Consider the following 60,948-nt stretch of genomic DNA (forward strand, 5'->3'; position numbering starts at 1 on the left):
ACCATTGTGATGTTCTCAGTTTAGCCCAGAGAACAGAAGCAGGCAGAGATTCTCTATTCTGTATACAGTCAAGACAGTGCTGTCAAGTTCCTACCCATCCTGTGTAGATCGATGACAGGCTCTTCTATTCATTTTCACCTGGGTGGTGGAGGAGTTTTAGGGGGATGGACAAAATGAAGGAAAAAGGAAACCGCACACTGCTCTTGATAGTATCAATGATCTTTAATAAGTTTTACGTATCGGCCTCACGGCCTTCGTCAGAGCGTTTGTGAGTTTAAAAAAAATGTATCACCCTTATGTAGACCTAGCCCCACCCACATCCGTTTCACGCATCGAGAGGGGCTGAGGTGAAGGAAAAACAAATAAGTGTTACCAAATATAACAATTTGCATTTTATAAATATTCAAATAAAGTGTGTAAATAAGATGTATTAAACACGCCTGTAAAACAACAATGAGGACATCGACCTACCGAGCAAGTTTTCATTAATCATTGGGTACATCGTACGAAAAACATCCGAGTAATCTTAAATAGGGGCATAATTCATGTTCAAATTCACAACATAACATACATAGGCATTTCATCATTAAGTGGACAAACAAACTCTCGTGGTCTGATGAAAATGAGGTCAATTTAGGATCTGATTGGCTGTTTTTGGAGAGAGAATACTCTTTCTCAGTTTTCTGGGTATCGATGTGATTAATAACAGTGACATACCTTTACAGGCTATTCCAATTAATGTGTACACTGCATTTGTCTGGACAAACTTCAAGGACGCTGAATAGTTGTTGTCTGTTGACTCCTGAAACACAGACAAATACTGTAGGTGGAGTTAGTGAATAGTCACCTTGGCTGTCTGTCATGGATCAATGTATAGCTTCATTTATAGGAACTATGTAGATCAATGGCCGGCTCAAGCCACACCCATGATTGTCCAGCCTTGTAGTCCTCATATCCTCTACTTTATTTCGCCTGGGTGGTGGAAGGATTTTAGGAGGATAGAAACTGGGGTTAATTTAGGATCTTATTTGCAGTTTTCAGAAAGAGAGAAAATACAATTTCTCTGTTTTCTGGGCTTGTGTGAGTAGAGATTTGATTGACAGTGACATAGAGGTTACTAACATGTGTACACTGCATTTTTCGGGACAAACTTCAATAAGGCTGAATTGTTGTTGTCTGTTGACTCCTAAAACACATAGACACAGGCATGTTTGGAAGGAAACCAGCAATGTGTATAACGCCATCTATTTCAACTCTTCTCTCATTGATTAAGATAGGTGTACACCCCACGCCATGATGACACTCACCTGTCTCGATCGATGAGATAAGATTTGAAAATAGACTAGATGGTAGCTTTCACAATGTTGGATTACTTCAAGGAGCAAAACATTTTATTTAATAACAGAGCATTTTCTAAATTCTAACGAACCCCCCTGCAAATTAGACATGGATGTTTAGTCGGGAATTGAGGAAGTATCTTCAAGTTAAGTCCAAAATTCTCTGTGCTATGCCAAACAGTATGTAATCTGTAAGGGCTAATGAAGCATCACATTAGCCCGTTACAATCTGCTAACTTAGCTAGTTAGTGACCCATAGGCCTACTCTTGCTGCTACTTTAGCGCGCCATGCATTATAACATGTATCCAGAAACAACAACGTATCCCAGCTGTGTTGACATTTCACCGATCCACGTCATCCACTTTTGATGTCACTACAGATGTAGGATCTTAATTTGATCGCCGTGTTGCAGGAGAACTTTCCTGCAACGCATTTAAACACTTGTAGTGTATTTGAGTTTGTAATTTCCACTTTCAGACTTGATTTTCACAAACAAACAATGTATAAACCCCATCATGAATGTCCATGAATTATAATTCACATAATACTTCACATTTCCTGTTGCTGGAGGATTATTTTCCTGCTGTAGCAAACTGGCTCAAATTAAGATCTGTAGCTAGCTATCCAGCTAATGTTAGCTAGGTGACATAAGCCATGAAGCTAGCCCTTGATAAGTTGTTCGGCTAGCATGTGCCTTGCTAGGCTGCTTACTTCACACATTCAATGTGATATTGGCAGCCATGGATATATACAGTGGGGCAAAAAAGTATTTAGTCAGCCACCAATTGTGCAAGTTCTCCCACTTAAAAAGATGAGAGGCCTGTAATTTCCATCATAGGTACACTTCAACTATGACAGACAAAATGAGAAAAACAAATCCAGAAAATCACATTGTAGGATTTTTAATGAATTTATTTGCAAATTATGGTGGAAAATAAGTATAGTATAAGTATAAGCAAGTATACAAGGGAAGGCCTTCCCTTGTCCCCCCTTTAGCAAATCAGATCATGACTCTATACTCCTGCTTCCTGTTTACAAACAGAAGCTCAAACAGGAAGTAGACATGACACTCTCTGTAGAAAATGGTCTACCTTAGCAGAGGTTATGCTGCAGGACTACTTTGCTCGCGCCGACTGGAATATGTTCCGCGCTAACCACCTCCGTCACCAGCTTCATCAGGAAATGCATCGCAGACATCATCCCTACAGTGAAGGTTCGCTGCTTCCCCAATCAAAAGCCCTGGATTAACACTGAGAAGCGTAACTAAAGGACCGAGCTACGGCTCACAGGGCTATCGCAGCCAACCCAGAGGCAACGACTGAGGATACAAGTAGTCCCGCTGTGACTTCCACAGAGCCATCAAGCACGCAAAATGACCACATCTGAACAAAGGTGGAATCACAATATGCGGACGCTTGATGCATGTGGCAGGGGCTTCAGTCCTTACGGACTACAAAAGAAACCCTAGCTGTGAACTGCCCAACGATGCCTCTCTACCAGACGAACTCAATGCATTTTATGTATGTTTCGACAAAAACAACAGAGCCATGCACGAGGGCGCTCGCTGTCCCTGAGGACTGGGTGATCTCGCTCTCTGAGGCCGACCAAAGTAATTTTATTCATATGGTCAACACTTTAATCTGGCCAACACGGTATGCCAGGGCGCGTTCTCAGAGCATGTGCAGACCAGCAGGCAGGCTTCATCATGGTAATTTTCAACCTCTTCTTGTCCAAGTCTGTGATCCTCACATGTCTCAAGCTGACTACCATCATTCCTGTTCCCAAGAACCAAGGCTACCTACCACAATGACTACCACCCTGTAGCACTCATCTGTAATTATGAAGTGCTTTGAAAGGCTGGTCTTGGCACACATCCCCTCCATCATCCCAGACACCCTACACCCACCCCAATTCTCAAACCGCCACAACAGATCTACAGACCAAAGTGCCCTCCAAGCTCATCACCAAATTCGGGTCCCTGGGACTGAACACCTTCCTCTGCAACTGGATCCTGGACCTTCTGATGGGCCGACCCCAGGTGGTGAGAGTAGGCAACAACTCTTCCGCCACGCTGACCCTCAACACGGGGCACCCCCAGGGGTGTGTGCTTAGCCCCCTCCTGTACTCCGTTTACCCACTACTGTGTGGCCACCAATGTTCCCTCTAAGCTGCAAGTAGCCCTGAGACTTCCACTCAGCTCTCCCAGGACTGCCACACAGAATAAATACTGTATTAGCCCAGGGAGAAAAGCACAAGATGGGAGTTTTTCCTGTTAGGTAACACTATCAACATTTCCCTTTACTGTGGCAACTGTGATCGAATCAAAGCAAGCCACTTCAAATGCAACATACCAAAACAAACTATACAAGAGATTTTGTTGTAACCCCTACTCTAAACAGACCGGTGCAGCATAACCAATCAGGGCTGCAGTAGGCCTATATTTAATTAGTATATATATATTTATTTTTTTAACCAGGCAAGTCAGTTGTGAACAAATTCTTATTTACAATGACGGCCTACAAAAAAGGCAAAAGGCCTCCTTATCAGGAATCTAGGTAAGATGCAGACATTTCAAATAGACAATAGTTTAATATTCCAACAGGGGCAGGCAATAGACAGGTCAAGGCAGGCAGGGGTCAGTAAACCAGAGGTGGGGCAATGGTACCGGAGGGCAGGCAGGCTCAGAGTAGGCAGAGGTCAATAATCCATAGGTGTGGCAAAGGTACAGGTCAGCAGGCAGGCTCAGGGTTAGGGGCAGGCAGAGTGGTCAGGCAAGCGGGCTCAGAGTCAGGACAGGCACGGGTCAAAACCAGGAGGGCGAGAAAAAGAGCGACTGGGAAAAGCAGGAGTTGAGAACAAAAATGCTGGTTGACTTGACAATCTGGCAACGGACAAACAGAGAACACAGGTATAAATACACAGAGGATAATGGGGGAATATGGGCGACACCTGGAGGGGGGTGGGGACAGTCACAAGGACAGGTGACACTCCTGAGGGGATAGGGGGCTGGGATTAAAAATAAATGTAATAAAAATATAGGACAAAACACACATCACTGTATGCAAAAAGACCATTGCCATACATGGATCTGTGTCAGACAGCCCGTACTCCTAACAGACTGGTGCAGCATAACCAATCAGAGCTGCAGTAGGCCTATATATAAACCATTGCCATATATGGATCATTTACTTTGAATGCTGATGCGCAATTCTGACTGAGTGACAACAAACTTGGTGGCACAGACAGCCCTCTGCACGCTGCTCCCAATCTGCAGTTTTATTTTCAGTTAGAACATGCAGGGAGATATTTTGCCAACATCTACTTAGGCATATTTTTAAAAAAAAATCTGATCACGAGTATCATGTCAATTTACGGATACTATTACGAATATGAGTATGGAAAAGTTGGCACAACCCTATTAGAGGGTAATGCTCTCCCCCACAGTGCATTCTTATTTTTTAAATCCTCAATCTTTAGATGTCCTCCACCAAAGCTGCGGGAAGTAGGGGTACTAGGGGTGCTGCAGCACCCCCTGCTGGTGAGATGGTAAAACTGCAATTATTTGTGTTGCAATAAAAACTGTTCTCTTTTGTAAAAATCGTTGCGTTAGGTGCCTTGCTCAAGGGCACATTGACGTATTTTTCACCTAGTCGGCTATCCGATGATTGACACCCTTGATAAAGATGAGCAATAATAAGCTGTATTGTATGCTTAAATTATTTTATACTAATACAATTGCTCAGAGAAAGAGATTTTGTTTAACAAGTCATATTTTTTTTTCTTCTCAAATAAGGTCAAAATTATTGACACCTTTAAAGATTCTTATAAATAAAGAAGTCAAAAATTGCAGATGTATTGACAATTAAATACAGAAATGTCTATATTACATAAGTATTCACACCCCTAAGTCAATACATGTTAGAATCAGAAGGTGTCTTCCTTAATTGACTCCCTATAAACGTAACATACATATACCAGGAGCTGTGCCAGGCCCACCACATTTGTTGACTCATCCGGCTGTAACACATATAATTCACTGGCTTGTATTCAAAGCAGTAATTGTTTCAAAACATCTCCTGCCATGTCACTGATGCATCGCGAAACAGTGTTATTTGATGGAGGCATTGTCTGTATAGTTTTTTTTTAAGCTCCAATATCGACGCCGTTAGAGTATGCTTTTGCGGCACAGTCGATAGTGCGCTGGACTTCAGGCTAAAAAGTCGAGGGTTCGAGACCTGCACCCTGCATGTTTCATTACAGTATTTTTACACATATGACACACTGTGGCTGACGAAAGGCATTACTCCCAATATAAGTGAATCCCAAATCAATGTAGTTCTCATCATATTTGCGCCTCTTCGATGGTCCAACGTCTGTCTGTTGTTTGGCACACCCCCGACGGCATTACGCGTTCCCAAATGTGGGAATTCCTGCTCTGTCATTCAATGCAGTATCCTCCAAATCTGCATGCCTGGGTATTATTGCCATCTCTTTTTCCAACTCATCCATAGTCATGTCGCCGAAAATATCAAAATAAATGTTCCCCTCGTCCATCTTAGTTTTCGCAACAAAGTATTGATTTATCCAATAAACTGAAAAAGGTGTATGTTGCTATAATAACCCGTTTGATTTTTCTGTCAGTGTCGTTCGGATACATTCACTCTATATAAGACGCCGGAGATCGTCCTATTGAAAAGGTCGGAGAGACAGACAGCAAGGTTCATACAAATCTCCTCTGTTGAAAACCAAACGTTAGTCTAAAAGAAATGGGAGATAATGTCTAGAAGCTTTATATAGTGGAGATCAAGTTTACATTTCCTGGCGGGGTTGATGAGACAGTGGATTGCGCAGTGAGATGGAACAGAGTAAATAGGCATTTCAACGTCATATTTAGCTGGTGGTGATTCGTGAAGTAGACCCGGCTGGAATGCGGTTTTAACCAAACAGCATTCAGGATTAGACCCACCTGTTGTATAAAGTAATACTATATTCACTCAATATTCACTCATTTTACATCAACATGATGTGGAAACACTGGACAGTTACTTTACAATTTAATGTCTGTATGAAATATAATCTTATATTCTTAAAATAAGTATTTTCGATGAATTACCAGCCTTGAGAATTTCAATCGTGCTGATAGGTCGATATTTTGAGGGGCGGGAGTTGATCATTTATATGCAGCTGTCTGATATCAAACTCGTTTGACACGGTAACAACATGAGATCTAAGATACAGCTGCGAGTTCAATTCTGGCCATTGTTTGCAAGTGGCCCCCCAAAAATTCTCATGATATTTCTAATTTATCGGTCATATATTACAGGTCATGAGAGCATACAGGTAGCAATAGATCCCTTCTGCCGTGTGCAAACATTGGCACGATAAGTGGATGCCCGCACCTGCAGGTGGCAGTAGATACATTCAGTGAGCAGAGAACAAACCCCTCTTCACATTATTTAAGATTTAGAATTGAAATTATCAGTAAAAGCAACACAAATTGAAAATGAATGTACTCTTGTTTGTATATTTCTGTTTTTATTATTATTTATTTATTTGTTGTGTTCATAATAAAACATTTAAAAAATCTAGCTACATTCAGTGAAGAAGTTGTCTCTTAGCAACCGCTTGGGAGTTGACGAAAAACAGCTGATGTTATGTTATGAAGAATACGTTCGATTTCGATGTACACATTTGCAGCTAAAAGCTGATTAACTTTTTACATTGCCTACGATGAATAAAAACATGGCATAACTGAAATCCCTTGCGCCAAAAGGAACTGTACTCACTAGGACAGTGATATTGTTGACACGGCATCAGTGGAGTCCAACACCAAACACAGAGGACCTGTCAGAGCCACTCACGGCTCTCGATGTCGCCAAATCTAAGGGACCTCTCACCACATGAAGTACAGGAGCAGAGTGAAGAGGCTTTTCCAGAGGATTGAAACAGAAACTGACGTGTGAAACCATTGAGTTTACCTCCAAGTCCAAATGCCAGGCCTGGCACACACACAGAATCGGACGAATAACAAGCATCGCCTTCCTTCCCTTGCTTGCGTGTACGAGGCAGGCGAAAACACAGATAAAATCAACTCGGTAAAAAAGGACAACGCGTTACCATGACAGTGAGTTGCATCATGTCCCAGCTGCACTTTGTGGAAAAGACATGGAGGACACAGCCAGAAAAAATATATATAAAGACATGGAGGCCACAGCCAGAAAAATATATAAAGACATGGAGGACACAGCCAGAAAATATATATAAAGACATGAAGGACACAGCCAGAAAATATATATAAAGACATGGAGGACACAGCCAGAAATATATATATAAAGACATGGAGGACACAGCCAGAAAAAATATATATAAAGACATGGAGGACACAGCCAGAAAAAATATATAAAGACATGGAGGACACAGCCAGAAAAAATATATAAAGACATGGAGGACACAGCCAGAAAAATATATAAAGACATGGAGGACACAGCCAGAAAAAATATATATAAAGACATGGAGGACACAGCCAGAAAAATATATATAAAGACATGGAGGACACAGCCAGAAAAATATATATAAAGACATGGAGGACACAGCCAGAAAAATATATATAAAGACATGGAGGACACAGCCAGAAAAATATATATAAAGACATGGAGGACACAGCCAGAAAAAATATATAAAGACATGGAGGACACAGCCAGAAAAATATATATAAAGACATGGAGGACACAGCCAGGAAAAAATTAGAAAAAGACATTACAATTTCAGTGTGAAGCTCTCTGGTCAATCTGATTCCCCAGATGGAATGGGAAACTGTTCCTATTGTGAATAGAGGAACCCATGAAGTTAAGTACCCATACAAACACTGTGCTGGCCTGACAGGGTGCAGTGATGTCACACAGTTCTGTTTGGATGAATCACTGCACCTAAAGAAGAATCGTCGATATTACCAAGTTCAACTTCACATGTTCGTATGCAATGTCTCACGCTGTGACTTTGTGGTTTCGGACGAGTGCAGAGGTCATTGTGCGTCGCATAATCAGAGATTAAGAAATGCTGCAAAAAAGCCCTATCTAAGTCTGAAAGGTTCTTTCTTGTAAGTGTTTTTGCCGGAACTGTTGAATTAAAGCCACGAGCCTCTCCTAAAAACACTTTAAAAAAAAATCTCACTGTGATATGCCAGAATCTGTACAATCTCAAGCAAATAAAAACACAACATGTAGTGAAATTAATTACAATTTTTACATTAGTAAAGATGTTGCAATATCACATCACACACATAGCACACAAACATCTTATATGATCACATTGTAACCGTTTTCTGTTCTTATCTTCTAGCAATTTACATTTACATTACATTTACACTCTTGGTTAGATTTTACATGACACACTATCACCACCATATAATCTAATAGGACTGTAAAATCCTAAAATAATTCTGTCTACAGATGACTCTTCAACATGTATTCTGACATGAGACAGTTGCGTTGATGTATCCACCTTTTGGTGACTAATGGATTCAAAACTGTCTATGTTAAATTCCTCTTTAAAAAAAAAGATTACATTTTTAAAAATAAATTAATAATAAAATGTGCTAAATTCTGGTATAGCGTTCAGAGCTCCCAACCCCGGATCACATAACCCCTTGCGACGGAGTTCGAGCCCCGTCTCAACTTCTCTGAGCCTCTCCCTGTCTGTCTCCTTATCTGCCAGATCACTGTCCTTTCAATAAACATGGACAACGTTACAAAAGGACATGAGGAACACTTTAAAATCAGCAAATAACTCATCCCTCTAACCAGTGCTCAAAATCCCCATTTGATCCAGACGATATGACTTGATCTATTCTGTCACCGCACGGCACAACAGCACAATTCTATTAAACTTTTGGAGTTTTACACCTGTCTTGTTTTACACCTGTTTTGATCACTGAGATCAAACGCACTTCACCTGATTTCAAAATGGGCCAGTCTCTTCTTTTGCGCACATTAGCTTGTCTGATATGCGTGACATGGCAGAAAAACCATCCAATCCACTGACTCATACTGGAGAGAATTCAGGAAGGGTGAGTGGTGACTCAATTGTCTCTTGTATTTGACCTGTGCTCTATGGTCTATGTTGTATGGCATTATCACATGGCCTTTGCCCCCACAAAGCTAATAGAGCCTTCTACAGAATACCACATGCCGTCTTGACAGTACTCGCTGGAACGTCTAGTATGTTTCTGTGGCTAAGAAGAAGACCACACTGAGAGACAGAAGTCGTGCTCTCCGGGGTGGTCAATTCAGGACGTGTTGAAATGTAAACACTTTTTAACACATTTTTTAACATTTGAGAAAATGATCCTTAAATACCAGTACATTATTTTTCAATTCATAAATCAGATTTTAGTTCATTCCTTCACTGACTATTTGAATCAAACATATCTCAATTATGGCCTTTAAAACAGGCTATTCTGAACATTCCTTTGGCCCTTCTCCAGTCTGTCATATTAAACGGATCCTTCAGAACACACACACATACACCTCTCTCATACACACACCTCTCTCATGCACACACACACACACACTCACACACACACACACACACACAAAGAGGAGGTAGAAACATCTCCAGTCAGATTTTGTCCAGTCAGAAGTATCGGTGGCAGTGTGTGCTTGGGGATGGGGTGAGCAATCCAGCACTCAATGGAGTTTTCCTGAGAGGGCTCCAATGCTGGGTCAGCCAAAAAAGAACAACCAGCAGCCACACACAAAGAGCCCCAATCCACCAACCTGAGCCAGTCCCAGTCACAATCACAGCACAAACACCACAGGAGAACAATAAGCCCCTCTGCTTTCCAGAAGCTCAGGCCACAATAAAGAGCCATGCGCCCAGGGACTACGGCTGTTTGACACGATCAGGCCACCGAACAGATTCTAAGCCTCTCAACGATGTCCATGCAGGGTGACTAGCCTTCTGACACCCACACACCTTGTTCTCTCCCATCTCATACCCGCATTGTCCTAGAACAAGAGGCAATGCCTCTGCCGAGACGTCGATCCTCCTTCCTGAACCAACCTGCCGCCAAGGAGCGCCCAGGTAGTGCCAACACCAGGGTTGGCACCGCAGGCATCACCAATGCCCCCCGGGGAGTCTTTGTGGGGACGGCCCCCGCGGGCATCGCCTCCAGCATGGGCACGCGCGTGTCACGACGAGCCCTGGGCATCAGCAGTGTGTTCCTGCAGGGGCTGAGGTGCACGGCCGTGCCTGTGATGCCCCACGGGGTCGGGACCAGTGGCAGGCAGTACCCTGGGGGCGCCGAGAGCCTCAACAGCTGCCTGATGGAGTACAGGGACAAGGTGCACGCCCTGGAGCAGCTCAACCAGCAGCTGGAGGAGCAGATCAAGCACTGCCTGGATCGTAAGGTGTCCAGCGCTGGAGCCTGGGGTCCCCTCAGACAAGACTGGGAGGATGTTTACAGACATGTAAGTAAGGAAGTAAGAGAGAAAGAAAGAAAGAGAGGGAGAGCGAGGAGGGATTTTAAAATGAAGAGAGGGTACAGACTGATAAGTGGGGAGTGAGAGAGAAGTGGAAGAGAGAGAGGGAGGAGAGGAGTAGAGAAGGAAGGACCTCTGAAGACAGGTAAGAAAGGAAGGATGAGAATGAGAGGATGATGGGAAGAGAGGGTACAGTCAGGTAGGAGAGCAAGGGAGGAGAGTGTACAGAAGGTAGGAGGGGACAGACAGGTTTGAGGGGAGAGAGGAGGGGAAGAGAGGGTACAGACAGGTTTGAGGGGAGAGAGGAGGGGAAGAGAGGGTACAGACAGGTAGGAGGGGAGAGAGGAAGCGAAGAGAGGGTACAGACAGGTAGGAGGGGAGAGAGGAGGGGAAGAGAGGGTACAGACAGGTAGGAGGGGAGAGAGGAGGGGAAGAGAGGGTACAGACAGGTTTGAGGGGAGAGAGGAGGGGAAGAGAGGGTACAGACAGGTAGGAGGGGAGAGAGGAGGGGAAGAGAGGGTACAGACAGGTAGGAGGGGAGAGAGGAGGGGAAGAGAGGGTACAGACAGGTAGGAGAGCAGGGGATGAGAGGGTACAGAAGGTAGGAGGGGAAGAGAAGGAACAGACAGGTAGGAGGGGAGAGAGGAGGGGAAGAGAGGGAACAGACAGGTAGGAGGGGAGAGAGGAGGGGAAGAGAGGTTACAGACAGGTAGGAGGGGAAGAGAGGGTACAGACAGGTAGCAAGGGAAGAGAGGGAACAGACAGGTAGGAGGGGAAGAGAGGAGGGGAAGAGAGGGTACAGACAGGTAGCAGGGGAAGAGAGGGTACAGACAGGTAGGAGGGGAAGAGAGGAGGGGAAGAGAGGGTACAGACAGGTAGGAGGGGAAGAGAGGGAACAGACAGGTAGGAGGGGAAGAGAGGGAACAGACAGGTAGCAGGGGAAGAGAGGGAAGACAGGTTGGAGGGGAGAGAGGAGGGGAAGAGAGGGAACAGACAGGTAGGAGGGGAAGAGAGGGAACAGACAGGTAGGAGGGGAGAGAGGAGGGGAAGAGAGGGTACAGACAGGTAGGAGGGGAAGAGAGGGAACAGACAGGTAGGAGGGGAAGAGAGGGAACAGACAGGTAGCAGGGGAAGAGAGGGAACAGACAGGTAGGAGGGGAAGAGAGGGAACAGACAGGTAGGAGGGGAAGAGAGGGAACAGACAGGTAGGAGGGGAAGAGAGGGAACAGACAGGTAGGAGGGGAAGAGAGGGAACAGAGAGGTAGGAGGGGAGAGAGGAGGGGAAGAGAGGGTACAAACAGGTACGAGGGGAAGATAGGTGTAAAGAAGGACATGAAGACATCTACAGTCAGGTAAAGAAGAGAGGGAGTTGTTGGAATGGTTCACAAGGTTGATAAATTAAATCTGTTTATTTGTAACACATGCAGAAAACAACAGTTGTAGACTGTTGAAAAACACATGAGAAATAAAACACACAAGAATTTGAGCTATATACAAGTCCAGTATCTGTACCATATCCTAGAATTAAGTTAAGATGCTCCTGCTGAGTCTTCAGTGATGCAACATTCTACTGTTCTATACCTTCTACCTGATGACAGCGATGCAACATTCTACTATTCTATACCTTCTACCTGATGACAGAGATGCAACATTCTACTGTTCTATACCTTCTACCTGATGACAGCGATGCAACATTCTACTGTTCTATACCTGCCACCTAATGACAGCGATGCAACATTCTACTGTACTATACCTTCTACCTGATGACAGCGATGCAACATTCTACTGTTCTATACCTGCCACCTAATGACAGCGATGCAACATTCTACTGTACTATACCTTCTACCTGATGACAGCGATGCAACATTCTACTATTCTATACCTTCTACCTGATGACAGAGATGCAACATTCTACTGTTCTATACCTTCTACCTGATGACAGCGATGCAACATTCTACTGTTCTATACCTGCCACCTAATGACAGCGATGCAACGTTCTACTGTACTATACCTTCTACCTGATGACAGCGATGCAACATTCTACTGTTCTATACCGGCCACCTGATGACAGCGATGCAACATTCTACTGTTCTATACCTTCTACTTGATGACAGCGATGCAACATTCTACTGTACTATACCTTCTACCTGATGACAGGGATGCAACATTCTACTGTTCTATACCGGCCACCTGATGACAGCGATGCAACATTCTACTGTTCTATACCTTCTACTTGATGACAGCGATGCAACATTCTACTGTACTATACCTTCTACCTGATGACAGGGATGCAACATTCTACTGTTCTATACCTGCCACCTAATGACAGCGATGCAACATTCTACTGTTCTATACCTGCCACCTAATGACAGCGATGCAACATTCTACTGTTCTATACCTTCTACCTGATGACAGCGATGCAACATTCTACTGTTCTTTACCTGCCACCTGATGACAGCGATGCAACATTCTACTGTTCTATACCTGCCACCTGATGACAGCGATGCAACATTCTACTGTTCTATACCTGCCACCTAATGACAGCGATGCAACATTTTACTGTACTATACCTTCTACCTGATGACAGCGATGCAACATTCTACTGTTCTATACCTTCTACCTGATGACAGAGATGCAACATTCTACTGTTCTATACCGGCCACCTGATGACAGCGATGCAACATCCTACTGTTCTATACCTGCCACCTGATGACAGCGATGCAACATTCTAGTGTTCTATACCTGCCACCTGATGACAGCGATGCAACATTCTACTATTCTATACCTTCTACCTGATGACAGAGATGCAACATTCTACTGTTCTATACCTGCCACCTAATGACAGCGATGCAACATCCTACTGTTCTATACCTGCCACCTGATGACAGCGATGCAACATTCTACTGTACTATACCTTCTACCTGATGACAGCGATGCAACATTCTACTGTACTATACCTGCCACCTAATGACAGAGATGCAACATTCTACTGTTCTATACCTGCCACCTGATGACAGCGATGCAACATTCTACTGTTCTATACCTGCCACCTAATGACAGAGATGCAACATTCTACTGTTCTATACCTGCCACCTGATGACAGCGATGCAACATTCTACTGTTCTATACCTGCCACCTAATGACAGCGATGCAACATTCTACTGTACTATACCTTCTACCTGATGACAGCGATGCAACATTCTACTGTTCTATACCTGCCACCTAATGACAGCGATGCAACATTCTACTGTTCTATACCTGCCACCTGATGACAGAGATGCAACATTCTACTGTTCTATACCTGCCACCTAATGACAGCGATGCAACATTCTACTGTTCTATACCTTCTACCTGATGACAGCGATGCAACATTCTACTGTTCTTTACCTTCTACCTGATGACAGCGATGCAACATTCTACTGTTCTTTACCTTCTACCTGATGACAGCGATGCAACATTCTACTGTACTATACCTGCCACCTGATGACAGCGATGCAACATTCTACTGTTCTATACCTTCTACCTGATGACAGCGATGCAACATTCTACTGTACTATACCTGCCACCTAATGACAGCGATGCAACATTCTACTGTTCTATACCTGCCACCTGATGACAGCGATGCAACATTCTACTGTACTATACCTTCTACCTGATGACAGCGATGCAACATTCTACTGTACTATACCTGCCACCTAATGACAGAGATGCAACATTCTACTGTTCTATACCTTCTACCTGATGACAGCGATGCAACATTCTACTGTACTATACCTGCCACCTAATGACAGAGATGCAACATTCTACTGTTCTATACCTGCCACCTAATGACAGCGATGCAACATTCTACTGTACTATACCTGCCACCTAATGACAGAGATGCAACATTCTACTGTTCTATACCTGCCACCTGATGACAGCGATGCAACATTCTACTGTACTATACCTGCCACCTAATGACAGAGATGCAACATTCTACTGTTCTATACCTGCCACCTAATGACAGCGATGCAACATTCTACTGTTCTATACCTTCTACCTGATGACAGCGATGCAACATTCTACTGTTCTTTACCTGCCACCTGATGACAGCGATGCAACATTCTACTGTTCTATACCTGCCACCTGATGACAGCGATGCAACATTCTACTGTTCTATACCTGCCACCTAATGACAGCGATGCAACATTTTACTGTACTATACCTTCTACCTGATGACAGCGATGCAACATTCTACTGTTCTATACCTTCTACCTGATGACAGAGATGCAACATTCTACTGTTCTATACCGGCCACCTGATGACAGCGATGCAACATCCTACTGTTCTATACCTGCCACCTGATGACAGCGATGCAACATTCTAGTGTTCTATACCTGCCACCTGATGACAGCGATGCAACATTCTACTATTCTATACCTTCTACCTGATGACAGAGATGCAACATTCTACTGTTCTATACCTGCCACCTAATGACAGCGATGCAACATCCTACTGTTCTATACCTGCCACCTGATGACAGCGATGCAACATTCTACTGTACTATACCTTCTACCTGATGACAGCGATGCAACATTCTACTGTACTATACCTGCCACCTAATGACAGAGATGCAACATTCTACTGTTCTATACCTGCCACCTGATGACAGCGATGCAACATTCTACTGTTCTATACCTGCCACCTAATGACAGAGATGCAACATTCTACTGTTCTATACCTGCCACCTGATGACAGCGATGCAACATTCTACTGTTCTATACCTGCCACCTAATGACAGCGATGCAACATTCTACTGTACTATACCTTCTACCTGATGACAGCGATGCAACATTCTACTGTTCTATACCTGCCATCTAATGACAGCGATGCAACATTCTACTGTTCTATACCTGCCACCTGATGACAGAGATGCGACATTCTACTGTTCTATACCTGCCACCTAATGACAGCGATGCAACATTCTACTGTTCTATACCTTCTACCTGATGACAGCGATGCAACATTCTACTGTTCTTTACCTTCTACCTGATGACAGCGATGCAACATTCTACTGTTCTTTACCTTCTACCTGATGACAGCGATGCAACATTCTACTGTACTATACCTTCTACCTGATGACAGCGATGCAACATTCTACTGTTCTATACCTTCTACCTGATGACAGCGATGCAACATTCTACTGTACTATACCTGCCACCTAATGACAGCGATGCAACATTCTACTGTTCTATACCTGCCACCTGATGACAGCGATGCAACATTCTACTGTACTATACCTTCTACCTGATGACAGCGATGCAACATTCTACTGTACTATACCTGCCACCTAATGACAGAGATGCAACATTCTACTGTTCTATACCTTCTACCTGATGACAGCGATGCAACATTCTACTGTACTATACCTGCCACCTAATGACAGAGATGCAACATTCTACTGTTCTATACCTGCCACCTAATGACAGCGATGCAACATTCTACTGTACTATACCTGCCACCTAATGACAGAGATGCAACATTCTACTGTTCTATACCTGCCACCTGATGACAGCGATGCAACATTCTACTGTACTATACCTGCCACCTAATGACAGAGATGCAACATTCTACTGTTCTATACCTTCTACCTGATGACAGCGATGCAACATTCTACTGTTCTATACCGGCCACCTGATGACAGCGATGCAACATTCTACTGTTCTATACCTTCTACCTGATGACAGCGATGCAACATTCTACTGTTCTATACCTGCCACCTAATGACAGCGATGCAACATTCTACTGTTCTATACCTTCTACCTGATGACAGCGATGCAACATTCTACTGTTCTATACCTGCCACCTGATGACAGCGATGCAACATTCTACTGTTCTATACCTGCCACCTGATGACAGCGATGCAACATTCTACTGTTCTATACCTGCCACCTGATGACAGCGATGCAACATTCTACTGTTCTATACCTTCTACCTGATGACAGCGATGCAACATTCTACTGTACTATACCTGCCACCTGATGACAGCGATGCAACATTCTACTGTTCTATACCTGCCACCTGATGACAGCGATGCAACATTCTACTGTACTATACCTGCCACCTAATGACAGCGATGCAACATTCTACTGTACTATACCTGCCACCTAATGACAGAGATGCAACATTCTACTGTTCTATACCTTCTACCTGATGACAGCGATGCAACATTCTACTGTTCTATACCGGCCACCTAATGACAGAGATGCAACATTCTACTGTACTATACCTTCTACCTGATGACAGCGATGCAACATTCTACTGTTCTATACCTTCTACCTGATGACAGCGATGCAACATTCTACTGTACTATACCTGCCACCTAATGACAGCGATGCAACATTCTACTGTTCTATACCTGCCACCTGATGACAGCGATGCAACATTCTACTGTACTATACCTTCTACCTGATGACATCGATGCAACATTCTACTGTACTATACCTGCCACCTAATGACAGCGATGCAACATTCTACTGTTCTATACCTTCTACCTGATGACAGCGATGCAACATTCTACTGTACTATACCTGCCACCTAATGACAGAGATGCAACATTCTACTGTTCTATACCTGCCACCTAATGACAGCGATGCAACATTCTACTGTACTATACCTGCCACCTAATGACAGAGATGCAACATTCTACTGTTCTATACCTGCCACCTGATGACAGCGATGCAACATTCTACTGTACTATACCTGCCACCTAATGACAGAGATGCAACATTCTACTGTTCTATACCTTCTACCTGATGACAGTGATGCAACATTCTACTGTTCTATACCGGCCACCTGATGACAGCGATGCAACATTCTACTGTTCTATACCTTCTACCTGATGACAGCGATGCAACATTCTACTGTTCTATACCTGCCACCTAATGACAGCGATGCAACATTCTACTGTTCTATACCTTCTACCTGATGACAGCGATGCAACATTCTACTGTTCTATACCTGCCACCTGATGACAGCGATGCAACATTCTACTGTTCTATACCTGCCACCTGATGACAGCGATGCAACATTCTACTGTTCTATACCTGCCACCTGATGGCACTAGGTCAAATCAAATCAAAAAGGCTGAAGCACTGATTGAGTGGGTGGTCGGAGCTGGAGATTGTGGCGGGCTTTGCATTGGATAGCTCTTTCATTTAGAAGTGACAGTTTTGGAATGGGAGTCTAACCTCGATGCAGTGTTTCTGGCCCTGGGTTGCATAAAAAGTGTTTCCCTTAAGGGTTAATTGTCCCTTACCTTAAGGAATTGTTTAAGGGTGTTGCATAAGGCCCCGCAGACATTTCCTTCGGTGAGGACATCATTTAAGGGTTTTACGTTAGTTTGAAGGCACGTAAGGCAGAAAGAGTCTCTGGTTACCATGGAGACGACCTGATTCACTGACTGAAAGTCTCATCAAAAGAGATCACATTTATTTTGGGGAGAAAAATAGGTGTGTTAATGCTGTTCGAGGGAGGAATAAAGTATATTTGGTTTTCAGCAATTGGTGGGTAAAATCCTCACGCGAAATAAACGAGGTGATATTCGACGTTCACCTGCTTTAACCCTCCAATACACCACCGGTCTTACTGTCCTCTCATAATGGTCCTACCTAAATAAGGCATTTTGAGTCCCTTGACTTCAGATTTCACAAGGGTTATATTAAGACATTATAAAAGGTGTTTAACAAATAATAGTGCATTATACATGCATGCAGAATACCCATTGATGTTGAACTTCAGAGCATCTGTTGCGCTGTAGTGGATAGACTGACAATTTGCAAAAACTCCCCCACAGGTTAGTGAGTCCATCCTTGCCAATGCCAGGCTAATGCTGCAGACAGAGAATGTGCAGGCCAACGCTGAGGACTTCAAGGACCGGTGAACATACACTCTCCTACCATCCTCTCTCCTAGAATCCTCGCCTTCTCGCATCCTCACCTCCTCTCATCCTCACCTCCTCTCATTACCTTCTCTCTCCTCGCATGCTCTCTCCTCACCTCCTAGCATCCTCTCTCCTCACCTCCTAGCATCCTCTCTCCTCACTCCTCTCTCCTCACCTCCTACCATCCTCTCTCCTAGAATCCTCGCCTCCACACATCCTCACCTCCTCGCATCCTCACCTCCTCTCACATTACCTTCTCTCTCCTCACCTCCTAGCATCCTCTCTCCTCACCTCCTAGCATCCTCTCTCCTCACCCCCTCTCTCCTCACCTCCTAGCATCCTCTCTCCTCACCTCCTAGCATCCTCTCTCCTCACCTCCTCTCGCCTCACCTCCTTGCATCCTCTCTCTTCACCTCCTTGCATCCTCTCTTCACCTCCTTGCATCCTCTCTCTTCACCTCCTTGCATCCTCTCTCTTCACCTCCTTGCATCCTCTCTCCTCACCTCCTTGTTGCATCCTCTCTCCTCACCTCCTTGCATCCTCTCTCTTCACCTCCTTGCATCCTCTCTCCTCATCCCCTCACACCCTCTCTCCTCACCTCCTTCCCAAAATGTCAGTACCTAGGTAATCGAGAAGATCTCCTTGACTTTCGAGTTTCACTCTGTCTCCGTTTCCTTCTGTCGTCCTGTAGGTATGAGAATGAACAGCCGTTCAGGAAGGCAATGGAGGAAGAGATCAGCTCTCTGTACAAGGTGATTGACGACGCCAACCTGACCAAGTCGGACCTGGAGAGCCAGATGGACAGCATGAGGGCTGAGCTTCGGGACTTGGCCTGTAACCACGAGGAGGTGGGTCCAGCATGAAGGAATAAAGCTCATAAACCAGTCAGAATACCAAGCTAACAGGATTTTTCTCACTTAGAATACACAAGACAATTTTGGGATATTCATTTAGTTTACTTACCCAGCATAGGAATATATACGCCACATATGAAACCCTAACTGCTAACATTTTCATAGGATTCCTTTCTTGTGGGGTTTCAAGTGTTATGACAAATGTTCCACTGACAATCATTTGCCTCCACAGAGTGAGAGACTACACCTCATCGAGCTAATTCTTGTCTAAAATCAAGATCATTAGTTGATGATGTGAATCCGGTGTGTTAGTGTTGTGTTCTGCTGCCCCCTACAGGACGTGAGGGTGCTCTACAAGCAGATGGCAGGTGGCGAGATGGACGAGCTGGACGCTCCCATTGAGACCAATCTGGACCAGATACTGGCCTACATTCGCTCCCACTGGGAAAGAGTCATCGAGAAGAACCGTGCCGAGACCGACGCCTATCTGGAATGCAAGGTAAATTCATAATGTTGTGCCCCATCTGTACAAGCTATAACACCTGAATAAACAAGGGGGAAAACAACCATTTACTTTTAAACAGATGTGTACTTGACATTTATTTACATTTGTCTGTCAGTTGTTTATCTATTCTGAAGTCAGCTTGAGCTTTGTTGTGTTTACTAATAGGGCCAGTCAAAGCACAGGAAACACACCTGCTCTTTGATGTAGCTTGACGGCTGTACATTTGTATGCGCATGTGTGTGTGTGTGTGTGTGTGTGTGTGTGTATATGTGTGCGTGTATATGTGTGTGAGTTCAGCAGGCGGAGAGTGTGGGCAGTAAACTGAGCCGTGAGGAGGAGGAGCTGGAGAGTCTGAAGACAGAGTGTAACGATGCTGGCTGTAAGATCCAGAGTCTGCAGGCCCAAACTGAGTCTATCAGAGCACTGGTACGTACGTATAGTGATGCTGGCTGTAAGATCCAGGAGGGGGTGGGGGTTGTTGGAGGTGTCAACTGCTTCAAAGCCGGCACACCTTCCAACACACCCGTTCTCAAAGACTGATATGTTGTGGACATTTTCATCTCAATAAATATTTTTTGCTGTTGTTGTGCGATATGAAGCATGTTTTTTCGTGGGTATTTACAGTTGAATTCTGGCCTGATCCTTCGTGTTGTTCTTATTGCTTCAACAGAAGCGAGGTCTGGAGAACTCCCTGAACGACGCCAGGCATTGGCACGACATCGAGCTGCAGAACCTGGGATCCGTCATCGGCAAGCTGGAGTCGGAGCTGGGTGACGTCCACGGCGACGTCGAACAACAGCGTCACGACTATGAGACGTTGCTGGGAAACAAAATGCGTCTGGAGCTGGAAATCGGCACCTACCACGGCATCTTGGACGGGGAGGAGAGCCGCTACCACCCCTCCATGTGAGTAGGGTTAGGGTAGCTAACTTCAAAGAAGAAGATTAATAGCCCAGCAGGCAAAATTTGACACATGACGTCGTAATGACATCATTTTAGGCCGTCATTGTAAAATAAGAATTTGTTCTTAACTGACTTTCCTAGTTAAATAAAAGGTTACTTAAAAATTAAAATTCATTTTCTGGTCGTAAACTGGTTTTGTGTTTGTGCTATGATGGCAAGATGAACTGCACGTAATGTATTCCAATGGGTGAAATAGCAAGACCTCTTTTGACACAGTGTTCCTCTCAACAGGTGCGCAGGTGCATCAGAGCCGAGGGGAAACAAACTCCCCTTCCTCCCCATTCAGAGCCCTATGGCAGCCCAGCCCTCCAAGGTAAAGTATACAGCCCGGTTCAAAACACAAGGAGGAGCAAGACACCTCTTTATGATCTCAAAATGGCTCTATTGTGATGGCAAGTTCAATTGAACAATATCTTTAAAAACTCAAGAATTGTTTCGGAATGTAAAGCATTCATCGGGGGGGGGGGGCAGCTTGCTGAGAATATTGACAGAGGCATTTCATCTCTTGCTTAAGCATAAATCCACACACAGATCACAATGATCTTGAATTTCGCTAATATTTCACACACCTGTGAAATCTGACTGGCTTGTGAGAGGTGTGTGAAGTTGTTCTGTGCTTCTGGAAACGTCTTCCTTGTGCTACACTTTTAGAAACAAAAAGGGTTCCAAAAGGTTCCTTCGGCTGTCCCCATAGGAGAACCCTTTATGGTTCCAAGTAGAAGCCTTTATGGTTCCAAGTAGAAGCCTTTTTGGTTCCAAGTAGAAGCCTTTTGGTTCCAAGTAGAAGCCTTTTTGGTTCCAAGTAGAAGCCTTTTTGGTTCCAAGTAGAAGCCTTTTTGGTTCCAAGTAGAACTCTTTTGGGTTCCATGTAGAACCCTCTGGGCTCTATTTTAACTAACCTAACACAATGGTAAATCTAAGTGCAGGCGGTAGTGCTATTGGTTCAGGGGTGTGTCAGAAATATTTTTTTGCTATTTTCAATGTCACAATTATCAGAGAGCTTGCTGGCGTTGACGTGAAAGGGCTGGGCTTTGATGAATAAATAAGTTGTAGGTGTGTTGAGGCTTGCCCCCTCACTGGCCAATCAGAACGTGCTCCATATACGGTTGCTTCAAGTTGTGTAGTTATGATCAATACGATGTATTGCCTTGGAATCAACTCCAATTCCAATGTTAGTTCGTTATAGTTTGTTAAATGGCTTACAGAAATGAAATAACAAAATGTAGACCTATGCCATCTTTGCTAAATAGGTTAACTTAAACCCATTTGCAGTCCACATTGTTCTAAGTAATTGTGTGGCTTTAATAGCATTCACACTGATATAGGGGCTAGACCTACTGTAAATTGCATTATGGCTGAGCATGGACATGACAAATATTGTCAATAAGCACAATTAAATTCATTATTGATAAGGCCTAACAAGAGAACTACCAACAACTTGTTTTAAATAGGTCATGTCACATTCACAGGCACCGTCACTTCTCATATTAAAACGACGCAGACCAGGGAGATTTACGCACATCCAAAATGTGTCCTGCAAGGCTAAAATAATGTGGGCCTACCTACAATACATACAGTGCCTTCAGGAAAATATTCAGACCCCTTGACTTTTTCCACATTTTGTTCCCTTACGGCTTTATTCTAAAATGGATTAAATAAAATAAAAATCCTCAGCTATCTACACACAATACCCCATAATGACAAAGTGAAACAGTTTTTTTTGTGTGTGACATTTATGCAAATTAATAAATTAATAAAAAACAGATACCTTATTTACATAAATATTCAGACCCTTTGCTATGAGACTCGAAATTAAGCTCAGGTGCATCCTGTTTCCATTGATCATCCTTGAGTCCACCTGTGGTAAATTAAAATGATTGGACATGATTTGGAAAGGCACACACCTGTCTATATAAGGACCCACAGTTGACAGTGCATGTTGAAGGTCTCCGAGAACACTGTGGCCATCATTATTAAATGGAAGAAGTTTAGAACCACCAAGACTCTTCCTAGAGCTGGCCGCCTGGCCAAACTAAGCAATCGGGAGAGAAGGGCCTTGGTCAGGGAAGTGACCAAGAACCTGATGGTCACTCTGACAGAACCTCCCAGAAGGACAACCATCTCTGCAGCACTCCACCAATCAGGCTTTTATGGTAGAGTGGCCAGACGGAAGCCACTCCTCAGTAAAAGTCACATGACAGCCCGCATGGAGAAACAAGATTCTCTGGTCTGATGAAACCAAGATTGAACTCTTTGGCCTGAATGCCAAGTGTCATGTCTGGAGGAAACTTGGCACCATCCCTATGGTGAAGTATGGTGGAGGCAGCATCATACTGTGGGGATGTTTTTCAGTGGCAGGGACTGGGAGACTAGTCAGGATCAAGGGCAAAGGTGAACAGAGCAAAGTACAGAGAGATCCTTGATGAGAACTTACTCCAGAGCGCACAGGACCTCAGACAGGGGCACAAGTTCACCTTCCAACAGGAGAACGACCCTAAGCACACAGCCAAGACAACGCAGGAGCGGCTTCGGGACAAGTCTCTGAATGTTCTTGAGTGGCCCAGCCAAAGCCTGGATTTGAACCCAATCTAACATCTCTGGAGAGACCTGAAAACAGCTGTGCAGCGACGCTCCCCATCCAACCTGACAGGGCTTGAGAGGATCTGCAGAGAAGAATGGGAGAAACTCCCCAAATACAGGTGTGCCAAGATTGTAGCGTCATACCCAGGAAGGCTCAAGGCTGTAATCTCTGCCAAAGGTGCTTCAACAAAGTACTGAGTAAAAGGTCTTAAACTGAAATATCACATTTGCATAAGTATTTTCTAAAAACCTGTTTTTTTGCTGCATCGAGACACATTGAGACACATTGCCAATACAATACGATTGAATTACCTGGTAATTTGAATGTGAAATAATTAGCTGACAAGTGGAAGCTATGTGCTGGCAATTTATTAGCTAAACTATCTTGCAAAGTTGTTAGCTTTGTAGTTAGCTAAGACATTGTTGTTAGGTTGTTTGTAATTATGGAGAACCAGGAATGATTAAAAATAAAATAAATGAAAATGTATACATATCAATGTATATAATTCCTCTTCATAATTTTTGGAATTTGTTATCATCTTTATAATGATCACAAATGCATATCAATGCATTCATTGTCAATTACATTTCTCATTTAATCATGGGTTTATGTGTATGCATTTATTTAGTATTTTCCAAATTTTGTATTTATTTAGATATTTTAATAAGTTTCCAGATGTATTTTGTTTCCACTCCTGATTTTCCAGACCAGTAGTTTGCTGGTTCATATATATATATATATATTATGCATTTTTCAAGTCCTTCATACTATTTTGGTAAAATTAACTACATATTAATATTGTTTGTCTTTTCAGGCTCCAACACATCTAGTCCCTAGTGGAAGGACATTTGGGGAATAAATCTCTCACACCGTTGTTCTCCAAGATATCTGTGCAAAGTTTCCTTTTGAAACCATGTTTTTACTACAGAGTTGAATAAAATCGAAACCTCTGCAAGAATGCATTTGGACCTCTTTTTTTCCCCAACTATTCAAATAGATTGGGGTTAGAATGGGAAAGTATTCACACAGAAAGTATTCAAACCCTTTGACTTTTTCCACATTTTGTTGTGTTGCACAGCCTGAATTTACAATTAATTAAATGTAGATTTTTTTGGGGGGTCCTGGCCTACACACAATACCCAATAATGTCAAAGTGGAATTGTGTTTTTCGAAATGTTTACAAGTTAATTAAAAATGAAAAGCTGAAATGTTTAGAGTCAATAAGCATTCAACCCCCTTGTTATAGCAAGCCTAAATAAGTTCAGGAGTAAAAATTTGGTTAACAAGTCACATAATAAGTTGCGTGGACTCACTCTGTGTGCAATAAGTGTTTAACATGATTTTTTGAATGAATACCTCATCTCTGTAACCCACACATACAATTATCTGTAAGATCCCTCAGTCGAGCAGTGAATTTCAAACACAGATTCAATCACAAAGACCAGGGAGGTTTTCCAATGCCTTGCAAAGAAGGGCACCTATTGATAGACAGTCAACATTGAATTTTCCTTTGAGCATGGTGAAGTTATTAATTACACTTTGGTCACTACAAAGATACAGGCGTCCTTTCGAACTCAACTTCCGGATAGGAAGGAAATCGCTCAGGGATTTCACCATGAGGCCAATGGTGACTTTAAAACAGTTACATAGTTTATTAATGACTGTGATAGGGGGAAACTGAGGATGGATCAACAACATTATAGTAACTACACAATACAAACTCAACTGACAGTGAAAAGGAGGAAGTCCGTGCAGAATAAAAATATTCCAAAACATGTATCCTGTTTGCAACAAGGCACTAAAGTAATAAAAAAATATTAAAAAAAATGGGGCCAAATCCAATACAACACCTTACTGACTACCAGTCTCCATATTTTGAAACCAACGCTGAAAAACATCCCTACCGCATGATGCTGCCACCATGCTTCACCGTAGGGATGGTATTGGCCAGGTTTCCTCCAGATGTGTCGCTTGGCATTCAGCCCAAAGAGGTTTCATCAGACCAGAGAATCTTGTTTCTTTCGGTGCCTTTTGGCAAACTCCAAGCGTGCTGTCATGTGCCTTTTACTGAGGAGTGGCTTCTGTCTGGCCACTCTACCATAAAGGCCTGATTGGTGGAGTGCTGCAGAGATGGTTGTCCTTCTGGAAGGTTCTCCCATCTCCACAGAGGAACTCTGGAGCTCTGTCAGAGTAACCATCGAGTTCTTGGTCACCTCCCTGACCAAGGCCCTTCTCCCCCGATTGCATGATTTAGCCGGGGGACAGCTCTAGGAAGAGTCTTGGTGGTTCCACATTTTTTCCATTTAAGAATGACAGAGGCAAACTGTGTTCTTGGGGACCTTCAATGCTGCAGAAATGTTTTGGTACCCTTCCCCAGATCTGTGCCTAGACACAATCCTGTCTCAGCGCGTTACAGACAATTCCTTCAACCTCATGGTTTTTGCTCTGACATGCACTGTAAACTGTGGGACCTTATATAGACAGGTGTGTGCCTTTTCAAATCATGTCCAATCAATTGAATTTACCACAGGTGGACTCCAATCAAGTTGTAGAAACATCTCAAGGATGATCAATGGAAACAGGATGCACCTGAGCTCAATTTAGAGTCTCATAGCAAAGAGTCTGAATACTTATGTAAATAAGGTATCCATTTTAAATTTTTAATACATTTTCTAAAAACCTGTTTTTGCTTTGTCATTACGGGGTATTGTGTATAGATTGAGGAAATGTTTTTATTTACTCCATTTCAGAATAAGGCTGTAACGTAATAAAATGTGAAAAACATGAAGGGATCTGAATACTTTCCGAATGCAAGGTACACTACACGGTACATTACCAAAAGTATGTGCTCATCAAACATCTCATTCCAAAATCATGGGCATTAATATGGATTTGGCTGGCAGGGATGTTCCTGTCCCATCGCGCACTTGTGACTCCTGTGGCGTGCCTGGCGCAATGCACGCTGACACGGTCACCAGTGTTGCTGGCTTCCGGGTTTAGCGGTCATTGTGTCAAGAAGCAGTGCAGCTTGGCTGGGATGTGTTTTGGAGTATGCACGGCTCTCGACCTTCGCCTCTCCCGAGTCCATACGGGAGTAACTACCAATTGGATACCACAAAATTGTTTAAAAATATAATATAATAAACAAATAAGATGTCCCGTCACTGGAACTAAAGGGCCCGAACCATGAAAAACAGCCCCAGACCATTATTCCTCCTCCACCAAACTTTACAGTTGGCACTATACATTGGGGCAGGTAGCGTTCTTCTGGCATCTGCCAAACACAGATTTGTCCGTTAGACTGCCAGATGGTGATGCATGATTCATCACTCCAGAGAACGCGTTTCCACTGCTTCAGAGTCCAATGGTGGCGAGCTTTACACCACTCCAACTGACGCTTGGCATTGCACATGGTGATCTTAGGCTTGTGTGTGTGGCTGCTCAGCTCCTGCTCGGAAACCCATTTCATGAAGCTCCCGACGAACAGTTATTGTGCTGATGTTGCTTCCAGAGGCAGTTTGGAACTCAGTAGTGAGTGTTGCGACCGAGGACAGACAATTTTTACACGCTCCCCCCTCAGCACTCTGCGTTCCTGTTCTGTGAGCTTGTGTGACCTACCACTTCACAGCTGAGCCGTTTTTGTTGCTTTTAGATGTTTCCACTTCACAACAACAGCACTTACAGTTGACCAGAACAGCTCTAGCAGGGCAGAAATTGGACAAACTGACTTGTTGGAAAGGTGGCATCATATGACGGTGCCATATTGAAAGTCTCTGAGCCCTTCGGTAAGTCCATTCTACTGTCAATGTTTGTCTATGGAGATTGCAAGGCTCTGTGCTCAATTTCATGCACCTGTCAGCAACAGTTGTGACTGAAATAGCTGAATACACTAATTTGAAGGGATGTCCACATACCTTTGTATAAATAGTGTATTAGTGTTTCCTTTTCCTTTTTTAATTATTTTTTATATATATTTTTTTCAAATGTTAGACTTTTTCTTCCCCTCTAACATTAAAGAGTATTTTGCTGGCTGTTTGTGTACATCATTGACTACAATTTTGAGTAAGGTGTGGTTCGGTCCTATGAATTTCTCCACTCAGATGGTTTTGGAGTTGTAATGAATGCTGTGCCATGGTTTCAAATAATAATAATTGTGTCTCACGCAGGCTATATGACTCAGTTAGCCTGGGTAAACCACTGAACGCTGGTGTAAAACAATGGTGAGCACTGCATTCAGTCTGGTTTAACCAGGCTATGACTTAGCAGGTGCAGAGATCTAAATTGAAGTCATTGATAATGACCGGCCCAAATTTTCGGTCTTGCCCTTGTGAGTCAAAAAGAGGACGGAGGGGAAAGGACATTTCAATTGCACGCTCCCACAAATCAAATCAAATGTATTTATATAGCCCTTCTTACATCAGCTGATATCTCAAAGTGCTGTACAGAAACCCAGCCTAACACCCCAAACAAGGGTTAAGACCACATTCATCCATATACATGACACTGCACAATTCATATGAAACAGAGACTTTCATTCATCTTAGAAAACACATAGAGATGTTCAACAACACAGTGTGTCCTCAATATAAATTCTGTAATTGTGAAAACAAAGTGGGTGTCAGTGATGACATTCATATTGATGATAGCTCCTTGGAGGAAAGTTGCTCGAGTTTAGTATTTTGTTCTTTCTTCATTTACTGGGGATTCTGGGTTGTTTATTTCTCCTCTGTAAGGAGGAAACCAGATCCTGCAGGGTGTGTCTATGACAATTGAGTACTTTTTCCACCACTGTGCGACCTTATGGTTCACCTCGCTGGCGTGGTGATCGTGTTGTAGTGGGGTCACATATGACAGAGTAGCAGCCAGAAGAGCAATGTGATGAGGGTTTCTGGGAGGAGTCATCGGTCCCCCTTCTCCTGCACAACTGGCTCCTGCTGATGTTCCGCATTTATCTCACTCTGCGGAGGACAATGGATCAACTGTTACTTAACAAAGTGTAAATCAGAAGGTCACCCAAATCTTCCATTGCCATTAATGCATAATTAATGTGAATGTAAAGACTAACACGCACACAGATCTGAAGATAAGCTTGGGTCTATAAGGACAATGAGAAAATCACCAAATGTAATTATGACCTGGGATGTTTCCTTTGTTATGAAAGAAAGTTGGAGGGGACATGCATTCAGAGGAACTTTGTGCTTGTAACCCTTCAATGATTGACTGTGGGGGAATCTCTATAGCTAGAGTGCCGACACTTCAATCAAAGGTCTAACATCACAGGGTAATACGGTACATCCCTATTCCAAAGCAACATTTTAGGAAATGCTGCAACGAATGTCCCACATTCTACAAAAGTTCCCTGTGATCCAAGAGTCAAAGGACTGCTCACCAATGATTGTCTACTCCTCAAAAGCAATCACAAAAACAATAACACGCCACAAAAAAAAAACTATCAAGATAGTGAATAAGTACTCATATAACAAGTTTACCAGAAAAGATCGAATCGGATTATTTCACTGCTTGTTTCTATGGGCGCCGATTGTGTCGTAATCATTGCAACGATGAAAATGACCATAGCGGCTGCATTTTCTCTCTTCTAACAAAGTGGCGGCGGAGTCTGCAGTATTCAAGACAGACGTGAAACTATACCGAACAAAAATATAAACGCAACCTGCAACTATTTCAAAGATTTCACTGTGTTACAGTTAAGGAAATCAGTCAATTGAAATAAATAAATTAGGCCCTAATTTATTGATTTCACAAGACTGGGAATACTGATATGCATCGGTTGGTCAAAGTAACGTTAATAAAAAATAAAAAAAAGTAAGGGCGTGCATCAGAAAATCAATCAGTATCTGGTGTGACAAACCATTTGCCTCACGTCTCCTTCGCATAGAGTTGATCAGGCTGTTGATTGTGGCCTGGGGAATGTTGTCCCACTCCTCTTCAAGCTATGCAAAGTTTCTGGATATTGGCCGGAACTGGAACACGCTGTCGTACACATCGATCCAGAGCATCTCAAATATGCTCAAAGAGTGACATGTCTGGTGAGTATGCAGGTCATGGAAGAACGGGGACATTTTCAGCTTCCAGGAATTGTGTACAGATCCTTGCATTATGCTGAAACATGAGGTTATGGTGGCGGATGAATGGCGCGACAATGGGCCTCAGGCTCTTGTTACGGTATTTCTGTGCATTCAAACTGGCGTCGGTAAAATGCAATTGGAGGCGGATTATTGGAGAGAAATTAACAATCAATTTTATGGCAACAGCTCTGGTAGACATTTCTGCAGTCAGCATGCCAATTGCATGTTATCTCAATTTGAGAAGTGAAAACCTCAGTTTATATTTAACATATCTTATATTATAATAAATAATCAGAATATGCAAAGTCTAACCATGTTTCAGGCTTATTTACAATGACTGCCTACCCCGGACGAAGCTGGGCCAATTGTGCGCTGCCCTATAGCCTCTTACTTTTTAAAAATTTAAATATTTTCCTAATTCTATTTCTGTAACTGCATTGTTTAAAGGCTTGCAAGTAAGAATTTCACGGTAAAATTGAGGTACCTGTTGATTTTACCCATGTGACAAATACCATTTTATTTGATTTAGATGAGTAAACAAGCTTGTCTACTGTTTAATAGTTACAAATCACAGGAGTTCTGGCCACACTATCAATGATGTTGCAATAAATGAATCATTTCTCGTCTTGACGCTTTTTTTGTGTTGTTGTCGGTGATGACGTACAGAATACACCATTTCCCAGCAACCATTCCTTTACTCGCCCTAAATTAAAATGAGAAGGTGGAGCTACAAAGACAACTCGGCGTTTCATTGGTCGGGTGAGCCGGCGTAGGGAACACGCGACAACGAGATCATTCTTTCTTGTGCGTTTCCAACGTCGTCGCCGCCGCCGGTGAACAGGTACAAGACCGGTGAGAGAATATATATTTAATTATATTTAAAAACGTATAAGAACCACACCTGACATAGTCACGAACAATAATATACAAAAAAATGTCGTATGTGGGCTTTTAGTAAGAAGATACATGATTGATTCGATCAGTAACGTTAGCTAACTAAAGTCGAGCTAGCATACCCGCCGGTAAACTAGCTAGTTACACAATGCAGTGAAGAGGACCACGAGTTGCTTCGGCATTAGCCACCAGTTAGCTGAATCATTACTTGGAGTCTGACTCAGTCGTTTTTTGGGGGGTGGGGGTGATTTATAGCCAGCGGAATTTATTGGCATCTGTCAAATCAAAGGATATGAAGGCCCACACGATTCCTGGATTTGTGATAAGATTTTATAACTATATTCGGACGTAATTTTAGTTGGGCAATTTTACCTTTGGTTGAATATAACCGTTGTGTGTGTGTATATTTTTCGACCTAGCCGTTTAGCTAGCGAACATTAGCTTGGTAATTTAGGGGCCTCTATTTATCAACCTCCATATAAAATGGCCCAGGGCGCCAGTTTCGCATCTAGTTAACTACCGCAGTTGGGCTAGTTGATTAAATTATGTAGCTACTAGTTACGCACAGTTCTTACAGGATATTGGTTAAAATAGCTAACTAGGTAAATGGCAGGAAATGCGTGTGAGGACGACACGTGAGATGACATTACCCACCTGTCTTAACTACCCCGGTTCTTCAGCGCTTACCGCTATGCTGTAAGAACGAACTGGCTTGCTACAAGGGAAATGATGCTGGCATTTATTGGTGTTGTGTAACGATGCTAGGCCCGGAATGTACTGATGTTGCAATCACCACGGCACCAATATAATTAGCTAGTTACATACCGTTAGCGATCTTGGCGTAAAATCCATCAGCTGTGTAACCAGATATGAACTAGCAATTTTGTCTTTGATTGCGATTCATATGAATGGAAGCCAATGATGTCTATGAACACCAGCTTGTGTTAATACGATGTAGCTAATGAGGCTTTGAAGCCACCGGCCTCCATATTGGTGCTCCTCAGTAGGCCCAGTCCTCCATAGAAATTTATGGAACTCTGCAGTATTTCAATAACATTTAAACACCAAATTACATGTGTATTTGTAGTGGGAGCAGTTAAATTGGTACAAAAATGTTGTTCTTTTTACCCCTTTTTCTCCCCAATTTCATGATTTCCGATTGGTAGTTAGTCTTGTCCCATCGCTGCAACTCCCGTACGGACTGGGGCGAGGTGAAGGTCGAGAGCCATGTGTCCTCAAACTCGACCCTGCCGCACTGCTTCTTGACACACTGCTCGCTTAACCCGGAAGCCAGCCGCACCTATGTGTCGGAGGAAACACAGTCCGGCTGGCGACCAAAGTCAGCGTGCATGCACCCGGCCCACCACAAGGAGTCTCTAGAGCGCGATGGGACAAGGTCATCCCGGCTGGCTAAACCCTCCCCTAACCCGGACGACACTGGGCCAATTGTGTGCCGCCTCATGGGACTCCCAGTCGTGGCCAGCTGCGACACATCCTGGGATCAAACCCGGGTCTGTAGTGATGAATCTAGCATGGTGATGCAGTGCCTTAGATCACTGTGTCACTCGGGAGGCCGTGTTTATATATATTTTTTAATGTTTAGGTTACATAATATAATACTAAAATATGCATTGAGGAGTCTAATAGAATATACAGACACGCTTTCAAATATTTTTTTAAACTTTGGAATACCAAAATGGCTGTGCGGTGGCTTCAAAACAGTGCCCCTTGTATGTCATCTAGGGTTAATACATATCATTAATGGCAACTAAGGCTGGAAGGGAGGACTTGCAAGACTTCCACTAAAGCCCGATCAAGTGGGTCTTTATCAGGGTTAATTGCATTGAATTTCCCATCTAGCTGGTCAGCAACAAGTCACCTTGAATCTAACACAGGCAACCCCTTAAGTCAACCATTTATATAACGTTACTTTAATTTGTTTACTCGTGGCTGCATCAAACAATATAAAATTACTTTCACCTTAAGACTGCTTAGCTACCGTATTAGCCTCTGATAATCCAGATGCAGGGAACACAATGTTACTGACCCAGTTTCCCCTGCTTTGTCCCCCTTCTCGCTGTGTCTTCAGGTTGAATTTTTTCCCTCGAGGTCCTCAGCAACCATGCCCTCCGACCTGGCCAAGAAGAAGGCGCAGAAGAAGAAGGAAGCCGCCAAATCCCGGCAGAAGGCCAAAAAACCAGGAGAGGACGGAGAGGGAGAGATACCAGAGCAAGGCCAGCAGAATGGAGCAGAAAGCAACGGTAATAGTTGTCTATCATAAAGGAACTAAAGGGCTCAAGTCTAAATCCTCTTCACAGCTACAATAGGTGCTCAGAGATGTGTTTTGTTTTCTTCTTGCACTAAATTGTAAATAGCTCTTGAGCGTCTGCTAAATTGCTGTAGTGTCATGTAAGTGGGTGGGTGGTTGGTATCTCATGTTAAATAGGGGTTGACTGGTACACACATGTCTGTCAGTGGAGATGGATAACCCCTTTTATTCATGTATAAAATGACAAACTTAACATCTCACTGTGTCACAGGAGTGGATATGCTGACCAAGGAGATGGACGAGTTTGAGCTGAAGAAAACAGAGGCGCGGGCTGTGACCGGTGTCCTGGCGTCGCACCCCAACAGCACGGACGTCCACGTCGCCAGCTTGTCGCTCACCTTCCACGGGCAAGAGCTGCTGCAGGACACCAGCCTGGAGCTCAACTCGGGCCGGCGCTATGGCCTCATTGGCCTCAACGGCACTGGTAAGTAGTTACCGCCACCTGAGTTGTGTTCAATGAGCATAAAACGGAAGAAACCCCTCAAATTACATTTTGGGTAGAAACACAAATGTACCTTTTTTTTCATTGCAAAACATTTTGCTACGGTGTGCTCTAATGAACATGACCCAGTGCCTTTGGGACACCTTTTTTGCCATGTAATCTTCAGCAGTGGGTACGCCCGTCTCAGTGAGTACGCTTTTCAACCATCTCAGCCGTTTATTGGAACAATGGGGTGGCAGGGTAGCCTAATGGTTAGAGCGTTGGGCTAGTAACCGAAAGGTTGTCAGCTCGGGGATTCGAACTTGCAAGGTACAAATCTGTCGTTCTGCCCCTGAACAGGCAGTTAACCCACTGTTCCTAGGCCGTCATTGAAAATAAGAATTTGTTCTTAACTGACTTGCCCAGGTAGAATAAAAAAGTCCACCTTATTTACGAATACAACATTTGATCTCCTATGGGGACTCTACTTTTTCCAGGTAAATCCATGTTGCTGTCAGCCATTGGCCACCGCGAGATACCTATCCCAGAGCACATTGACATCTACCACCTGACCCGTGAGATGGCGCCCAGCGACAAGACGGCCCTGCAGTGTGTCATGGAGGTGGACGCGGAGAGGATCCATCTGGAGAAGGAGGCCGAGCGACTGGCCTCCGAGGACTGTGAGTGTTTTGCATTCGTCCTTCGTCTACTTTGTCCTCGTAGGAAGACCATTGCTAAAAGTGTCTCAAATGGAGCAGTTTAAGGTTGTTCCTATTTAGCTAAACGTTTTGTACCTTGCTGTGGTGATAGTGATTGCCTTTTTATAGTGGTGGATAGGTTGTAGTAATTTAAGAGTATTTCCACGTTACCATGGGAACTGTGCTCACCGTGGCAGCTTCCCTTCCTAGGCGTGGTACACTACTTCCCATGTCCCGAACAGTCCTACAGAATGAGTTCCCTTCATGATGTAGCTTCGGGCAACGGGCACAAAGGCTTATTTGGTGGCATGAGAACCGTGATTACATCCCCCCCCCCAACCAGTTAAAATGAAAACCGTTGAGTAGAAGTTCCCTCCCTTCTGTCCACCACTCCAACTCATCTCTTTTCCTCTCTCTCTCTCCTTTTTCTCTCCCCTAAAGCTGAGTGTGAGAAGCTGATGGAGCTGTACGAGCGTCTGGAGGAGCTGGACGCAGACAAGGCCGAGGTACGGGCCTCCCAGATCCTCCACGGCCTGGGCTTTACCGCCGCCATGCAGCAGAAGAAGCTTAAGGATTTCAGCGGAGGCTGGAGGATGCGTGTCGCTCTGGCCAGGTAAAAAAAAAAAGTGTCTTAGTGTAAGAGTGCTGATCTAGGATCAGGTCTTCATTATCCACAGCTCTGGGTCTGTATTGATAAAACATCTCAGTGAAGGAGTGCTGATCTAGGATCCGTTGTATAACCTTTGAATCATAACAGGTGGGGACCTGATCCTAGATCAGCAATCCTACTGTGAGACACTTTCTGAACGCAGGCCTTGAGCCGAGTCTTTTTCATAGAATCTCAAGCATCGCTACAGAAATTCCCTTTTTAACATCTGTCTAGAAGAAGTGTCAGATCTTCATGAAAGGGGTAGGAGCCAGGCCGCTAGGGTTCTGAGGGGCCTAGCGCTATGGGATATATATTTTAATGCTGCGTAGGCGTTTGCCTAAGAACTGTTTGGGAAGTGATGTAAAGAAAGGCCGAATGATAGCGCCGCCACCAAGCAGTATGTTCACAGTGCGGCGGCGCAGTGACAAAAATGGACCGAAGCGTTTATCTGATCCCTACAGTTCTGGGCACTCTACTCTTGTGTTCCGTTTCACTTTGCCCAGATGCCTTTAGTCATTAAAAACAATTTTATAGATTTAAAAGGTTTTAAGATTTAAAAAAAAAAAAAAAAATCTAAATCACACATCAATAAGAATCTAAGAGTGAATGGGTGTTTTTCATTTGCAAATGCCCTGTTTTTCAAAATGTTTTGGGTCATCCCCCCCCCCAACAAAAAAGAAAGTAATGTTTTGTTTGTGTGTTCCTCGACTCCAGAGCCTTGTTCTTGAAGCCCTTCATGTTGTTGCTGGATGAGCCCACCAACCACTTGGACTTGGATGCCTGTGTGTGGCTGGAGGAAGAGCTTAGCCAGTAAGGCCATTTACCTGTGTGTGTAAGATGCAGGCCATTACTTTTCTAGACAGATTTGGGCCATTTATTTTTATTAGCTCGAAAAGCCACCGTAGATTAAAGGCGGCTATCTGCTATGACCTACTGTGGTTTTATTGATCGACAACTCCAGAGGTAAACTAGGAAGTCGTGTAAATGTGTTTCCGCCTTTAAGATATTACTGCTGCTGCGACATGATGTAAACAAAAGGCCGAATTATAGTGTCCCTGCCTGGCAGTATGTTGTCAGTGCGGGGGCGCGTTGACAAAAACTAGACCGAAGCGTTTATCTGATCCCAGCAGTATGCCAAAGTGTAGAACGGACGCCACAGGGTTTGTTAGTTCCAACATGAGATGTTTTAGACATTACTCATGGAGTTTACTAATCTGTGCTAACCACTAGCTATATACTTACTTTGACTATAATCCTTTACATTTGGATGGAGAATCCCCATGTTTGGTGTAACTCTAGATTAGCTAGCTTTGTGTATTTTGAAGTGTCCAAACAATTCTCTCTCCAATTCAACAGATTTAAACGTATTTTGGTCCTGATTTCCCATTCGCAAGACTTCCTTAACGGCGTGTGCACCAACATCATGCACTTACACGAGCGCAAGCTGAAATACTACACGGTAAGAGCAACTGCACCCTGCCACGAGCCAACATGGACCAATGAGATGTTTGTCTGGTTTAGAATAATGCTCCAAGTCAGAGCAGTTGCATTTCCTGTCTTCGGTTGATAAATAAAACACCAGTTTATCATACTTACCAGGGCCTAAAATTAACACCTGCCAAACATGGGTAGAACTTGGCATTGGCGGGTAAGTATGTCTAATTCACCATTCATGTGAATTACAGGGATGTAAACAAATTTGTGCACAAATTGTGAGAAATGTTCTTTGTGCATATGGAACATTTCAGGGATTGTTTTATTTCAGCTCATGAAACATGGGACCAACACTTCTTGTGTTTATATTTTTGTCCAGTGTAAAATTAAATCGAACATATACTACATCACTTATTATTTGTAATACATTTTGTTTTTAGAAACATTACTAAGCATGCTCATGTTCTGTAATTATTGATCAAATATTTTGTCTGGTTAAAAAAAACTAATCTGTGGCTGGTAGAAATGATATCTACCTGCCTCCATGATTGGTATACAAAAAAGTTAGTTTTACACCCTGATACTTTTTCAGACTTCAACCATCTAGTAGTTTTTATATTGTATTTGCCCTTGGTGAGTTACTCTGGATAAAGGTTAATATATTCAAGTCATAAGAACAAAGGAAAATGACTCCAGTGTGCGAGTACATCCCATTTCAAGTGTAAAATGGTACTCATGTAAAAACAAAGGTTTAATTACTGGTAGGGCAGGGACGGGCAACTTTGATTGTGGGGGGGGGGGGGCACAAAAAATGTTGATGAGCTGCAGTTGTGCTTGGGTCTGTGTACCAACATCCATCCTCCCCCTGACATGGGCTAATTTAATTGAGTGACTATCAGTGACAGACACAACAAGACAAACTACTGATGGACAACCACATTTCGACAAAATTGTACCTTGTGTATTCTACTCTTGATCCGAGAGCCTTCAAAGGGGGACACCAGTTGCCTATCCCTGTGGTAGGCTGTTTGTTTACATCCTGATAGGGAAACTGTTTTACTTCCTGGTAGGGCAACTATGTTTGTTTACTTCCTGATAGGGCAACTATGATCAGTACATAAAGACCAGGGAGGAGCTGGAAGAGAACCAGATGAAGAGATTCAACTGGGAGCAGGACCAGATCAAACACATGAAGGTATCTAAGATTCCCTTTCTCTAAACACGCTTCCTCATTCACTAGTGGTTTGGCCATTTATTTATGTGAAATTCGGGCTGACGCCAGTTATGTGATGGATCAAGCATAGTGATGGGTTATTTTGGAACCACCTAGGGTGTGGTTGTTTCATACAAACTGTTTTAAGTTGAATAAACTCATGTGACACACAATGATGAGGGAGTGAAGGGCTTCACCAAACAGTTATTTATTTTGTAAACCTCCCTTTCTCTCCTTACCACCCCACCAGAACTACATAGCCCGGTTTGGGCACGGCTCAGCCAAGCTGGCTCGCCAAGCCCAGAGTAAAGAGAAAACCCTGCAGAAGATGGTGGCCTCTGGTCTGACTGAGAGCGTTTCCAATGACAAAGTAAGTTTGTTTAGTGACTTTGACTCGGTGGACAAAGGTGACAGTGCTTCCCATATAGGGTTTGAACAGGGTCTTTTTTTTTTTGGTGTATAATTAGTTTTGACTACAGCCCAGGGCCAGAATTATCTGGCCTATAGTAAGTGGATATTACTGCAGGTAACTCTTTTATTTTAGAAAATTCTGAACATAGTTATGGTCTATTGTGATGCAAAGAAGTGTACAGTAGATGCCACAGAGTGAGTTAAGTTCCAGGATAATAGATTTGTTTTTATAGAATTGCAAAATAGGAACCAAAATCTCACAGCTCCATTCAGGGTGGTAGGTCACAAGGCAGGGATCATCCTCAGATCTGAAGACAGTAAGCTATATCCTAAACTCCTCCCCGAGGACAGTAAGCTATATCCTAAACTCCTCCCCGAGGACAGTAAGCTATATCCTAAACTCCTCCCCGAGGACAGTAAGCTATATCCTAAACTCCTCCCCGTGGACAGTAAGCTATATCCTAAACTCCTCCCCATGGACAGTAAGCTGTATCCTAAACTCCTCCCCGAGGACAGTAAGCTATATCCTAAACTCCTCCCCGTGGACAGTAAGCTATATCCTAAACTCCTCCCCGTGGACAGTAAGCTATATCCTAAACTCCTCCCCGTGGACAGTAAGCTATATCCTAAACTCCTCCCCGAGGACAGTAAGCTATATCCTAAACTCCTCCCCGAGGACAGTAAGCTATATCCTAAACTCCTCCCCGAGGACAGTAAGCTATATCCTTAAACTCCTCCCCGAGGACAGTAAGCTATATCCTAAACTCTTCCCCGAGGACAGTAGGCTATATCCTAAACTCTTCCCCGAGGACAGTAAGCTATATCCTAAACTCCTCCCCGAGGACAGTAAGCTATATCCTAAACTCCTCCCCGAGGACAGTAAGCTATATCCTAAACTCCTCCCCGAGGACAGTAAGCTATATCCTAAACTCCTCCCCGTGGACAGTAAGCTATATCCTAAACTCCTCCCCGAGGACAGTAAGCTATATCCTAAACTCCTCCCCGAGGACAGTAAGCTATATCCTAAACTCCTCCCCGTGGACAGTAAGCTATATCCTAAACTCCTCCCCGTGGACAGTAAGCTATATCCTAAACTCCTCCCCGAGGACAGTAAGCTATATCCTAAACTCCTCCCCGAGGACAGTAAGCTATATCCTAAACTCCTCCCCGAGGACAGTAAGCTATATCCTAAACTCCTCCCCGAGGACAGTAAGCTATATCCTAAACTCTTCCCCGAGGACAGTAAGCTATATCCTAAACTCCTCCCCGAGGACAGTAAGCTATATCCTAAACTCTTCCCCGAGGACAGTAAGCTCATTCTTCTCTTCTCCTTTAGACCCTGTCATTTTGTTTTCCTCCCTGTGGGAAGATTCCCCCTCCGGTCATCATGGTACAGAATGTCAGCTTCAAGTACTCTGATGACCAGGTAGGTGATTGTCCAACCTCTCACTTCTGACTGAATATTTTTTTTATCCATTTGCTCTATTTATGACGAGAAATTCCAGCTCCAAACTACTCAATCACGTTTTTTTTTTTTTTTGCGATATTGTTAGTGTGAATTTCTTATTTTTTTTCCCCCCTTGTTTGACATTTCAGCCCCATATATACAAGAACCTTGAGTTCGGCATAGACCTCGACACCCGAGTGGCCCTTGTGGGGCCCAACGGGGCCGGGAAATCCACCCTGCTCAAACTTCTCACTGGAGAGGTGAGTCTTGACATTGTTATGATTATATGGTCATTTAGCTAACTAATTGTTCTGCTATTCGGCCCTGCCAAGGGGCATTACCTTAATGGTACCGTTTTTACTGATAAGTGAGGGGCCAATGAATAGAAAACATGTACGTTGTCACTTTCTCATTTCCTGTTCAATTGTCTTTTCTAGTTAAATGGCTATTTTATTTTCTTCAACTTCTCAAAAGTATACATGTTTCTGATCAGACATCCCATCCGTCTCCTCTCTCTCCACCCCGACTCACGTCTCGTCATTCTTTGTCCTCAGCTCCTCCCTACTGACGGTATGATTCGCAAGAACTCCCACGTCAAGATTGGCAGATATCACCAGGTACCATTTAAAATGCACTAATATTCTAAACTGTCTTGACAATTGTGTCCAGAAACATTTTTTTTTGTGTGTGTGTGCTCCTACAATAGCAAAAATTGGAGTAGACTGCAAATTTTTGAGATGACTGGATGGTCAGTGGCATCTTTAGTTTTATTTAATTACTTGAAGTTAAAGTCATCCCCCAGTGATATTATTATTAATTATTAAAAAAAGAATTAGAGCTTATGGTTGAAAACGAAGTCCCAACTATAAAAAGTGATGTACACATTAAGTTCTAGAGTCGATGTCTGCGTCCATGCAGGAATCTAATTAGCATTAAAATAAATCCATCAATCTGTCAGTTTAAGATAAGTTTTTTTTTTAATTTTTTTTTTAAATTGATGTCTCAATCCACTGCATCCATCACGGGACAGAAATTAGATTTTTTTTTTTTTTTACAACTCTACACGATTCACATGGATGAACCTACTCCTCATTTCCCCTCTAAAGCATCTAACTGAGCAGCTGGAACTCGACCTCTCGCCCCTGGATTACATGATGAAGTGTTACCCAGAGATCAAGGAGAGGGAGGAGATGAGGAAGATCATTGGCCGTTATGGGCTGACGGGCAAACAGCAGGTCAGTTTGATCATTAGTGATCCTAAAACATTGTCATGTAGCAGGGTTTGATTGAGACCGTCTGGCATGCCACGGGAGTGGGGTTTGTACTTTTGGGACTATTCCATTGGTTCCATTTGCACCATTCAAGCTCCAAGGGCAGCTTATGTATTTGGAGAAAGAAAAACAATTCTATTTGAGCCCAGGTTTGCAGGGTTGTAGGTCATTTAAATTAAACCGAAGTCGGAAATTTAATTAAAACCATAGATGAATTGGGGGGCTGTCTTAGGACAATTTACATTTTAGTCATTTAGCAGACTCTTGTACAGAGTGACTTACGGGAGCAATTAGTGAGAAGTGCCTTGCTCAAGGGCACATCGGCAGATCTTTCACCTAGTCGGCTCAAAGATTGGAACCAACGACTTGCCGATTTATTGGCCCAACGCTCTTAACCACTAGGCTACCTGCCGCCCTGATTTACTGACATTGGTGCCAATTTTCTGCATTTTACCAGGTGAACCCCATCAGGAACCTGTCTGATGGGCAGAAGTGCCGGGTGTGCTTCGCCTGGCTGGCTGGTCAGAATGCCCACATGCTCTTCCTGGATGAGCCCACCAATCACTTGGACATCGAGACCATTGACGCCCTGGCCGACGCCATCAACGAGTACGAGGGCGGCATGATGTTGGTTAGCCACGACTTCCGGCTCATCCAGCAGGTTCGGATAAAAAGACTAGAACACTTTTTTTTTTTTTTTTTGTATGAAAGGGTTGTTTTTAAATACATTGTTGGACAACTGCCACACTGTCTGAATATACTTCACCATGCCATTGGCATACTGGTGCTGCACTGTTGCACTCCACTAATATACAGTGGCAGAGTCAACATATTTTGAATGAGTTTATTATAAATAGTCCTAGTTTATATATACTTATTAAAATCTTCGTTGGAAGAACTGGGATTGATGCACATTTGTCCCTTTTCAACCCCGTTTCTCCTTTTTGCTCCCTAGGTGGCCCAGGAGATCTGGGTTTGTGAAAAGCAGACCATCACCAAATGGAACCGGGACATCTTGGCTTACAAACACCATCTGAAAAAGAAGATTGACAAAAATTCGCATGGTGTATAAAAAACAGAAATTATTAAAAAAACAAAAAAACAACCTCCCCAGATTCAAGACTGTGGACTCCCAATTTCCCATTCCATCTTCACTTGACTATTTATCTCAAGAAGCATGTTGCTCCATTTCATGATGCCCATTTCCTTCCTGCTTAAAGCCTCTTTACAGGCTGCTGGAAGGTTGTGGTGCTTCCTAGTTGCCTTCCATTGCTTACCCCTTCAACAGGCATACATACGGTATCTTAATTTCTCTGAATTAAAAAGTAAAATAAAAAAAATGTATCCATTTAATGTAGTGGAGAACATGTGCACTTTGTTTTTAATTCACGGTTCATGACCTTTCCACAGATCAGATCTAGGTAGGATATAAACTGCCTGCAGGGTTGGGTAGGTAAAAATGTAATATGTTACCTGTTCAAAATTGTCAAAAGTAACTTGGATTACCCAAACTCTAATCTGATTTACTTTTGATAACTTTCCCCTTTGGGAGGCATTAAAGACAAACATGAAGCGCATTTGTCGTCATCGGTGGTCTGACTTGTCAGACTCGCTCCGGTGCAACAAATTTAAACTTGCCCCCCCCCCCCCCCGATGCTGAATTGTCATTGAGAAAGGTGTCATAATGTATTATTTTTTGTGATCATACTTTTTAAATCTAAAAAGTAATCTAGTTCAAGTGTGTAATCTGATTACAATATTTTTGCTGGGAACGTAACTGATTTGTTTTTAGTAATCAGATTACATGTAATCAGTTACTTGCCGCAGATTTTTAGTTTCCTTTCACTTTTTAAAAGAGCTTTATTATTTTGTCATTATTTAACACTGTACCTGCAATAATGGGAATGTCTGAAATAAAGGAGCAAAATAACTGACGTGGTCTGTTTTTAGTAACATGACAATGATAACTTTGATTTCATCAGTAAGTTGACAGTGCTTTAGCATAAATTGTGCTTTTTTTTTCTCTCCCCCCAGTGTCTTTTTAACCTTTTGAAATTTGTATAGATATTTCAAATTGATTGGCGTTACAGCCCACATACTAGGTTTGGTTAGCTCTTAGCAGGGCTAGGCCATGTCAACGTCTGCCTCGCATCCTCCCTTAAGACATTTGCTTGAAAAATGAGCAAAGCAGCAATATTATTTGTCCCTCTTGAGATGCCATAGCAACAGCAGCCAGTATACACTTCCTCAAAATAGTTAACTAGGATAAATAAAAAAAATATCAGAAATTGACATTTTTGCCAAATAGGTCTGTCATGCAATTTTACATCTAAGATGTTTGGTACAGTATTTGTCAAGTGAAATGAGAACTCGTTTCTTGTTGAATGAAACACTTAATTGAAGAATCCTGTCTACTTGCCACTCCTATTAGTAGTACTGTTGACCTTCACACATTTAGGGATAGAGGGATCTATCTTTTGTCAAATATGGGCAGAGATTTCCTCAGTTAGGCAACGTACACAATGGCCGTACATTGGAATCATCTATGTGTCAATTACATTCTGGGGAAAAGTTAAGCACTCCCAAGTAGTGAATGGGAATCAATTGGGCACAAATTAATTTTGCGAACTACATATTTTGTGATATTTTACTTGTTCTCTGTAATAACTTGTTTTTAACTTTCAATTAAGACTTAAGCTGTGTTCGAATACTCATACTAACCGTACTATTTGTCATGTAAATTGAGTATGTAGTATGTCTATTGACTTTTCAAATTAAGTAACTTATTTGAAAAGTCATGACAATTACATTGCTCAACATTTGTCATAAATGCAATGTTTATTTATTTAACTGGGCAAGTCAGTTAAGAACACATTCTTATTTTCAATGACGGCCTAGGAACAGTGGGTTAACTGCCTGTTCAGGGGCAGAACGACAGATTTGTACCTTGTCAGCTCGGGGGTTTGAACTTGCAACCTGAATTTGTATCAGCTCTTGTCGGAATTCAGCTGCATATTTTCTTCAAATCTTAATGTTGTGGAGCCACGCCCATTTTCTAAAGAATTGCATTATGGGCCCTAAAACCATGGAAATAGTGTCCACTGCTTGTATACTTTGTATTTTGGCAAATGTTGTACGACATCCGGGAACTTTTGGCATACTAACAGTATGGACCAATAAGCATACTACATACTCAATTTACGTCACAAATAGTGCAGTTAGTATGAGTATTCAAACACAGCTTAGGTCTTAATTGAAAGGAAAAAACAACACCCCACAGAAGCGAGGGTAGGCCCTACGTGGAATGAGTTTGACACCCCTGGCCTATTGGTGCCTACAAAAGACAACGCCATTACTATTGCTCGCTATTTGAAAACGGGATACCCATCTCCTTTCTCTAATATCTCTGGTGTAGGGGCTTTTATTTTGAAGGCAGAAACCGGAAAATACTTTAGTGTGTTTTCTATTAACGTCCTTGCTACTTGGCATCCTTGGGACGTCCCAACCCCGACGTTACCCCATTGGAGTTGACATTTAAAATGGTTACGGTATGGGATTAATGCCGCGTTCGGAACAACTGGGAACTCGGAAAAAATACGAGGTCAAATCATGATGTCAGATATCTTCAGGTCCGAAAGGAAGAGCTGTGGGTAGGCCCACAAAATGTTAGGGCCTACCCCTGAACAGGCAGTTAACCCAGTGTTCCTAGGCCGTCATTGAAAATAAGAATTTGTTCTTAACTGACTTGCCGAGTTAAATAAATCAAATAAAAGCAGTCCCAACATTACCCATTGCTACACCTGGCTATCAGTGGAGCCTTGTCTGGCAGCGAAACAGTTCATTCAGCCTCATTTACTGCTTAAAAAAAACATGGCTAACATGAGTAAACAAATGTCGTTTCTAAGCGGATAAGAGGCAATCTGAAATTTGTCGCGTTCGAATTGTCTATAGACATAGATTTCCAAACTATGGAATAAGGGAGCAGATAAGCAGACAATCTGAGACAATCTGCAATTTCGATTAAGAGCTAGGACGGACGTAGTCAATATAACTATGTGTTCAGCACTTTTGAAATGTACAGTGACAGAATTCAGAATATGGCCCGTTCTTACAATATTCTCCCTGTACACAAAGTCAGAATCATAGGATAAATAAAGGGGGCATATAAGCAGACAATGAAAGCTCTTACAATATTCAATGATTATATTTCTCTAAAACAGGTTAAAGGCTTCATGTGCACCACTAAGTCAGAACAGTAGGTGAAATTAAGAGGGGTAAATAGACCAAAGTATTATGGTGAGGCACATTGGCTACTAACATCTTACTACACAGCATACACTTAGTTTTACTTTCTTAGCTACAGTATACATATCTCCCTGGCATATTACATAATTTATGCAGCAGCATGCAATACATTTTTGGACTCACCTTGTTGTGCTGTGCTCACTTGAACAGGAAGGTGGCACGGTGGTCCTTCGTGGGCAAATTTTGTCACAAGTCTGGCATTCTCTGGAATCATGGTGCTTTCAAAACAACTGGGAACTCGGACAAAAACAAGGTTGAATCATGATGGCGTCATTCATCTTTAGGTCATGGCTCTAGAAAGAGGCCAGATTTAGTTGGATGACCGTTCAAAACGTATTTTCCCAGTCGGAGCTCATTTATTCCTGACTTCCCAGTTGTCTTGAACTCACTAAAGTCAAGTTTTCGCAGTTCTGAGTTAACAGTTGTTTTGAGCACACCACACCACTTCATTGACAGCATGGCCAATGTTGAATGTTTTTCCTTTTAAACTTGGAAAAGAGCCGCTTAATCCCAGATTTGGGACCACACAGCCACTCCACTGAATAGCAGGCTAGTGATTGCTGTGCAATTCTTGCAGTTAGCCACTGTCACCAATTACTTCCAAACCACTTATTGTTGTATTTGCGATTTCCAACTTGTTGTGTAATGTTTAAGTCCAATGGCCGATGAGCACTGATACGCTTTATCTATAATTTCTCTTCATTATTTCTCTTCACATGACAAGGATTTGCCAGTATATTGTCACCTTGATTCATGATGATTACTGCTAGCTAAGATTTTGAAAGTATGATGTTGACATGATCAGTCCAATCAAAGCTTCTGTATATATAACGTGATTTGACTTCATTTTATCTGTGGCCAATAACCTCGAGCCTTCTTGGATGGGCACATCTAATGTAACTCTATGGCAGCACCCAAGGGGCCAGAATTTTCTAGCTCTACCCTTAAGACTTGGCGGTGAGGTAGTGTCCCCATGAGTGACAGAACACTGTGCCAATCACAGCGCAACGTTCCAAATTGTATGCTGGTTTGCCCCACAGAAAGCACTTAGCTCGGCTGAAACAACTGCCTTACTCAAGAAAACAAAAAAAGAGACCATGTTTGTATGCAGCTTTATTAACTCAAATGATATATTTTTTTTTACATGGTTTATAAACTGATATGTGACACGTATTAATGCCAAAATATCATGCTGCCCTGAATGACGGGTAGCCACTGTTAATGCCAATAAACCCATCCTTTTAAAAACAAATCTAGTAAAGCCAGGCAACTATACAATCAACTTTCTAAACAATATTTTGGTTCGTTTCCATCTTGTTAGCTAGCTAGCGGCCAAGCCAGTTCAAATAATGACCAGAGCATAACTGACAACTTCTTAATTAACTTTATATTATTTTTTAAAATGATTATAGAAAAATAAACTCACAAGATAATTGAGAACTAGTCCTGAATGGGAAAAATCGATTTGAATGGTCTTCCAACTCGTAATTCCAATTTGAGAATTCGGGCCTCTTTGTAGAGTTCAGACCTGAAGATCACGGACGTCATGATTTGACCTCTTATTTTTATTTATTTTTTCCAAAGCTCCCATTTGTCTTGAACGCAAATCATTTTAACCAGTCAGGTAACCATAACAACGGACGCAGCGACAGGGTCAAAGTTGAATTATTATTATTATTATTATTTTAATCTGTCTGTTTCCCAGGGAAACCGACAGGTCTATAGATATTCTACCGGAGTATAAATTAAAATGTAGTTTTGATCAGCGACACTTGTCCCTTTCGAATTGTCTACAGACATGTCGATAGACAAAGTCTAAACCGGCCTTTATGGTTTAGGGACGTCTCAAGGATCCCGCATTGCATTACGCTTTCTATGCCCGTTATTATTTGGGTCATTGATCGATTGGCAACTGTGTAACAGGTAAAACTCATTGTTTCATTGGCATTTAACTAGTCTACACGACAACTTGAAATTATTGCATATCCGCAGTCCAGCAATGACATGTAAAAATAACAGATATAATGTTACCTGGCTAATAGTACAAAAGTGGATGGGATACTCGTTAGCTAGCAAGCTTACAGCTAGCTACAGTAACTAGCTAGCTAATTTAGCTGTTCCTTCTCGTTTTTAGCAACGATGGCAAATAGTGTCAATTGTAACATTACAGATGATGCGTTTTAATGCATTTTTTTGTAATGCTAGCTAATATGCTAGACTTCTATAGAGCGTCGGCTAATAGCTTGCTAGCTAGAGTTGAGTTAGCCACCTGTTGTGTTATGCGCAGAATCAATATTTTCACCTTGTGAGAACTAGTCAACACTAACGTTAGTAGCAAGCTAACGAGCCAACACATTTTCTCTAAGAACAGCTACCTCTCATGCCATGGTCTCATGCAGGATTTTGTACCAGCCCCAGTCTAACATACCCGACTAATCAACTTCTTCTCGATGTTGAATTAAGTGTGTTTATGCAGGGCTGGACCAAAAGCCTGCAGATGCCGCAGTTCTCTGAGAGGAGGATTGGCACCCCTGCCCTAAGTTTACCCCTTCAATGTTTACAGTTCTGAACAGACAGCCAGGATACGTGTAACCTTCTAATGGCTATGGAGAGTTTGGTTTCTGACACACTGCTCAGGTCTATCCGGTTCCTTCAGATTTGCAAACGTCGAAAGAGTGGAGTTGAGGGGATAGAAATTAAAGATTGTTTAAGTCTCAACGTCCTTTGTCATCCTCAGCTTTTTCCCCACACAGACTGCCTCACCTCACCCATGAGTCTACCGGCCGCCCCGCCGAGTTACGCTGAAGCCATTGCAGGGGACAAGGAGCAGACGTACGGTGGAGTGATGGTGGCAATGCCCCCCTACAGCGACAACCTGCCCCCCATGCCCCCTCCACCGGTGCCCATCCACACCAGCTGGGCCTACGTGCACCCCAGTCCCAGTGAGTCAAGGGGAAACATGGTCTACGTCCTTATCTTATAGAAATGGAATTGCTATGTCCAAACTAACCCCCCCTTTTTTATGCTGTTTTATAATGTTCTCCCTGACCTAGATATTCTGTGTGCATGCATTGATATGTAGGCTACGTGTGCCTTTATTTTTTTTTAAATGTAGTTATGTCCTTGAGCTGTTCTTGTCTATTGATGTTCTGTATTATGTAATGTTTCATGTTTTGCGTTGGACCCCAGGAAGAGTATCTGCTGCTTTTGCAACAGCTAATGGGGATCCTAAAAAAATACCTAATCTTGTTTTATAACATTCTCCCTAATCCCGTTTTATAACGTTCTCCCTAATCCCGTTTTATGGACACAGAGTTTAGCCTTGCTTGTTCATCATAACTGTCTTGGTGTGGTCATTGCGTGACCGCTGTTACTCCCAAGAGTATTGTCCTTTCACCCCCCCCCCCCCCCCCACCCTCTGGGCCCGATTGTATCGCTGCAAAATGATCACGTTAAGAGAGACCAGATCACTAACTTCAAGTACTTCATTGAACAATGTCCAGAAAATAGATTTTTAGTCTATACATGTAAAAACGAGTGTGGATTTGCAATACATTCTCCAGATCTGTTGCATCCCAACCTTTTTGTTGTTGCAATAAGTTCTGAGCTGAGTTTTCAATGACACGGTCTGTTCCGAAATGAGATGAGCGCCATTTTATTTTGCCCAGTTTTCCTCTCCTCTTCTAATTCTCTTTTTCTGCCTCTGTTAGGCCCGGGCTACACCAACCCCTACGCTTCTGACATGTCCTCTCCCTTCTCTGACCCCAGCACCAGCGACAGCATGGATGGAAGCAACTGGGAGGACAAGAACATCCGACGTATGTTCATTCGCAAAGTGAGAGGCTCTAGTGTCCCTTTTTTTTGTCTTTTTTTTTTGTCAACATATTTTTATTGACAAAGGCTCACCACGTTCAAGAGGTGTTCATGAGGTTTTGGTTCGGTTCATGTAAAAAAAATTCTGCTGTATGCTATTAATGGTGATTTGTATAATTTACAGGTGTTTCTGATACAAGACAATGATCAGAGAAATAAGCCATTCATGGAATAGCCAAGCACTTTGGATCGATCTGCCATCAATTTCTAATGAGTTCTCCGGACAACTTTTGTCTCCCAAACCTCTCTGCGTTGCTTTCCTATATTTGCACCTAGTGCTTACCCATGAAAGGATTAATTAATTAAAAGTCTATACAAATATGTCCATTCAATAGAAAATTACGTCAGAAAAACAGTAATCAGGGCCTCCCAGGTGGCGCAGTGGTTACTTCAGCGCCAGCTGTGCCACCAGAGACTCTGGGTTCGCGCCCAGATTCTGTCGTAACCGGCCACGACCGGGAGGCCCGTGGGGCGATTCACAATTGGCCTAGCATCGTCCGGGTAAGGGAGGGATTGGCCGGTAGGGATATCCTTGTCTCATTGCGCACCAGCGACTCCTGTGGCGGGCCGGGCGCAGTGCGCGCTAACCAAAGGTTGCCAGGTGCACGGTGTTTCCTCCGACACATTGGTGCGGCTGGCTTCCGGGTTGGATGCGCGCTGTGGATGTCGGGCCCTCATACCACCCTCATGTAGTCTGTTTCTGACCGTTTGAGCAGACACATGCACATTTGTGGCCTGCTGGAGGTCATTTTGCAGGGCTCTGGCAGTGCTCCTCCTTGCACAATGGTGGAGGTAGTGGTGCTGCGGTAGCGGTTGTTGCCCTCCTACGGCCTCCTCCACGTCTCCTGATGTACTGGCCTGTCTCCTGGTAGCACCTCCATGCTCTGGACACTACGCTGACAGACACAGCAAACCTTCTTGCCACAGCTCGCATTGATGTGCCATCCTGGATGAGCTGCACTACCTGAACCACTTGTGTGGGTTGTAGACTCCGTCTCATGCTACCACTAGAGTGAAAGCACCGCCAGCATACAAAAGTGACCAAAACATCAGCCAGGAAGCATAGGAACTGAGAAGTGGTCTGTGGTTACCACCTGCAGAACCACTCCTTTATTGGGGGTGTCTTGCTAATTGCCTATAATTTCCACCTCTATTCCATTTGCACAACAGCATGTGAAATTTATTGTCAATCAGTGTTGCTTCCTAAGTGGACAGTTTGATTTCACAGAAGTGTGATTGACTTGGAGTTACATTGTGTTGTTTAAGTGTTCCCTTTCTTTTTTTGAGCAATGTATATATTAATTTACAAAGCTAACAGACTGAATTTAAATATCCACCCTCCGCGAAGACAATCTGTTCTTGTTTTCATTGTGTATTTCTGAGTCTTTCTCTTTAAATTGCCATAGAAACAGCCCCTCTCAACTTAGTTTGATCGCCAATATAGGCAATGAAAGCCAAGGATCTGTAGGTGTAAATGACAAAGGTATCAAGTTGATTTTGATTGGTCCAACCAGTGGAAACGCCTCCAAATGTTACCACCTCACATACCAAATATGGAAGAGATAAAACCAAGAGCGGTACAGTCTAAACTAGCAATGGTCACAGCAAATTAACGTTCTTATTTCATCAACACGGTCAAGTACAAGTCTGTTAACGCCATAACATTGTAGAAAACAATCTGATTCATTCTATGTAATTGATAATGACATGGGGCAAAGAAAACGCTTTGACCTAAATTTCGTATCACCCTCTTGAATAGCCCCATTCTTCTCAACATTGAGTGAACACCCTATATATACACAGCAGTGAGTGAATACCCTATATACAGCACTAATGTGTAGCACCACCATGTCTAAATGTTGTTCTGCCTGATCTAGCCATTTCACTGTGCCCTTCTTATTTACATTCCTGGATTTGTATTTATTTATTTGAAAGGACCAAAATGAGCTTACTTCCTGTTGTAACCACACTCGATTTCTCCTTGTCACCATATCTTGTGTTTTTAACCGCTTCCTGTTTCAACAAGTCATGACACCCATTCTGAACAATCTGAAATTGTGGGTGTCAGAATCCTCTTTCTTGTGTTTAGAATCCTCTTTCAGATGGTTTAGACCCTTTCTTCTTTAAGGTTGTTGCCCCTATCATCACAAAGCCTACCTCTAACATGTTTTACTTGTCTCTCCTTTCTGGGGAGGTTCCCATTGCTTGGAAGGCAGCCACAGTTCGTCCTTTATTTAAAGGGGAGATCAAGCTGATCCTAACTGTTATAGGCCGATTTCTATTTTGCCCTGTTTATCAAAAGTGTTGGAAAAACGTGTCAACTGACTGGCTTTCTTGGTGTCTATAGTATTCTTTCTGGTATGCAATCTGGTTTCCGCTCAGGTTATGGATGTGTCACTGCAACCTTAAAGGTCCTCAATAATGTCACCATTGCCCTGGATTCTAAGCAATATTGTGCCTCTATTTTTATTGACTTGGCCAAAGCTTTTGATACATTAGACCATTCCATTCTTGTGGGCCGGCTAAGAAGTATTGGTGTCTCTAAGGGGTCTTTGGCCTGGTTTGCTAACTACCACTGTCAAAGAGTGCAGTGTATAAAGTCAGAAAATCTGCTGTCTCAGCCACTGCCTGTCACCAAGGGAGTACCCCAAGGCTCAATCCTAGGCCCCACGCTCTTCTCAATTTACATCAACAACATAGCTCAGGCAGTAGGAAGCTCTCTCATCCATTTATATGCAGAAGACACAGCCTTATACTCGGCTGGCCCCTCCCTGGATTTTGTGTTAAATGCTCTACAACAAAGCTTTCTCTACCCTTGACCTTTGTTTTGGAGATGTTCAGAACAAGGTTATGTGGTTTGGGAAGACGAATGCACCTCTTCCCACAGGTGTTATCACTACCTCTGAGGGTTTAGAGCCTCATACATGTACTTGGGACTATGGCTAGACGGTGCACTGTATTTTTCTCAGTACATATCAAAGCCGCAGGATAAAGTTACATCTAGACTTGGTTTCCTCTATCGTAATCGCTCCTTTCACCCCAGCTGCCAAACTAACCCTGATTCAGATGACCATCCTACCAATGCTAGATTACAGAGTGGTAATTTATAGATCGGCAGGTAAGGGTGCTCTCGAGCGGCTAGATGTTCTTTACCATTCGGCCATCAAATTTGCCAACAATGCTCCATATAGGACACATCACTGCACTCTATACTCTGTAAACTGGAAATCTCTGTATACCCGTCGCAAGACCCACTTGTTGATGCTTATTTATAAAACCCTCTTAGGCCTCACTCCCCCATATCTGAGATATCTACTACAACACCCGTTCTGCCCGTCACATTCTGTTAAAGGTCCCCAAAGCGCACACATCCCTGGGTTGCTCGTCTTTTCAGTTCGCTGCAGTTAGCAACTGGAACGAGCTGCAACAAACACTCAATCTGGACAGTTTTTTTATCTCAATCTCTTCAAAGACTCAATCATGGACACTCTTACTGACAGTGATGGCTGCTTTGTATGGTGTATTGTTGTCTCTACCTTCTTGCCCTTTGTGCTGCTGACTTTGCCCAATAATGTTTGTACCATGTTTTTGTGCTACTAACATGATGTGTTGCTACCATGTTGTTGTCGCGTTGTGTTGCTACCATACCGTGTTGTCATGTTTTGCTGCCTTGTTATGTTGTTGTCTTAGGTGCTCTTTATGTAGTTTTGTGTCTCTCGTTGTGATGTGTGTTTTGTCCTCTATTTATATTGTATTTCTTAAAAAAGAAAAAATTTTAAATCCCGGGCCCGCATCCCCACAGGAGGCCTTTTGGTAGGCCGTCATTGTAAATAAGAATTTGTTCTTAACTGACTTGTTTAAATAAAAAATAAATAACATTTTGATATGGAATGACCCATTTAGTCTTTCATTAACTGATCCTCTCAACCGTCCTCTTCTGACACTGTCCTATCGTTTTTTTTAACGCTCTTTACATCACTGTCAAAAGACTACCGTCAGAACGTGAAATCATGTGCCCACAGTGAGTGGTATTTCATCAATACAGCACTAGATGTAACCATAGAAACATAGATCAATCTTATCTGGTAGATAGATTGTTTCACACTATACTATCGTGCCGACCTGAACTAAACTGCGCTGTCACTTTTACATGATTTTCTTCGGCAACTATGTTGGATGGTTACCAGCGCAGTTCAGTGCAGCTTGGTTTGGCTCGGCTCGATTCGCCTCAGTACTGTGTAAAGCTTAATATTAGTGTCTTCTGTCTCAGTACTGTGTAGTTCTCTCAGCTAGCCTCTCAGTACTGTGTAGTTCTCTCAGCTGGCCTTTTGTGAGAGACTCTCTAACATGTCTTATTTCTATCCTCAGGTTTTCTCTATCCTCATGGTCCAACTGTTGGTGACCTTTGGTATCGTGGCTCTCTTCACGTTTTGGTGAGGGCCACTAACATGAATCTACACTCCAGAAAAAATTTGAGAGCCCAATTTACAAAGTTTTTTTTTTTTTGCACTCGCAAACTCTGGTTATTTTCCAAATTGAATAAACCCCAAACACCTTAACATTGTACCTTGTACAAACACTTTGTTTGATAATGCTGTCTCCATATTGTGATCAAAAAAGTATACATATACTGAGTGTACGAAACATTAAGAACAGATTCCTAATATTGCATTGCCACCACATTTGCCTTAAGAAAAGCCTCAATTTGTCTGGGCATGGACTCTACAAAGCATTCCACAGGGATGCTGGCCCATGTTGACTCCAATGCTTCCCACAGTTGTGTCAAGTTGGCTGGATGTCCCTTTGGTTGGTGGACCATTCTCGATACACATGGGAAACTGTTGAGTGTGAACTCAGCGGCGTTGCAGTTCTTGACACAAACCTGTGCGCCTGGCACCTACTACCATATACCCCGCTCAAAGACACAAATGTTTTGTATTGCCCATTCACCCCCTGAATGGCACACATTCTCAATTGTCTCAAGGCTTAAAAATCCTTCTTTAACCTGTCTCCTCCCATTCCTTCATCTACACCGATTTGAAGTGGATTTAACAAGTCAATAACATAACATCAATAAGGGATCATAGCTTTCACCTGGATTCACCTGGTCAGCCTGTCATGGAAAGAGCAGGTGTTCATAATGTTTTGTACACTCAGTACATGCTTTGTGCTTCTCACTGGATGGTTTGATAAAGATGAGGCTAAGTAAAAAAAATCTGTATATCTGAAGCTGAAAAATGTGTGATTCATAAGTTGTTAAAAACTAATGTATTTTCGCTCAACTTTACAGTGAACCAGTCCGGCAGTTTGTGCAGTACAATCGAATCCTCTACCTTGCCTCATAGTGAGTATCTCCAACTTTATGTGTTGTCTACCAATGCCAAACTGGTAAAATAGACTTAATGCATAAAATGACTTAACGGTAAACGATGATTCACCCCAATGTTCACCTCGAAGTCGAAGTTGGGTATTTAAAGGTAAGACATTTTCTTACCTTGAAAGCAGCAACTTGTCCATTTATTGTGTAGATCATTGGTCACCAACCGGTCAGTTGAGATCGACGGGTCGATCTTCAAGGCATTCCTAGTTGATCTCCAAACATTTCTGTAAAAAAAAAAAACGATAAAGCCTTGCGTTCTTATTTTTTGTATTCATTTCACTCTGTTGGCAGTAGGTGCACTTGATTCAGCAGCCCTAGCGCCGGGATGCAAAGTGTTTCCATTTTGAACCCTTTCATATGTCTGAAGGTAGAACTCCGCCTACCTGGCAGACCCGGAGATCAAATCAAGTGCACCTATAGGACTACCGCTGGCCAATCAGATAGCTCAGAGCACCGTGTCTGTACAGTTTCCTCGCGCCATAGACCGTAAAAAAGAAGAATCGGACGCTCAGCAAAGTTGACACTTTGAGATGTAAAAACAATTGAACCAATGACTAGAGAGAGAGACAACGAATACAACAAAGAGCTGCTGTTTTTATGAGTTAGTTCATGTTTAAGTTGTTATTCAGCACTGTCAATACATTGTTCAAAACTTTTATGAGACATAAAATACAGACAGAATCTCCCTACTTCCACTCATGCTACAACCAGCACTGTAGCTGCAATGAATGGATGTAACAAATTGTTCTGTCACACTTGTGTTGTTGTTATTAGTGTCTTGTCTCTTCTTTTTTTTTTTTATTTTTTAAATCGCGGAATATTTCACTTTCTCTGGTCATTGTGGAGTAAATATGAATTGGTGCATGAGGCAGAAGTAATGCAATGCGACTTAAAGTTTCGCCATCAGCTGTAAGACCGTGTCCCCTCTTCTTTTAGCGAGGGATGGTGAGATGTGTGATAGGCAGCCTTACCGCTGCTCCCTCCCCACAGACTGACCATCAGATGCAGACCATCAGTCCAGTTAAAAAAGCCAATTATTACGCTCACTCAGCTGTGCCTCACAAGTAATACAACAAATGATCTATTACCTGAGTGTAAATATAATTTCAAAATGGTCTCAGAAGAACAACATTGGCAGGGCAATTCAAGTATAGCCAATTTGTAGTGATAATGTATTGGGCCTATAGCCTACTGCACAAACCTCATTGCTACAGATCTGTTTTTAATTGGTTCATGTTGCATAGGACTTAATGTTCATGTTTAAAATAAATCTGAGCAGTAGATCTTGGCTTGCGTTTTGACTCAGAAAGTAATCTTGACTCAGAAAAGGTTGGCGACCACTGTGTGTAGATCCTTCAGGGGAATGTTGTTATTTCGGTGGTATTCCCCAGCATTTTAGATGTGGTGTTGTCGTCATTGGATTTAGGCGCACTGATATGGCACTCTGAGCCAACCTTCCTATCTGGTGACCACATAACTGTTCCTGTTCCAGCATCACCTTCATGGGGGCATACCTGGTGCTAGTCTGCAGCACAAGTGCCCGGTAAGAAGACAACTCTTTAGTCAATACTACCAGCTTTACTTTTACTATTATTTTTTATATTTCTACCAATTTATTCACCTTTTATTCTTCTTCTTTACAACATTCTCAATTTATACTTTCATAAGTAAGAGATGGAGGCACTTTAACATGATACATTTTTCTTTGATGGCTATTAGATATTTTTGGAACGTTTTTTTTATTTTTTTTAGATTTTTTAAAAATTTTGTGAAAAGATTTTATCTGGCTATGCTTCCCAGGTCTTAACTCCTGAATTGGTGCTCTCTTCATACTACAATGTTGTCATTGTATCCCGTTGTCTTTTTACAGGCGACAGTATCCCACCAACCTCATTCTCTTGGGGATATTTGTAAGTATCAGCCAGAGGTACTGCATCTCTGCTTGACAGTTAGTGATATGCTTAGTTAGTGCCACGATGATATTATGACCATTCTACTGAGGTGAGATGCAATTCCTACTATACATACTACTCTGTAATATTTGTGTGTTTGTGATCCTCTTCTTGTCTCCAGACTTTGGCAATGTCTTACATGGCAGGAATGCTGGCTAGGTAAATTGTGTGTGTGAATGTAGACTGTCCACTCTTTTTCTATATGTGTGGAAATGCTGTCTAGTGACTTTTTTTTTTGACCGTCTATGACGGTCACTTTGTGTGTATCAGAGGTGGTAGTAACTTGGTTATCCTTCCTCTGTGTCCATAGCTACCACAACACTAAAGTGGTGATGCTGTGTGTGGGCATTACCGCCATGGTGTGTCTGTTCATCACGCTCTTCTGTTTCCAGACCAAGGTGAGCTTTTACAAGCAGATGGCTAACAGCACAGTCTGTGTTTCTCTTGTCAAGTTAAATCATTCTGTTTTGTGAAAGCAGTGGCATTGCGATTATTTAGCTCGGTTGACTTGACGTCATTTTGATCATTTAACTCGGTTGACTGGACATCATGTCATGCTTAGTCATGTTCAGCAGAGCAAAAAAACGTTCAGATGCCTCTCTGACATGTAAAATAATGAATCATTTCTGCTCTCTTTCAGTACATTTCTATTTGCTATGTTTCCCTGCTGAACGTGGCCCCCTGGTTTTCGGTCTTGTCTTGACGTTGTGTTCCAGGTGGATTTTACGTCGTGTCACGGTCTGCTCTTCTCTCTCATGATGGTGCTGATGGTGACGGGACTGTTGCTCCTCTTCACCGCACCCTTCGGATATGTAAGCGACATGCCTGTTAAAGCTACAGTCTGTGATTGGTATATTCATTTTTTTTTTTAACTTTAAATTAATGATATATTTATATATATATAAATATTGATCGATTTTGTTTGTCAATAAAATAAAATAAAACATTTAAAAGGAAATGGATTGCACAGTATAGTCAGAGACTTCTACTCATTGAACAATCTAAGTCCTAAATGCTTGATGAGCTTCAGGGTAGACACGTTCATTAAAGGAAGCACGAGGGTAAAGAACTTTACTGTTGGACCAAATTGACATTTTGGGGTGGGGTGACGATGTAGAAGGTGCTCTTTTCTAAGTTTATCGGCTCCCAACTTTCCGTCTTTTACGATCCATGATCTTGGCTGTGTCTATCTGATGACAGAGTCGGGGCAGGTCAATTTGCTGATGCCTTGTTTGACTTTGAACGCGAGTTTACATGACCTCGGCTCAGCCTATCAGACAACCGTGCCGGCCCATCTTGGTGGGGAGGGGGGGGGGGGGGCTCATTATATAAATTAGTATAACAGAGAAATTGTCAATTTAAAACGAATAGTCTATGATCCGCCGGCCATGTAAAAAAAAAAAAAAATGTTTTCATCCCTCAGCTGTTTAACAAAACAAGTGGTGGGGTTGATGTGTTATTTTATCACAGACTGTAGCTTTAAGTCCTTGAGGTTAAGGCTACACAGAGATTTTGCGTCCGTACAAAATCTGTCCGCTTTTGTGCAGAAATGGGTTGAACTGTTGACGGGGGAAGAAAACAACGGTTGAACAGTGTTTGAATGAATATGCTTCTTCATACGTCTCTGTGTGTCCACAGCCTATCCGGAGATATAATCACGAACCTGGACCTTTCTCAAAACTCTACCACTGACCTCTTTGTGATTTTACCTGAAAGGTCGACTAGAGTTTGTACCTTGTTGGACAGGACCGTCTCCTCTCATTTGTGACTGGCTGTCTCTCTTTATGCTGCGTTTTCTGACCTCGTTTGTCTTTCACAGATACCTTGGTTGCAGACAGCGTACGCTGGACTGGGTGCCCTTGTCTTCACGTTGGTACTTAATCATCTATCATTGAAAATCACCACTTAATGTGTGTATGATTGCTGCGGTGTTAGGACAGGTGTCTCTTCTCTTGTAAAATAGATTTCTGATCTAAATGCAATGAATCACCTGTATAAATATAAGGCTGAATGTACACTATATATATGTATACACACACACACACACACACACAAAAGTATGTGGACACCCCTTCAAATGAGTGGGTTAGGCAATTTCAGCCACACCTGTTGCCAACAGGTGTATAAAATCGAGCACACAGCCATGCAATCTCCATATATCAAATCAAATTTTATTGGTCACATACACATGGTTAGCAGATGTTAATGTGAGTGTAGCGAAAATGCTTGTGCTTCTAGTTCCGACAATGCAGTAATATCTAACAAGTAATCGAACAAATTCACAACAACTACCTTAAACACACAATGTACGGGGATGTAATAATAATATGTATATATTTAGAAAAACATTGGCAGTAGAATGCCCTTACGTGAAGAGATCAGTGACTTTCAACGTGGCACCGTCATAGGATGCCACCTTTCAAACAAGCCAGTTCATCAAATGTCTGCCCTGCTTGAGCTGCCCCGGTCAACTGTAAATACTGTTATTGTGAAGTGGAAAACGTCTAGGTGCAACAACGGCTCAGCCGTGAAGTGGTATAGACCCCAAACAAGCTCACAGAACAGGAACGTAGAGTGCTGAAGTGTGCAGGGCGTAAAAAAAAAAAATCTGTTGCAACACTCACTACCGAGTTCCAAACTGCCTCTAGAAGCAACGTCAGCACAAGGACTGTCCTTCGGGAGCTTCGTGAAATGGGTTACCATGGCCGAGCAGCCTATGATCACCATGCGCAATGCCAAGCTTCGACTGGAGTGGTGTAAAGCTCGCCGCCATTGGACTCTGGAGCAGTGGAAACATGTTCTCTGGAGTGATGAATCATGCTTCACCATCTGGGTTTGGCGGATGCCAGGATAACGCTACCTGCCCCAATGCATAATACCAACTGTAAAGTTTGGTGAAGGATAAATAATGGTCTGGGGCTGTTTTTTCATGGTTCGGTCTAGGTCCCTTAGTTCCAACTCCATATTAATGCCCATGATTTTGGAATGAGATGTTCGACGAGAAAGGTGTCTACATACTTTTGGTCATGTGGTGTATTTCTAAAAAGCCCCAAATGTGAATGTTAGTGACGACTTAGTTTTCTAGGACCTTGAGTAATGGTCTCCTTTCTCCCCCATCCTTTGTTCTTTCTCTCTCCTTCTCGCTCTCCCTCTCCTCCTCCTCTCTTCTGTAGTTCTTGGCCTTTGACGTGCAGCTACTGATGGGCAACCGGCGGTACTCCCTGAGTCCCGAGGAGCACGTGTTCGGAGCGATGTGCCTTTACATGGACGTGGTCTACATCTTCTTCTTCCTCCTACAGCTGTTTGGGAGTCAGGAGTGAAGTCACACCACCTTGTAGTCACGTTCAATAGCCCCCCCCCACCCCCTTGCTGAGTTTACTTTATTAGGATCTCGTTTAGTGACTGCACATGCAGCAGCTACTATTCTTAGGGTCCACATAAAACGTACAAATACATTACAAAGTACAGAGCAGTAATAGACAAGAATATAAGATATTACATTAAATTCAAAATAACAATGAAGTAAGTGTGTGTGTGTGTGTGTGTGTGTGTGAGAGAGAGTGAAAGACACAACAAATGTACTATTCACACATGTCATATATTCATATTCTTATACACAGTAAAGTTAGATTAGCTCTATAGAAAGAGGAGAGGTGATGTTTTTTAAAGCTATACTTGCTTTTTGCCTGAGAAACCTCTGGTGGCAGAGTATTCCGCAATGCCATGGCTCTTTACAGAACAGGATAGCCACGTCACGTTCAATAGCTCCCCTTTACTCTCTCTGCCTCCTCAAGTGTATACATCTACTCTGATATGCTTATGCACGTACTTCTGTTTGGTTACGCTCGTACAAGCACACACACATTTGAGAATGGATACAAATACATACCGGCACATATTTGTAATCTGACGCAAATACTCACCCGTAGTACACTCACACACCCGCAGTACACACACACACCCGCAGTACACTCACACACCCGCAGTACACACACACCCGCAGTACACTCACACACCCGCAGTACACTCACACACCCGCAGTACACTCACACACCCGCAGTACACTCACACACACCCGCAGTACACACACACACCCGCAGTACACACACACACCCGCAGTACACTCACACACCCGCAGTACACACACACACCCGCAGTACACACACACACCCGCAGTACACACACACACACACCCGCAGTACACACACACACACACCCGCAGTACACACACACACACACACACCCGCAGTACACACACACACACACCCGCAGTACACTCTCACACCCGCAGTACACTCTCACACCCGCAGTACACTCTCACACCCGCAGTACACACACACACACCCGCAGTACACACACACACACACCCGCAGTACACACACACACCATCATTACACTCACACACCCTCATTACACACACACACCCTCATTACACTCACACACCCGCAGTACACTCACACACCCGCATTACACTCACACACCCGCAGTACACTCACACACCCGCAGTACACTCACACACCCGCAGTACACACACACACCCGCAGTACACTCACACACCCGCAGTACACGCACACACCCGCAGTACACGCACACACCCGCAGTACACGCACACACCCGCAGTACACGCACACACCCGCAGTACACGCACACACCCGCAGTACACGCACACACACACCCGCAGTACACACACACACACACACCCGCAGTACACACACACACCCTCATTACACTCACACACCCGCAGTACACACACACACCCTCATTACACTCACACACCCGCAGTACTCACACACCCTCATTACACTCACACACCCGCAGTACTCACACACCCGCATTACACTCACACACCCGCAGTACACTCACACACCCGCAGTACACGCACACACCCGCAGTACACGCACACACCCGCAGTACACGCACACACCCGCAGTACACGCACACACC

The 60,948-nt window shown here is 43.1% G+C and overlaps 3 protein-coding genes across 5 annotated transcripts; all 3 read left to right on the forward strand.

The window, feature by feature from the left end:
• The first annotated feature begins 10,278 nt into the window (after positions 1-10,278).
• LOC135558124 (phakinin-like) lies at positions 10,279-24,593 on the forward strand. Its single transcript, XM_064991866.1, has 8 exons — positions 10,279-10,805; positions 18,652-18,734; positions 19,430-19,586; positions 19,930-20,091; positions 20,395-20,523; positions 20,768-21,003; positions 21,292-21,373; positions 24,456-24,593. Exons 1-8 carry the CDS (start codon positions 10,359-10,361, stop codon positions 24,498-24,500), a joined length of 1,341 nt encoding a protein of 446 aa, XP_064847938.1. The 5' UTR covers positions 10,279-10,358; the 3' UTR covers positions 24,501-24,593.
• Positions 24,594-30,483: 5,890 nt separating this feature from the next.
• On the forward strand, positions 30,484-42,425 carry LOC135558355 (ATP-binding cassette sub-family F member 2-like). 2 transcript variants are annotated; one of them, XM_064992103.1, is made up of 15 exons: positions 30,484-30,579; positions 32,711-32,882; positions 33,162-33,374; positions 33,869-34,051; positions 34,511-34,682; positions 35,433-35,528; positions 36,075-36,177; positions 37,252-37,347; positions 37,616-37,735; positions 39,113-39,202; positions 39,373-39,483; positions 39,778-39,840; positions 40,330-40,458; positions 40,952-41,155; positions 41,450-42,425. In XM_064992103.1, exons 2-15 carry the CDS (start codon positions 32,744-32,746, stop codon positions 41,564-41,566), a joined length of 1,836 nt encoding a protein of 611 aa, XP_064848175.1. In that variant the 5' UTR covers positions 30,484-30,579; positions 32,711-32,743; the 3' UTR covers positions 41,567-42,425. The 2 variants fall into 2 exon arrangements, with proteins under 2 accessions (XP_064848175.1, XP_064848174.1); XM_064992102.1 differs by lacking the exon at positions 30,484-30,579 and adding an exon at positions 31,956-32,132.
• A 4,228-nt stretch (positions 42,426-46,653) lies between these two features.
• Positions 46,654-59,324, forward strand: faim2a (Fas apoptotic inhibitory molecule 2a). Of its 2 annotated transcripts, none has more exons than XM_064992104.1 (12): positions 46,654-46,722; positions 47,537-47,741; positions 48,510-48,634; positions 53,041-53,105; positions 53,963-54,016; positions 55,545-55,595; positions 55,923-55,962; positions 56,126-56,163; positions 56,315-56,402; positions 56,721-56,816; positions 57,824-57,877; positions 59,178-59,324. In XM_064992104.1, exons 2-12 carry the CDS (start codon positions 47,570-47,572, stop codon positions 59,322-59,324), a joined length of 930 nt encoding a protein of 309 aa, XP_064848176.1. In that variant the 5' UTR covers positions 46,654-46,722; positions 47,537-47,569. The 2 variants fall into 2 exon arrangements, with proteins under 2 accessions (XP_064848176.1, XP_064848177.1); XM_064992105.1 differs by having other exon boundaries at positions 46,669-46,722; positions 47,553-47,741.
• The last annotated feature ends 1,624 nt before the right edge of the window (positions 59,325-60,948 follow it).

This window comes from Oncorhynchus masou, chromosome 17 (genome assembly GCF_036934945.1).
Source record: "Oncorhynchus masou masou isolate Uvic2021 chromosome 17, UVic_Omas_1.1, whole genome shotgun sequence".
NCBI lineage: Eukaryota > Metazoa > Chordata > Actinopteri > Salmoniformes > Salmonidae > Oncorhynchus > Oncorhynchus masou.

What these genes read in the sequence shown, in the direction of transcription:
- LOC135558124 (XM_064991866.1), top strand. Translation starts at nt 10,359, where the DNA reads ATGCCTCTGCCGAGACGTCGATCCTCCTTCCTGAACCAACCTGCCGCC. An exon ending in GGGAGGATGTTTACAGACAT is followed by an intron (nt 10,806 to 18,651) that starts GTAAGTAAGGAA and finishes ACTCCCCCACAG; the next exon opens with GTTAGTGAGTCCATCCTTGC. An exon ending in TGGCAGCCCAGCCCTCCAAG is followed by an intron (nt 21,374 to 24,455) that starts GTAAAGTATACA and finishes TTGTCTTTTCAG; the next exon opens with GCTCCAACACATCTAGTCCC.
- LOC135558355 (XM_064992102.1), top strand. Translation starts at nt 31,971, where the DNA reads ATGCACCCGGCCCACCACAAGGAGTCTCTAGAGCGCGATGGGACAAGG. An exon ending in ATGCGTGTCGCTCTGGCCAG is followed by an intron (nt 34,683 to 35,432) that starts GTAAAAAAAAAA and finishes CCTCGACTCCAG; the next exon opens with AGCCTTGTTCTTGAAGCCCT. An exon ending in TCAAACTTCTCACTGGAGAG is followed by an intron (nt 39,484 to 39,777) that starts GTGAGTCTTGAC and finishes CTTTGTCCTCAG; the next exon opens with CTCCTCCCTACTGACGGTAT.
- faim2a (XM_064992104.1), top strand. Translation starts at nt 47,570, where the DNA reads ATGAGTCTACCGGCCGCCCCGCCGAGTTACGCTGAAGCCATTGCAGGG. An exon ending in TCACCGCACCCTTCGGATAT is followed by an intron (nt 56,817 to 57,823) that starts GTAAGCGACATG and finishes TGTCTTTCACAG; the next exon opens with ATACCTTGGTTGCAGACAGC. An exon ending in GTGCCCTTGTCTTCACGTTG is followed by an intron (nt 57,878 to 59,177) that starts GTACTTAATCAT and finishes TCTCTTCTGTAG; the next exon opens with TTCTTGGCCTTTGACGTGCA.